Here is a 72089-nt window from a genome sequence, read left to right as displayed (position 1 = left end):
GAAGTCTGATCCAGTTAAGCAGAAGCACTGAATTTGTATTACTGTCAGACTATTGTTGTTACTATAGCTACAAAAGCTTATGTGTTGTGTTCATGCATTGTCATGTAAATAACAAACCCAGCACTGAACAGGAAGTTGCCCAACACAGTGGGAGCCATCATTTTAATTTATTTTTTATACTATATTTTCATGAAAAAGAACCCTGACCTGTCAGGCTCAGATTGAGTAGCCACCCTCTAATACATGTTATATGAAGCTGCATACATGTCAGTTAAACTATGCGTGCAACTTATATTTCTGTATGAGCACAGTAACTTGGACTCTTTATTGTCCACTTTCACTCTCCACCAACAGGTTTGCAATAATCGTTCATAATATGAACTCTTAATGTGAATGTAAACATAGCAAGTGTGGATAAAGTAGGGGTATAGTGGCTTGAAAGTGCTTGAAGATGTGTAATTTTACCCCATGTTTTGAAATCTGCATTTTTATATATATATTGATGGATGCCTGACGATGCCTGACTTGTAATATTTACATTGGCAATTTTGCATCAAGCACAACTTTAAATTTTGGAACATTCAATGAATATCTATGAAATTTGGGCTGTACATATGTTGGAAAAGTGTGGTTTCTCACATCCCCTGTTTGTTTGGGGTTGTGTTTTTTTTTTTTTTTTTTTATAAAGTAATTTTTTATTTTCTCGTGTGTATGAAGATCAACGAGTTGGTGGATGCAAGAGACTTGAACATGGGGGCGTGGTTTGAGGGCCAGATCGTGAACGTTACGAAGACGGACAAGACTCCTAAAGAGGCAGCTGAGGCAGAGCCAGAGCCAGCAGAGGAGATACTATACCATGTGAAATATGAAGAGTAAGACTCCTTTTCTCCCCCTATTAATTAATAACTTAACATGAATACTGGGCTTCCATAGTAATGCTCACCCAATATTTGCCACATTCTACTATGTGTTGATAACCAATGAGTCACCTACAATTTACAGTTTTGATTTGGTTGTTGGACGCTGCAGCAGAAACAAATTGATTTCAACAGAGAAAAGATTGAAGATTGGAAGCACGTAAAGGAATACTATCAATTAAAGAAGCAATACAATTACTTTCACAAATCATGTATGATTGATATCATACATTGTTAGCTGAAAAAAGCCTCCCGTTATCTTCACACCCAAAGCTGCTAGAGCCTCCAGCCTCTTTTCTTTCCAGGAAGTAGACTTGTGTTTTTAACATGAGGATATAATGGCCTGTCTAACCTGCTGCAGAGGTTATTTCAGTTACATTGATGACTGATCTTTGCCATGAGAGGTCAGAACACTGTACAATTATTCAGTGTTTTCTCGCACAAAACATTTCTGTAGAGGAGCATAGCAGATTATTAGGAACTTGTGGTCTAGACTAGTGGGAGGCCTATCACAGGTCAGGCAACATAACTCGTATGTATGTGTGCTTTCATTTTCTGCAGCATTGGAGCTGTTTTTGAAGTAAGCTGTTAATCTACAACTAACAAAAACCAGTCACTTCCTGCAGCAGTATCACATGAAAGCCCTGATGGAAGGATCTTATATCTAATTAAACATGTAAGAGACTTTAAATATCTTTTAGAAAGAAACAAGGCATTGGCTTGTTGGTAAAATTTTCGCTATGGGGTGGTGAAAATTGACATTCAACTAAACTTTGCGTGGGTTTGCAGCACCTGAAAAATTTCTGTGGTATCTCTGGCAGTACCCTTGCTGGACGGCACTCTTGTGTTAGTGAGCTTGCAAGTCTGTTAGAGGAACATTAATCAGAGTGTTTAAAACCTGCTGCAGTTGGTCCTCACCATTCAAACATACTTATATAACCTAGCTCCACTCTCCTGAGCAGCACTATCTATAATCGTCTCAAGTGCATACTGAAATGTAACATTTTCTACAACAGTTACCCAGAGAATGGAGTGATTCAGCTGCTGGTCAAGGATGTACGTCCAAGGGCCCGTACTGTGTACCAGTGGCACCAGCTGGAGCCTGGTATGGTCGTCATGGTAAACTACAACCCAGATGACCCCAAGGAGCGTGGCTATTGGTATGATGCTGAGATCCAGAGGAAAAGAGAGAGTCGTACCCAGCGTGAGATTCACGCGAAGATTATCCTCGGGTAAGACGATTGTTGCATATAAAGCTGACATAACACTTACCAAAGACAAATGTCTAAAATGGATATAATGGGACCTCAAGAAAGTTTGTTGGGTTTTTGGATATCACAGTGGCAAGTGAGAGAAGTTAACTCTCTGTTGTGGTAATCAAGCAGATGGAAAAATATGTTCTGTACTGGTAACATTTTAAGGCATTGGGAAATAAACCACTGTCGTTGTGGCTTTGGATCTCATTCATGCATAAAGGAAAAAGGTACAACTTATTTTTAATGATGGGATTAAACAGCAGATAGATAGGATGGTAGGGGTGCAATGGTACAGGTAACCCACGGTATGGTCTGTACCTCGGTTTTTGGGCCGCGTTCGGTACGTGTTTTGTGAGTAAAGAGAACAACTTTTTTTTTTTTTTTTTCCCCAAATTTATCTCTTTATTTTGCTTGTCAGCAAAAACTGTAAACAATTCCAGTATCTCTGGTGTACTGAATAATATAACACCTTCCTTTTCAAGTTAACAGTTACCAAACACAAATTTCAAATGGTAAACTGCCTCTTAGTCCTTGACTACTTGTATACGCTATACAGTATAAAAAATTACACTGGGTTGGGGAAGGGGGTGCGCGATCGGTGTCGGTCCGCTGGGGGGGATTGGTCTAATAAGCTGCAACACACAGCTATAAGGACATTGTGCTCTCATACGTGCTGCATTGATACACACACGCACACACGTACACGCGTACATGTACAGTCACTCACTAGCGCGCACTCTTGCTTGCTCGATCCAGATTCCGGGAGATTGCAGCTCATTTGTGGGTGTCAGGGAGCCGCTATCAATATATGGGAGACTCCCGCATGTATTCAACGGTGAAACCGAAATTAACCCACACCGGAGATTTGAATGAAGCTGGTGTTTCTTCAAACTTTTGTCTCAACTCCTCCGCTAGTGCTGGCCATGCCTCTTTGTTTTCTTTTTTCCATTTCTGTGTGTGAGCTGCACCTTGAACCCGGCTCCAGTTCCAGTGGGAGAGGGGGTGAGTGGGTGGAGGCACAACAGTGATTGGACATTAACTCGCGGGGAGGGCTTTTCACCTGCCTGGACACACACACACACACACACACACACACACACACACACACACACACACACACACACACACACACACACACACACACACACACACACACACACACACACACACACACACACACACAGTGGCCTGTAAAGCATCAATGCAAAATTAAAACCTGCGGTCCATAAGGTCGTATTGTTCCGTGCAGAGCGGACCGAATGGTTCAATATTTTACCGAGTACCATTGCATCCCTAATGGATGGATAGGTCTTACTTTCTTATGTATTTCTGTAATATCATCTGCAGTTTTCTATTGTTCCTGCCAACTTTCATGTGTTTGTTTTTTTTTTCTGTTCCAAGTGATTCAAAACTATATTGTTAATAAGACAATGTGCAATTACATTGCTACTGTGCAAGACACTTAAACAATGTTTATTTTGTTTGTAGAGATGCGGGTGACTCTCTTAATGACTGCCGGATCATGTTCCTGACAGAAATCTACAAAATTGAGGAGGCCGGTTCTCTAAGTGATGCACCAGCTGGAACTGAGAGTCCACTTAAAAGTACGACTGTTTATAAAAATTAAAAAAATGTATGAAAGAGTTTCAATTTTTTGTCAAGCGTTTCAGACCAAATGGTGAACAATTATAAAACAGTTTGCATCGCGTGTATTTTGATTGTGAATCTTGTCAATTTCTATCCTTGATCTTAATTAGTAAATTTGAAGCGTGTTCCACCCAGCTAAAAATGCTGTATAATGGATTTGAATATTTAACAGTACTGTATGTAATGAAATATCTGTGTTCTCCAGGGTCAAATGGACCTGAGTGCAAGCACTGCAAGGACAATCCCAATAAAAACTGTCGCTGGTGTAACTGCAACATCTGCGGCATCAAGCAGGATCCTGATAAACAGCTGCTGTGTGACGAATGTGACATGGCCTATCACACATACTGCCTGAACCCCCCACTCACCTCCATCCCTGAGGATGAGGACTGGTCAGTAAAATCAGATGCAAAATCAAGTCATTTAACATGTTTGCGTTTCCTGAGATTTTTTTTTAATATAAAGTTAGTGAATTATTACCAACTATGTGTTAATGATGAAAGAGGAATCTTGTGATGCGCTGTTGTTCAACTAGAGAGGTTGGAGCAGGAAATGTTACTCTTTTTGATTGAGAAATAAACACAGCCACCCAGATTTAACCTTTTTGTGATATTGAGTCACATTTTTAAAAGATCCACCTTCACTCTGCATGTCTTGCTGCTGCAGGTATTGCCCAGGTTGCCGTAATGATGCCAGTGAGGTTGTGCTGGCTGGAGAGAAGCTGAAAGACAGCAAGAAGAAAGCTAAGATGGCTTCTGCCAGCTCAACCAGCCAGAGGGACTGGGGCAAGGTGAGTGCTGACAGTGCTGCTAGACAGGGATCTTTATACAGATGTGCAAAAGTATTGGTGCATTTTAAATACCTAAAAAAAAAAACAAATAGGATACTAATCAATATCATATCACAATTTTAAAGAATAATGAAAACACTAAATAGTCATTGTTGAAATCACCAATTGAGATTTTGTGCAAGGTAATTATACTTGGAGATTTTCCCATTTGCACTGGTTACTGCATCTGTGATCTGAGGACTAAACTAAAGTTTTACATTCTCATTTCGTCTGTAGATGACTAGATATTAACAATTTATGGCTCCTCTTTCCAGGGAATGGCCTGTGTTGGTCGAACCAAGCAGTGCACCATCGTCCCGTCCAACCACCACGGCCCAATACCTGGCATCCCTGTTGGCTCCATGTGGAAATTCAGAGTGCAGGTCAGTGTGTGCAACTTTTTTGTTTTTGTTTTTTTTAAATGCAGAATTTTGCAAATATTTTGTCAACAAGAGTAGTTTAATTAGCCTAAGTTTTTGCTTTTTCTATTTTAGTGTTCACTTGGATCTTGGTTGATTGATGTTCTTTAGAGTTCATTAAATCACTGACTGTGCCAACTGTAAAACACTGACTTTGAAAAGGTTGCTTTTATAGATTTTAGAGAAGTAGAACTTTGCTGAATGTATAATCTCAAAGTTCTGTGGGGTTTTTTTGTGTTTTTTTTTTTCTTTTTCTTTTTTTCTTCCAGTGTTTTGCCAGAAAATTTAAATTCTGTTTTTGTGTGCTGTTTTTAGGTCAGCGAGTCTGGTGTACACAGGCCACATGTAGCTGGGATTCATGGCAGGAGCAATGATGGTGCCTACTCTCTGGTCTTGGCAGGAGGGTATGAGGATGATGTGGTATGCTTTTTTTTTTTCTTAATACAAAAGTAGTAATTTTAAACATTGGCGATAACTTTTAACAGGATTAAAGTCACTACTTGATGCCAATTTTCAGGGGAATCTGACCCAGAAACAATGTAAACATGACCTTTTGACAAATATGACACCTACATTCAGACATGACTACTTAAAAAAATATGTTTTGGTTTGATACCCAATTGTTTGTGTAACCAAACCTTTGTAGTTATACCGTATGCATGTTGATGTATTTTCCATTGTAGGATGATGGAAATGAGTTTACTTATACTGGCTCTGGAGGGCGAGATCTGTCTGGAAATAAGAGGACTGCTGAACAATCCTGTGACCAGACACTGACCCACATGAACCGGTATGACACTCAAGGATTAAACCTAATATAACTGCTGTCAGTAAATGTGATCTCTTGTAGTTTTTGTTTAATTTATTTTGCATATCTGAATAGTTTGCTCTGTTTCCCAACAGGGCGCTGGCTCTCAACTGTAATGTCCCTGTCAATGACAAAAATGGAGCAGAGTCCAAAAACTGGAAGGAAGGCAAACCAGTTAGGGTTGTACGCAACTGTAAAGGTCGCAAGCACAGTAAATACTGCCCTGAAGAAGGAAACAGATATGATGGGATATATAAGGTAAGAGGGACAGTTGGCAGGTTTCTGTGTGTTTTGAGGAATTGTCAAACTGGCTGATAAATGTAAAACTAATTGAACCATTTAAACACGTTGTCTGAATACTAATGTAATTGATAGAGGTTAATCAATTCTGATTTGCAGCCAACAACTAGCTTGTTTAGTTTGTATAAGATGTTTTAATAATGTATTGTAACTTGGAGCATAGTTTCAGGGCATTTTTTAAACCATGTGTTGTTTAGTGCGGTTGAATCCAGACTGGTTTATTTTCCTCCTTGGTATGATTTGATTGGGTAGATTTGAACAGAGCAGTTGTACTCTGATGCAGACCAAAACAACTGAACAGTGATTATTTCAGGTGTAGTGGTCTCAGTCTGGTAACAGATTAATTCTGGAGCAGCTGATTTTATTATCTGTCTAAGATTTATTTTGCAAGTTTGAGGTCCGACCTGGACAAGTGCGACAAAAAGGATGTTGCATTTTTGAGAAATTCGACCTTCTTCCTCCGTTTATGTTTTCACTGCTGCGTGGACACATTTGACCATTTAGAGGAGTGAGCGGTCTCATGTGGCTTTTCGTGATGCATTCTAGTTTTCTTGAGTTTATTTCTGTATAAAAAGAAACCAAACCAAGGGGGAAAACAAATTTACCAACTCATAAACTGATTCAGACCAGAGCAAACATACTTAATGTTTGTAAGCTTACTTAATGTGTTCTTGAATGGCTTCCAGGTGGTGAAGTACTGGCCAGCCAAAGGTAAATCTGGCTTCTTGGTTTGGCGGTATCTGCTGAAGCGTGATGACGACGAGCCAGCACCATGGACCAGAGATGGCAAGGAGCGCATCAAGAAGCTTGGTCTCGTTATGCAGGTAGTTAAGGATTTGTCTTACTTTACTATACCACTCAGCAAATTGGTCTGTAGGGTTGTTATGATATGATCCACTCACTATTTGATTTTCACAGTACAGGTTTCACAGTTTAACACTCAAAATACTTTTGAGGTAACCTTTACTAAAAATGATAACTCCTGCACGCTGTCACTCCTACTGCTGCTATATTTAGTGAGTCAGTGTGCGGGAGTTTTCACTTTTATTCAAGTTGTGCTTTCCTCTGACGCACATCACACTTTCAGATTTTCGAAACTTTTTTTGAACACGGTTTTCATTCTGACAGAAAATACATTGAGCAGAGAACTTCCCGTTTATGCTGTAGCCATAAAATGTGCAAGAACAATCCCATTTGCTTTTACTTTTTCATAGTTTTCTTAGATTTTGTTATAAAATGTAAAGACTGTAAATGAACAAAACTATGCTGCATTATACTGAAGAATTAAAAATACCTAAATAACATGAAATAAACAAACAATGACAACTAACTTGGTGGGATTGACAGTCTAAGATGTTATCAGCATGCTTTTGTTAAAATTACACTAAACTTTTTTTAATTGGACTCAATCTTGTTTTTTAGTATCCTGCGGGATATCAGAAAGAGAAGGAGAACAAACAAGAAGTGGAGGAGGAGGCAGCGACACCCAACAAAGCAAAGAGGAAGAGAAAATCTCAGGGCAGTGGTAAGTTCACTTTGTGTATGTGGGTGTTTGCTTTTGAACATTTTCCTCGTATTATGCCTGTGTTGAAAGACTGCTGCAGATGCATGCATTAGGTTTGTTGTGGAGACGAAAAGTATATGAATAGTGATGATCATTTCAGGGGGCCGGTTGCAGGCAAATCTGCAGTAGTGGGTGTCAAGCCTCTGACGCATTATGTGTTTAAAAACAGCTAGTTGGAAACTTCTATACGGTGAACTGATCGAACATAGTTTCAGATTTTTTTTTATATATATATATCAGGGAAAACACTTAACATAGAGGCTGATGTGCTGAACTGATAATTTCAACATCATTAGCTGCTTTCAGCTGCCCAATACAGGAAGTGCACCTCTCGCATTTGTAAGCAGGTGTAGCTTGACTAACTGAAAGTTACATTTCGAGTACTCTGAACAAGCCAGACCTCAAACTGTCTTCATGCACCTGTGATAACTTGCCTTCAAGACAGAATTAATGAAAAACAGAATACAAATACGTGCTTAAGATTCACCAAAAACTTGTCAGCTTTCTAATTGCAGGGATTATCGGTATTGGTTGACATAAAAGGGTCACAGGAAAGAGTGATTTCAGAAAGTCTTGCTGGGTGTCAATACTCATGGCTCACAGTATAATGAATAGATGGGAGATAAGGGCCCTTCTTCCATAGATTCTTGCTGGAGGACCTGATATTTGTTGCTGTAGTGTATACAACACATCAGTGGCCTGAATGGAGATGTGTCTGGATCGTAGTGGCAGACTGGCAGTTGAATAAACTTGTGTGGCTAATAAACTGTTTTTTGTAGTTGGAAGAAGACAAGATAAAGTTATAGGTGGCAATATTTTCATGATTCAAAACCATTCATAACTGCATCTTTTTCAGCTCAGCTGCCTGGTCCACCAGTGGAGACTGACCTCTGGTGGTGCCTGCTGTGCACCAAAATACATGACCTCAATGAGTTTAATAGTGTTGACTGTATTGAAAAAATCATAATACTTTGATTCTACTCAAACTTATCAAACTTCATGATATTATAGCATGATGTTGACATGTGTTTAAAAAAAAAAAAGGAGAAAAAAGAAGAAAAGGAAAAAAAAAAATTAAAGACAATCAGAATTAGACCTGGGCATTAAAATAACAGTTTGTACTGACTATAGATACTTCACTGATTAGTAATAAGAAAATTGTTTGACTTAAATTTGTTTCACTTAAATGCATTAAATACAAACTGCCATGAAAGCATATAACTACATGCAAAGTTTAGTTGCATGAACAAACCTCCAGTGTGCTCCCTCCTCATCATCATTTTATTTGATAATGGAGTGTGACACGAGTGACGTTCATACAATCATTTAACAGGTGCGGTCTTCTGTTGACCATCAACAGGTGATGCAACACCAGAAACTGTGAGAAAATGAGTGCATCAATTATCAATATTGACTGAAATTATTATACATTTTATTGTGACGTATTTTTCATCTATATCACCCAGTCCTGTTTTTCCCCATTTCCATGCCTCATACTTTAACGAACTCCTCCTAGAGATTTAATCAGACTGACTTCAAATTTCACTCAAACATCTTGAGACATTGGAGATGAAAAGTTGTCACAATCTTTTTAATTACTTATACCTGGTGAGTGTGGCAGCACGGACAATTTTGATGCTTGGACATAAAGCAGAAAGTCCTTATAACTCCTACAGACATTGTCCGATCTACACCAAACTGGTCACGCATGTAGAGCATCCCACCCGGAACATATTTATGCATCAATATATCCATAGCGCCACCTACTGGACACAAGTCACTCATATTGACAAAACATCATTCGATTTTATATGAAATTTACAGGGTGTGTTTTCCACATCATACACTGCAACATGACATATAATTGGTGGGTGATCTCCAGCGCCACATAGTGGACACGGCAGTGTGAGTTAGCCCCATCACACAATGTTCAATAAAAGCCCTGGTGCCATGACATCTACATGCCTGCTGTGTCTGCCTTGCGACTGCGGCATGCACCGACATGCATGTACGGCTAATTTCGCTGTTTTGGGGTGGAGGAGCATGGGCCCGTTCATCGCTGCTTGAAGCTTTAATTTTCATTGCCTTTTTAAAATCTGATTGTTTTCTTGATTTTTCACTTGCACTATAAAATGTCAAAATGTGAAAAATACCCATCTTAAGTATATTCACAAGCCCAAAGTTTGTCAGATAGCTATTTTTTTTCTGACAAACACTAAGAACCCTAAAGATATTCAGCTAAGAATTTCAGATCCAGTTTATAAGTCTCAACTCATGTTAATGTATCATAGGCTTTGTGTGTGTGTGTGTGTGTGTGTGTGTGAGACATCCAAACATCATCTGTCAGCCTTGTATGACATTGGCACATTTTAAAACTTGTTTCTTTTCTGTCAGAATCCACCAAGACCCCACCAGCCAAGACCCCCAAGAAAGTCAAGGTCGAGGTGTACAAGCTCACCCAGGGGCAGAAAGCACTCATCAGGGGTGATAAGCCTAATAAGAAGCTGTGGGACGAAGCCATGGAGTCACTGTCTCTTGGACCGGTGAGAATGATTGATTGTTTGGAAAGTTATTAGCAGTTTCAATAAGCTTTGGCTCATGTTTTTAGGAAAGTGTGGACATGTTTTTATTGTGTATATGGGTGGAAGCAATGAAGCTCGACATTTCTAAACCTGTTCAACAACATAAAAAGATAACGCTAGAGGCGAGGCAATGATTTGTAAACCGACTAAGTTATAAATAGATTTTTATTCTGGGGCTTTTATTCAGGATTAATTAAAAGAAAATATAAATCAAATTGGTGTGATTTGATTGTCAAGTCCATCATACCAAAGAAATGCCATGTATTGTCTGAGAACAATGATCTACTGACAGGTCTGGGGTTAGTGGACGTATGAGTTTACTACTAAGGTAATATTAATGACTGTTTGGTTTGAAAAAAAAAAAACTATTGAATTGGGCTTTGTAGGTGCTGGTTGAGCTGCTATTTGAAGCCACAGTCTTAACTGGTTGTCTCCAGGTGTACTTTTTTGTTGTTTACTGAGACATCATAAATTATACACTTCATGAATAACAAAGGGCTTATGAAAGTGTCTGTCAGTACAAAACGAAAACCATTGTGGAGAACTGCTTCAAATTTCTTGTTGACAATCAAGTGATACAACATTTTTTCGCTGCAGAAATTCTTGAACAAAGTTGAAGAAGTTTTTCTCTGCATTTGCTGCCAAGAAGTGGTCTATCAGCCCATCACCACAGAGTGCCAACACAATGTCTGCAGGGTAAGAAACAATTACTCCCAATTTAGGACATTCTGCAAAGTTGACTAATGATAAATTCAATGCATACACTACTGCTGTAATACACTGCACTTAAATTGATGTACTGTCTGTAAATACATTTTATATCTTGAAAATGCAGTGAACTCAAAGCTGTTGTTCTTTTTTTGCTCCAGGAATGCCTTCAGCGGTCCTTCAAAGCAGAAGTCTACTCCTGCCCGGCCTGCAGACACGACCTGGGCAAAAACTACTCGATGACCGTCAACAAATCCCTGCAGGACATTCTAAATCAGTTTTTCCCAGGGTACAGCAATGGGCGATGATCATTGGTTCTGCCTACTCTGGAGGAAACGCGATGTAAACTGTAAGGGGAATTTTCAATAGAGGCAATAAAGAATCAGTTTCTCTTAATATATTTTTTATGATTATAAAACTACAATTTTTGTGAACTTCAGTGCTACCATTTTTCACCTTGGATCTGCCATGATGTGTAGTCAATGATAAATTGAAAATTCCTTCATAACTGCCTGTACCATTACTCCGTTTAATACCTTCAACCGTGATTTTACTCCCAGCGTTTTGTTCCATTAACTAATGCTAATATTATCCATGACATAAAATTTGTTACCTAACTAAAATCCCTCCAGTTAAAAGCTAGCACTCCCTCACAGAACGTTCAGTCAAAAGTGGTTAAGCTTTTTGCCCAATTTGTTTGAGGAGGTGATCATTTTTGTACAAAGCTATAATTAGCACCTGGGTCTTATATGATCTACTGTTAGTTTGGATGTGGTTGATCATCATTTTGGTGCAGTTTAAAAGAAAAAGAAATCTGATGGTGCAGTCAGGATTTTCAATAGTCAGCATTCACAGCTTGACCTGGATTCTCCGTTACACATCTCTTGTAGCTGTTACCAGTCTGTATTCACTTGATTTGCTGCTCAGATCAATTGAAAAACAAGACAAACTATCAAAATGTGATTCTGACGGACTAATGTGAGAATGTTTGTCCAGGCATGATCAGAGGATTGAAACTGCACCAACATGAAAAGCAAACAAAGCATTTTTAAAATTTTATTTTATTTTTTAAGAAATGAGGCCTTTTTGAATCTAAAGCTGCTCTATAAAATGTAGATGTGACCAAACATACAAACACAACCAAACCAGTTCCGTAAAGTTTTGTTTTTCTCCACTTCGGTCTGCGAGGAAGTGTCTAGTCTGAGAACAGTGTCATCAAATTCGAGGTGAATTTTCTAACGTGTATTGGTTAAGATTTTTTTTTCACATAGTAATCTTATATTTGTGTATGAAGTTTTGTTCAAGTTTAAAAGTTCCTAATGAATTTTGTAGTCTTGAAAGCCAAACACGCCAGATTTTCAAGACCATTTTATTCTGTGGTGTAAATTTGGATTTCCCGTTTTGAAAAAGTTAACTTTGATAGTCCAAAGAGAGAAAATGCTTAACCAAGAGTGTAATGTAGAACTCCCCTCTATCTAGCTCTTTAGAAGACGTCCCTGACACGCAAACCTATATGAGTCTAGAAACTATTTGTATTTTTCGCTAAAAATAAAAATGTACTTCCATCTTTTTTTTTTTTTTTTTTAAATAATCTATTACTGCCATCTGGGGGGGGGTTGTCCAGTCAGATTTTTGTCTCCTGTGGTCACTTGTAATACCTGACCTCCATTTTAAAACCAGTTAATGATTGCATTAAGGAAGTGTTGAAATGTTTAGGAATTTTCTCACACTGCTCTTGGAATTGGCTATTGAATCAACTAAATTATCAGAATTTGTTCATTTTGATTTAGCTTTTAATTTCATTTTATGAAATTTTCTGTTGAATTTCAACAGCAGTGTGTGACTATGTCCTCCACGACAGCACTTTGAGTTTGATCAAGAGACAGAGATTTGCATAGACTGGGAAATGTATATTTTCTGAAATTGTATAATTTTTAGTCCATTTTAGTTTTGATACGTAGTTTTAGAATTGCTTGCACATGTTTAGTGCAAAAATGTGTTAATACATTTTTTTCAGTGTTATTCAATAAAAGAGTGAAAAATGGTTTTCTGTTTTTATTTGGTTTATTTTGGCAGTATTAGGTAGCTGATTGCTTTTAGTTCTGGTGAGAATATATGGTCAGAGTTTTAAAGGACAGGTTCACAATCTTTCAAGTCTGAAAGTAATGTTCTCATTCACTGACCAGGAAACAACATTGTGTTTGAGATGGAGGTTATGTTATGTTCTGCAAAATTATACCTTGCATTTATGCTTCCTCTTTTAATACAGATGCCTCAAACCAAGCTGTGTAGTTATACACTTGTGGCATGTTTCCTGTACTACAGATTAGTCACGCTTCATGCAAATAATTTATTAGATGGCTGCCTCATGCCTTGCCTTGTAGTAGGAGGAACCTTGAGTATAAAAAAGAAACCTCAATATCCACACCTAGTTAGAAGTTGTGCATAGAAATTTGCATGCAGGACATATTTACAGATGCAGTGATGTTTCTTTTTGCTGTCTAATTCAGTTTAATTTTAACACAATCTAATTTCTTATAATCAGTCATGTGTCCATATAAACACTAATAATTTCTCCTGTTCATAAAGGGCTCCTTTTTATGAGCTTTCAATGTAAGTGATGGGGACCAAAATCCACAATTGGATGTCAGTAATTTTGTGTGAAAAACGTTTATTTGAAAGTTTGTCATTTCAAGTGGCTGACACATTTACAGTCTTGGCAACAGATTCTGTCTGTATGTTTCCTCACTTTAGATACACTTAGATAGGGAGGGTGGGGGGTTGTGAAGCCCTTCAGTAATGAACTGATTGCTTTTAGTTCTGTCTAAAATAGAGATATCAAGAGTGTAGAGCTGATTTCTTTCAAAGGTAGAAAGGACTTTTAGTGTTATAACATGGAGGGTTTTGGACAAACTCTTGAACACATGCAACGAACACGAGGATGCCAAATAGGGACACTGAAGGCAGTCTGTCTGGTCTACATAGCCTTACAGCCATCAGCAAACCAGGTGGTAATATTTGCTTCCTGGGATGGCCAAGTCATAAACCGTATTACTCTGCCTTTGATTGGCTTACCTCAATATTCTTACCCCATACCGAATGGATGTCACTCCTCATCCCTAAACCTAATCAACAAAGGCAGCCAGTACAGGCCAGTTAGAGGCAGAGTAGATCATGACTTTGCCATCCTAGGAAGAAAAATTGGCAACCCAGCGATGTCTACGTGCGTGGCGTGCACATCGTTAAGTATGAGTATGTAGGACCTCAGTAGTAGTGAGCGTCTGTTTTCATTGGCTGTAATGTCTGTCAATAACTGAACGAACCAATGATATTTCCGTGTTTGTGAGAAGAGAATTCAATCAATCGCCTCAGCCAACCAATCACTGAGCGTAGCTGCAGAGGTGGGCGTGGCCTTAAATAGCCTCTGCTAGCTAATGCTAGAAGAAAATCGATCCAGGGAATTTTTACAAAACGAAACCAGATCGATTGATCAAAACAGGGAGAGGGCGTTACAACTGCTGCAGGAGGTAATATTTCCCTAACGGGATCCTTTTTTTAATTCAACCGTCAAGACCATATTCTTGTTTTAATCGTGATGTGTGATGTCTGTCGTCGGTGTTTTGTTTTTTTCTAAATGCAGACATGGAAGTAGCTAGCCTGATGCTAGCTCGTAGTAGCTAATGCTAATAATACATTAACGTGGGGTGACGGCGAAGTGTAGCTTGGTTTTAATAGTATACTTGGTTTTGCGTGTGTGCACGGTTACAACTCATGCAGACTGCACTGGATGTGTTCGTGAATACCACGTTTGTTTCATTTTTTAAGCGCTTCAGCCACAGTTTCTTCTTGTCCGCTGTCATCTTAGATTAAAAACTAGCAGTTCGTGTTAGTTGTGCAGAGCCATCGTCGTCTTTAGCAACAGCAGCCTGTGGAAACGGCATCTCGTTTTTTACTCTCACCAAGCCACAGATATGAATCAACTACCAAGAGCGATAAATGCATTCAGCTCAAGAGTGTTAGCATCTTTATCACTTGCTTTACCACAAACTAGGCCCAGATGGAGTTAAAGGGTCGGTAGGCCCCTTTTTGTTGTGGTTAGACAGCTGGGGGTCATGTGGCCTTCCGTCTAGTGAGTAGGTCAGCCCCCGGCTTCAGAGAGGGTCCCTGCTTATCAATTATATGTTAATAATGTTATCCAAGTCCCCCCCCCCCCCCCCAAAAAAGTGAATATTACAAACCGTGAAAATGCATTGTTGGTTGTTTTCATTCAGTGGCCAAGCAACAGCATTGTGTTTGAGACAGATGTGTGAATGCAAAAATGCACCTCCTTTTTTAATGCAGATGCCTGAAACCTGGCATGTAGATGCATACTAATGCAATGTTTCCTGCACTACAGGTTGTTTGTGCTTGATGCAAATAACTTGTTAGATTGCTGCCTCATTTGCCTTGTAGTATTAGGAACCTTGAGTACAAATAAGAAACCTCAATATCCACGTTTAGTTCTGTTTTTGATGCGTGTAGCAGAAGTGTGAAGTTGTACATTAACAGTTGCATACGGGGCATATTTTATGCAATGATGTGTTTCTTTTTATGTCTCATGCTATTTAATCTTAATTTAAATTAAATTTGTAGAGTGAAAATGCAGATAGGAAGTGGTTACATTATTTTTGTCGTGTCACTTTTAAAGCTGAAATCTGTTATCCACTCTGTCATTGTTATATCCATCTGTATGGTGAATGGTGTGATAAAACATTAAAAGTTGCTTATGTGTTGCAGCTGGGGGCAATGTCCATACTCTACTACTGAGAAAATGTTGATTGACTTTAACAGTGCCAGTATAAGTTAAAATTTAAAATATCTCAACCTGTTTTTTCTTTTCAAGATAGGGAAAAAAGTAATTGAGTGTTCAATGTACCATGATTTCCTCTTGAATGATTCAGCATCAACACTACAACTTGATCAATACTTGGTGACTTTTGGGGCTGATACTAATGTTTTTGCAATGATCCCCTAAAATATCAACCTAATTGTCCAAAATGACGTCAGTGAACTTAACTGTAAATTTCACAGGGAGTTTAATTATTATAAATAAAAAAAACATAAATAGAATGTGTATATATAATGTGTGAGTGTGTGTAATTGACTTGCATTAAGAGAAAGGATCAAGTATGCATAAAATGCGGCCTATATAACTTTAGAAAACAAAATAAAATAAAAGGGGCGCAATGGTTGCAACATACACACCGATACTGATATATCTGGGATAGGCCAATATCTGCTGACTGACAGATCGTTCAGGCTGTTATCAACACACAAAACTCAAAAGCAAGGCTAGAGATAAAACGCTTGACTGAATGTGATGGACATGACCTTAATCAGCGTGACCTGAAGTTTTAAATAACTAATCCTGCAAAATACCCAACTCAGTTCTCCTTGCTGAACCCCCCCCCCCCCCAAAAAAAAAACAAAAAACAAAAACCTGGCTCCTTGTACCTTTTAGAGAAAGTTAAAACTATGGATATGCTCTGATTCTCCTTGTTGTATATGAGGAGTTTGGATAGATTAAGGCACACTTCATTATTGCATGTAGAGCTGTGTGATGTGGTTGAAATCATTAACCAGATATTAAAAAGGACTCTTTTGGACATTGGTTTATATTACAATGTGAAACATTTATGCAAAACCATGCATAAAATTATCTTAATTGATGTTCAAATATAAAATACCATATTAAATACACCATGAGATATGACATTACAGCTGTGTGTGATGCTATAAATGCACTGTATTTCATATCACATGAAGCATTTTTACACAGAGTTGATTTTGAAGCCATATAGAGAACATCGTTGAGTTTGTGGCTTTACTTACAAAAAGTCAGTGCTCATGTGGTTGTACTTGCTGTTGGTCTTGTGAAGTATGTTGTATTTAGTGTTGCTAATAAGTTAAACACCTTGGCTGTTACACCTTGTGTACGTCTTTCATTCATGCAATAAACAAGCATTGGTTTCAATAGTATCAATATTAGGACTAGGGGTGGAAATGGCTCTTGAACAAATGTAAGAAGTAGCCTTTCTAAAAAGATAAAAAGGGAAACGGTGTGAATGACAAAGAAAGTGTCACTTCTGGTGAGTCAGAAAAACAGAGCAGGAAAATGTTCAAGTGTGGTAAAGTGCTGAGGTAAAAATAAGTGACATAAAACTCTTTAAAAAGATTGTCGCTATTTTGTGGTCATGTTCTGACATTTCAGTCCCCCGCTCTGGGTATTTCCTGTGCAGGGTCCATTCAAACAGCAATAAATATACAGTTCAGTGTTGTGTCTCTGATGTTGTGAACGGTTGTGGGGTTGTTTTGATAGTTTGTGTCTGCATGTACATTTTTAATCATTGAATATTACTTGTGCTTGTTGTAAGTGTACTGTCTGGCTGCCTTGTGTTGCATGTGTAGCCTCCACTTGGAAAATGAAATAAAAATTTGGTTGCCCTTATTCTAACAGGATAGACTGATTCTAAGTGGTGTGTCAAACTCTGTTTTCAGTACTGCCGTTCAAAGGCAGGTACTGTATAAAACTGGTAGCTAATACTATAACATTATACAGGAAGATAAGCACTGCCACTGAGAGGATGATGATATTTTCTTTCTAATCTTGTGGAGTTAACTTCATGGCTAGTACAGGGCTCCAGACTAACTTTTTTTTACCATAGTCCAGGAGCCGTCCCGAAGTGAATGTCCCAAAATTGAAATGTTGTTTCTTTACTCTGTTGTTATCATCTATAGTTGTTAGTGGCATAATAAAACATTAACATTTTGAGGAAATAAGTTATTATATTCATTTCACATCCATTCAAAGAAATAAGTTTTAAAACATCTGTAAACTGTAAAAAAACAGAATAAAGAAAAAAATAACCAAGAGAAAACAGTCTCAGTCTTTGTACTGAGGATTTCTTGCCCTCGGACACTGCTTTCACTGACTCATAGTGCTGTGCAGGAGGCAGTTGAGCATCTCATTGGACAGGCAGGACCTTCAGTCTGACTTGATTCACTTCTTGCTGGAGAAGCCAAGCTCACAGCAAGAGGAGCTCATGGGGAGAATGAGGATGATCTCTGCTACATCCTGCATGTGTTCTTCCAGTGGCACCCTGAATCAGCTGCTCCCGCCGTACCTTAGGATTCAAAGTCCCCACGTGTTTCAAATAGAGGTCTTTACCGGTCCAAAAATGTGTGCCTGAACCCAAAAAGACCTGGAAATGTATGACCCAGAACTGAACCCATCTATTATTTGAAGGTGGTCCTGGACCCATGCAGAACTGAAAAATATTGGACCAGTACCTGTTCAGCATCGATTTCACGGCTGATTGCTATTAACAAGTAACATCAGTAGTCTTCTCTCCTGTGCCTGGCTCTGATGTATACAATCCTTGCCAAGAAAGTTGTTAAAATACATCCAGGTTATGTTATTCCTCTCTTGCTGATTGAAACAGCACTTAAGTCCACATGCTGTCATGGTGATAAATATGGCTAATGTTGGCTAATCAGCTTTGCAGTTTTGTCGCATCTTGCCTAATAACCAAAAATTAATCAGTTTGCCCTTTTTGAACTATAAAAATGATTTCTCGTTTGCTCTCATCTGTGCTCTCTGAGACAAGTCTGACCTCTGCTCTCTGACCCTTCACCTTTGAAGCCGGCACATTTGCATGTGTAGGTACCACTGTGTGGGAACAGATCCACTTCCGTGATTTTCTCGGGTATTACACATAATGTTAAACAGACCCGATACCTCTGGCAGTAGATCGGGATCTCACCCAGACTTGATTGACCATATAAAATGTGGCTCTGAACTCGTATGACTCCCAGGTCAGGCCTCTGGTCCTACAGTTTGGGTAGACCCATGAAGACCTCTAGTCTCATGTACCTGATGGAAATGCTCCATGAAAGCATTCATCTCCGTGGTGTCAAATACTACATGAGAAATGCTACATGAGTGGTGTCTTCAGGCCAGTTGGACAGGTCTAAGAGTGTGACCGTTGCCTTTTAAAACGCTGGTTTCTAGACTTTTGAAATGCATGCACAGAAGCTGTTGGGGGCCGTCCACACTGAGCACGATAACTATAATGTGTGTGTATGTATAGTTTTAAATATCATTCTAATTCATGTGGATGGAGGAGTCTACACCGCAACTATAACGACAACGATAGTGGAGAACAATATTACTGGAATAACTTTCAGAGTGATTTGATGAACGATAAAAACTCTGGCTGTCAATCAAAATCCTTCCCCTAAATCCAGCTTTGCTCCTCTCTCACCATGGACTGACGCACTGTAAATTGGAGCAGGATGACACTCAGAGCTGATTTCTTTAGATTATTGCTGCAGTGGTGCAATTCTACACATCACGCTTCAACATCTGCTACGGGTCAGTTTGGTCTGTAAATATTGAAACATCACAGCAACTATTGTCTGAAATACTTCAGATCAACACACTGAATCAGCACCCACCTCTGAACCAGAAGAGGTTTTCTTTTTGTTTCTCCGTAGAACGTACAGCAGCTCATTTAATAATTACAAATTGCAGACACAGCTGGAACAAGCTAATAATTAGAATCAGGTGTGTTACAGTGGGGTGATACCGTCATTTTTGGTATTTGTGATTGTATCTAACTTTCCATTTATACCAAAATTATCCATCTATAAAATATCTATCCATATGGGCCGGGGAAACCTTTTACAGTGCTGCATACGTCACATGATAATTATATATTTAGAAAGTAGAACTGAAGTGATTCATTACAAGACATTAGTTAAAACATTTGCTACATCTGCATTATTTCCATTTTGTGAATTTCAAATAAAAGAACAATATTTCCTAATTGAAGTTTTCTTAAACATATAGTTAAAATCTCGTCTCGTCTTGATCTCGTGAACCCAATATCATGTCTCGTCTCGTGAGCTGAATATATCGTCACACCCCTACTAAAACATGCATGGCAGCAGCTCTCCAGGAACAGGGTTAGTGACTGCTGAGCTAAAGTGTTGCCTGACCTCATATTAGAGATCTCTTCCCTTTGCTGATGCCCTGAAGTTCCTGTGAGGCTTTTGCAAAGCAGGTGTAGTTCTTGTGGACGGCATGTAGGGTTTGCTTGATGTCTTAACCTGCTTGACATAGTCTAGAGCAGTAGGGATGAGGGACGGGCACAAATGCTGGAGTCTGGTGGTCATTATGTTGTTTACACCCAGCATAATGGCAGTGGCATCCCAACCGAAGTCAACCAACATGTTTTTTCAGGTCCTCCTTTCCAAATCTAATCTTAAGCAGCCAAGCCAGTATGGCATCTTAAATGCCCCGGCTGTGGGCATGGTCCAGGAAAACAAACTGGATGAATTGGTTCATTGGTTTGCCATTCTGGAGGTAGGTGCAGTAGATTAGCTCCTGGTCCTTCACTGATTGGTTGAATGAAGAGTCAGACTTAATGGAGAAGAACCTGGCTGATCATGTCTTTTCCTCGAAGCTCCTCAATGAAGCACAAACATGGAGACAGCAGTATTTAAATGAGGGTTTTGCGTGTCTTAATGGAGAGTTTGGACAAGCAGAAAGCCTGCAAGCGCAAAATGAAATGGGGTCAGGTTCTAGTGGAAGAGTGTCTGTCAGTGCGCCCTGTTTTAATGTAGACACCGACCAGTATGAATGAAGCGAACTCACGCGGGGAATATAAAATTTATGAAAAAAGTTGATTAATTTCATTGGATCACTTGCTGGTGAAGATCAGCCTGTGGGCAGGCTTAAGAGACCACACGTGGGGTAGAAGCCGCTGATTGGCTGAGAAGCTTTCACTCAAAGCTTTCCTCAGGCTGCTTATTGGATGAACAGCTACCATGAAAACTAATGCTGTGTCCGAAATCACTCACTACTCACTATGGGCCTAAAATCCATTCTCCATCCATCCATCCATCCCTCCATTCTAACCTGTAATTTCGTTGTACATTCATTGTATAATGACAATAAAGCTCCTTTACCCTTTACAATCCCGACTCGGCGGCTTGGCGCCTGCAGCCCGGTGTCTGGGTTGTTCTACAATTACGTCCGCAGTTACCTTCGCTTTGTAGTCAACCAGACCGAACCCCAGCTTGTCGTTTTAAAAATCAATTTTATTTTAATACAGTTTAAATTGTGCTTACTGCTTGGAGGGAACACTTCCACCTAAAATTGGTAATATCTGCAGAAGTCCGGTACCTGAGTCCTGTAATTACCAGATAACGGAAACCCAGTATCTGTGTCTCCACTGTGGTTGTCACGTCCATTGAAATACTACATATTAAATAGCGTGTCCTGTTTTGAATCACTAGACGGGGTTTGTCTCATGGGCTATTTCTTGGTGTGACAGTGACAGTGGTCAGTGATCAGTCAGAGGAGTTAAGTGTCCGCAAGTGTTTCCTGTAACGGACAGAGTCCTGTTAGATGTACGGCAGCTTCAATTGCATCCTTACTTTCTAATGGATTAACTATATTGCACCCTTCGTTAGGCTACTTCATAAAGAAGAATAGAATTATGCATTGATATAATCTTTGAAAATAATTGCTGCTGTGAGGGCTATCCACAGTTGTAAAATCCTGTCTCATAATGTTAGAAATGGTTGTGAAGTGTTTTGGCATCTGATCTCACTGGTATTTGAAGCAACACGCCGCCACTATTTAGTCTGAATCCCAACTAACCGCTACTTCAGTTTTTTCGGTATCAGTACATAGTTTATGTTAATTCTGGCCTGTACATTGTTCAGCATTTAAAAAGCCACCTATGTTTTGTGGTCATGTTGGAAAAAGTTGGATTATTTCGTAGAAAATGGTAAAAAAAATGACCGAATTGCCCTGAATGTTCATGCTCTCCCTTCTAGGTTTACCTGCAAACCTTCAAGACTCCCCAATGGCTACTGACATGCCCATGGACACGGTGCCGGCTCCTCACTCTGCTCCAGCCTCACCCCCGGACCCTACCCCAGCCTCAAATCCTGTTCTGAGCCCCAGTGCAGCCCAAGACCAGATTCCGACCCAGGAGCCAGCAATAGCTGAAACTCCAGACACAGCGGTGACCCAGGAACACAATGCTGTTCCAGATCTCACTCAGGCTCAGCCTACAGACCCTGATGTGTCACTCGGCCTTACTTCAGGTTCTGAGCCACCTCCAGCCTCTCAGCTGCCGCCACCACCAGCCAGCGCTCAAAACCCCAGTTGCAAGATAATGACCTTCCGGCCCACCATGGAGGAGTTCAAAGACTTTGCCAAATACATTGTCTACATGGAGAGTCAAGGAGCTCATCGTGCTGGCCTGGCTAAGGTGAGGGCACATATACATGCACCCTCACATAAACACTAAAAAATGTAGTTTAGACATTTCCAGCTGTGTAATTGTCTTTGTTATACATTCATTCCCATCAGCAACTATATCCATTCCTGCCTAACCTTGCCTAGCCAAGCCTCTCTAAAATTATAATTAATGTCTTAAATTATAACAAAGCAGGATCTTAACATTCCATATTTTGTTTCAGTAACCCACAATATTATTATAAGTATTAGCATAGTAAAAATCAAGAAAATACAGCCAAATTAGCCATATTGTTATAAAGTTGCTATAAATTAATCTGTCAAATTATTGTTAAAGTAATCAATAGTATCTGATGTGTCAAACTGCATTTAGTGGAATTAATTACAATGCGACTGTCCTGTTATATTTGTATCAGTTATACCAGCCCTAAATACATTATAAGACATGGGCTTTTAATATTACGTTCTTACGGAGTGTTAAATATTTAGTTGCACATAACTGCAGGTCACTGTAAAATTCGCGTTTTCAATGTCTGCTTAATTGATGTAAATGTTAACAATTTGTTTTACCAATTTTTTAACAGGTGATACCCCCAGAAGGCTGGAAGCCCCGCAAGTCCTATGACAGCATTGAGGACATGGTGATCCCAGCACCCATCATGCAGGTGGTGACCGGTCAGTCGGGTCTGTTCACCCAGTACAACATCCAGAAGAAGTCCATGACTGTGGGCGAGTACCGCAAGTTGGCCAACAGCAAAAAGTAAGTTTGTGTTCATAGACATTTCCGATCATGTGTTTTCTTGTTTACCGATAAGGATGTGAAATTGAAAATGGAACAGTTTTTTCCTCAGCATAAATGTGTTTTGCACTTTTATTACTTCTCCAAACTTCAACATCAGTGAATAGCTTAAGCCTACAATGATTTATATGAAACTCTCCCTACAAAAACAGGAATTGAAAGATAATTCTGTCTATGAGTAGCAACTTGTTGATTTTAGTAAATGTGAACATGAAGAGATTTTTTCAGATTTCTCTAAACTACAATCACAAAATGTGAACACTTTCAGTCTTTTACTTATTGAGCAGTGTTTGGATACACTCTGTAAGGACAACATCAAGCCTTGTTGCTGTTTGTTTCGGGGTGTTTTCTCTGCTCTCTCGTGGTTAGAAAACTGAAGTTCAGGGATCTATTCATCCCTGAATTTTATCTATCCATCTATTTTTTGTTTTTGCAGGATTTTGTGTTGGAATGGGCATGTAAAATACTACTACCAATAATAATTGTGATAATGGAATATAAAATAATAACTGCCCCCTTTATTAAATGGTTCAAAGCTAGTTCTTTTAGTGTTAAAATACTGATATGAATAAGTTGTACTGCATCTCTTAATCGCTTCTCATGGGTCATGTTTTCTGTTTGTACATCAAGCTACATGTCCTGTTGTGTTTTCAGGTACTGCACACCGCGTCACAAAGACTTTGATGACCTAGAGAGGAAGTACTGGAAAAACCTGACATTTGTGTCACCCATCTATGGTGCTGATGTCAGTGGATCCATTTATGACGAGGTGAGAGTTAAGATTTGCATATTCCCGAAAGTGTTTCTGTTAGAGCTCTGTGGTCAAAGCTGAAAAGTCTGTTCTGCTTATTTAGGTAGATAGTGTTATCTGTGTTATTAACTGCAATGTTTACTCAGTGATTTTTTGACAGAAACATTCACAGTACTTTTAATATCATGTTTCAACATTCTCCATAAGACAGACCAGCTAAAGGACATTTTATAAAATTCTACAAATGAATGTACATCTGGATTTAAGGATAAATAATTGTTAATTGCATTACATTTTACAATATAAGATTGAACCCTTAGTATGACAAAGCTACTTTAAAGATTATTAATGTGTTTTATGACTTAATGCATCAAAAAAAGGTTTCTGCACTAATACATTGTAATTTCAATACGGTGATCAGTGAATAAGGGATGACAGTGGCCAGATGCATCTTTTTGACTACAGCACCATCTGGTGGTGTAGAATGTTAAGACCACTTTGACATCTGTAGTTTCTATCCATCTGTTTAATAACCATAAAAATATGTTTATTGCCAAACAGGACATTCAGGAGTGGAACATTGGCCATCTCAACACACTGCTGGATATGGTGGAGCAGGAGTGTGGCATCGTCATAGAGGGTGTTAACACTCCCTACCTGTACTTTGGCATGTGGAAGACTACATTTGCCTGGCACACCGAGGACATGGACCTCTACAGCATCAACTACCTGCACTTTGGGCAGTCAAAGTCTTGGTGAGTCACAGTTTTGTTTTGTTTTAAAAATGTGAACGCTTTAATTGGTTTTGAAACTTGTGCTTGGGGCACAAGGAGGGAGTTGTGGAGTTGGAATTATATTTGATAGGTATATACTCCTAGTGAAATAACAAGGATGGAAGTTATAGGTTGCAGTAGCAGCATTCTTCTTACAGATCATGCTTTTCTGATCGCTGATTGGATTACTGATTGTGATTGATATGATAATGATTAACAACTGGTTCCTGTTTTTAAAACTTCTTTTTTATTAAAGTTTTGTTGGTGTTTTTCTTTTATTTAAAGAACAAATAAACAAGTACAAAAGACAAAAACAAATAAACAAGTACAAAAGACAAAAACAAAAAACGGCAGAGACTAAACAAAAGCACAGCATCATCACTGCAGTGTTCATAATGTGATGATTCAAAAGTCCATCAACATCATCCATCAATCCTGAAAGCTAAAGAAAAGTCCATGTGGCATGACCAAAACAAAACAAAAACCACAGCCTGCTCATTCCCCTGATACATTATTCCACTGGAAAATAAATATTAATATCAATAGTGAGACATGCATCCAAAAGGCTAACGTGTGTAGCTTTTCCAGTTACTGATGATAACCATAGATGCTGTCAGGGCAAGAGCAAATACTGGCTTAGAATTTAGGGTAAAGGTAAACGGTTGTGTTGTCTCAGGCACAGGTTTACCCAGCCACTCCTGTGTTGTTTTAGGCATCTCCCTCCAGATGGGAGGAACCAGAGTGAAGGCCCGCATTGCATCTGTTTTGAAAACTTTTGACACAAATGTCTTGCGTAAGACACCCTGCCAAAAACATTTAGCTTTATATCTAAGTGATGAAGTTAGGAAGATGAATTCCTTCATACTACTGGTTACTCATTTCAAATGTGATTTCATGCTGCTTGTACAATCTTCTTATCTTTAAAATTTTTGATTGGTCATCTTCCACTGCATGCCTCTTTGAGTTATCACAAAGTGGCTTGACAGAAACAGGAGACAACATTTCAGTTGCTCTTGATATTAATTCATGTGGGCATAAAGACGGTAACGCAGCAGCAGGCTTTGTTGCCGTCCAACCAGTTTTGAGAGTTTTGAAATCACACCACTGGATCAGAAGCTGTGTGGCAAGCCTGCCTGATTGCATCTGAAGTCCTATGGTGCTTAACGGCACCATCTGAAGTCTTGGAGCTTGACAGGAACATAATCTTTCTGTGTGGTGGAGACAGGGCAGCTATGATGAGTTGGGCAAAGAAAACAGTGTTTGATTAAGGGTTATTTATTCGAAATTTTACCACATGTAATTTAGAGAATCACAGGTAGGGTAATTTTGTAACAAATACAGCTCATTAAGATCAGTTGGTCCAATTAATTAGAGTGTCGCTAGTATTTTAATGTTTTTTTATTATTGGCAACAGCAAGCAGCAGAATATAAATTGCCTTCCTTCATAAATGCTACCTTGTTGGAATGTCTTTGTAGAGATACTGGTGTAAAGAAAGACATCTTCAGACTTCGACCATTTCTTGCTGTTTTGTTTGAGAATCGTCTGAATGTTTTTGTTCTCTTCTCCAATCACTGTAATTTGTGTACCAATAACCCAAGCAATTTCTGCAATATATTTCAGGAATATGGAACAAAGGAAAACCATTTGTAGCCAATGTAATATACAGTATTTGAGTTATTTTGCCCCCTTACTTTCTATTCTGTGTGCATCATTATTACGTTTCCTTTTGTCTTTATGTCCCTCACCTATAGAGGTCCCTGGCACCTAAGGAGAAAAATACTTTTTACTTTCACTTTTCTACCCTTTGATTTTCTCTTATTCGTGTGTACATGTGTGTGTTTCCCTTTTCCCTCTGCATGTTTTTTTCCATCCGTAGCACTGCAGGTGGTGAGCAGAGCCAACCCAGCCTTGAAGCACTCAGAAATACAGTATTACGTGTGTGTGTGAGTGTGTGAGAGAGTTTTTCTTCTCCATTTGCTCTCTCACCTGTTTTTCTTTTTGTCACAGTATGCTTCTCCTCCACCTTTCCCCTTCTCCTGTCTGCCTCCTGGAGTGGTGTGCAGTGTGTGTGAGTGAGAGGGGGTGGGTGTGCGTGGGTGCGTGGGTGTGTGTGTCTGTGTTACCAGTCCCCCCTCTCTGTGATGTGATCTCATTAAAATCAGCTTTCTGTCTCGTTTGCACACCTCTCACTGAGAGCAGGTATGTATCATTACAATTCAGTGTGTGTGTGTGTGTGTGTGTGTGTGTGTGTGTGTGTGTGTGTAGATGAAAATGACATTCATCAAGCTGTGATTTTCAGTCTGGCATTCAGTGGGCTGAGCCTAGCATTTGCAGTGCCATGCTTATAAATCACAGTACAGGTTTATGCCTGCAGTATTCTTAGTGTGGATACCCACAGTCTGGAGCAGACCCCGATCCTGGCAAATGTTTAACTGATGCAGTTTTATAGACATTGAACATAACTCTTGCTCAAGGACACTTAGATAGAACACAGTTTTTGCAATTTTGTGTTATGAGAGTATATAAGTAAGAAAAATCAAGGATTCAATACTCTGCATTCTTTGCCAGGTGCAGATTTCACATGTGATTTTTGTAGCAGGATTCTTGACATGAAGCCCAGTAAATTAAATGTGAGAAATTGTACATAAGTCTTTGTCCTTCTTAACAAGACAGGCTTTAAAGTCATCAGTTGTCACATGGCAAATAATGTGTGATCGATATTTGATGCGAATTTGAATTTAGCTTTGGGTGTGTGTGTGTGTGTGTGTGTGTGTGTGCTCACTCCCAGATGGATGGATGTACACCATTCACTTCCTTTTGGTAAACACATGCCTTTTCCTGTCTTTTTCTCAATTTCTTCTAATTGTCTCGTTGTTTTTGCCCACCCCCCTCCTGAAATTGAATCATTTTCACTTTCACACTTGTGTGTGTGTGTGATGGGGTAATTACAGGCTGTTAGGCTGTTAAAACACACGCACACACACACACTCTTCTTCTCTCATAGTGCAGTCGTTTGTGAAATTAACTCCATTCCCCCTGCAACTCTGCTCCCATCAAAGTTGTACCCCACTATGACCATTACTACTGCACACACACTACTAGACATGCACACTCACATTCACTTACATTGAGTTACATTATTTCATGGAGACTTATCTTAACCCCAACCCTTACCATAACCTTAAAGGGGAACTTAAGGGTGTTTTTCAACCTAGACCTAAGTGACTAATGGTGACAGCAGTTTTTGAAATTGGTCCAGTATTGAGTGAGAGCGCTGCATCTTTAAATCAAGTAGTCAGCCTAAAATGAATGATTTATGTTAAAGGGACTTGCTTTTTGTCCTCATAAGAGACACGAGTCCCCACAGCATGATTGTGTAAACAGATTTACATCCCTGCAACATGAGGAGTACCTGGTCCACACACACACACACACACACACTTCTGATGGATAGCAGGTTAAGCAGTCTGTCACTCTCTCCCTGTCTTTATCGCTCCATCATTCCCTTTCTCTTTATTTTCATTGCTGAAACCTTCTCAATCACCCTTCTGCCTCAGCACACACCAGCCTATCTGCTGTCAGATGAAAGATTAGCCTCAGAGCTTTGAGAGGAAGGTAGGGAAGGGCTGACGAAAGAGAACTGAAAGGGATATTTTGAAGTGCAGCCTGGCTGCAAGTTCCCAGGTAGGGAAGAGTTTATTATAAATCCATCATTCCTCTTTCTCTGTAGTCCATCTGTTTTGAACCATTCTTGTTTGACAGTTGTTTCCCCCAGAGGAGAGAAATGGAGAACTCAAGATCTGTGTATTACGTTAGTGGGGTTGTAACTGCAGTTTGGATATTGGGTGGGGTGGTCTGAGCTTAGGTTTTGCAGTAATTGAAGATAGGTCTCTCTTTTTTTTTTTAATAGTAAGAACTTATACGTTTAAAACAAGTGTGTGTGTGTGCGTGTGTGTCTGTATAATGTATTTACACATGCACATAGTTTGTAGGCACATATGCTCAGAATTCACAACAAATTGCACTTCAAGTATTTGTGGTGACACCTTGATTTATGTGTAGTCATCCTAATAGATTATGTAGTAAACAGGAGAGAGGTGTTTACCACCATAATTAGTGTTTCAGTGAGTAGACATGGCCTTAAACCAGAGAAAAACACAAAATCAGGAGAACAGACATATGCGTAAAGTGTCTGTAAAAGGTGAAGAACACACTTAACACATGCTGCACCTCCTCTCATTCTGTCATGACACCTTAATTCCACTTGCCATAAACACTGTCCCACCATAGATGCATCATAGAGAGATGAAAAAGTTCAAGCCTTCATTTGCTGCGTGTTGTTTTATTTGTGCTTTTCTCTCTCTTTCTCTCTGCTGCCGAAGGGACAGACGTGTTGCTGCCATGGCAACCGTGCCCCTTAGTAAGGGAGGGAATAGGAGGAGACATGCTGATTGGCTGATTTGTTTAGTTTGATGCCGGGATGGAGGGATCATATGAGGGATGTTCTATGAAATACGTATGCGATGTGATGCCCCCCGAGGAAAAAAAAACACATTAAAAGGAATACTCCAGCATTTTAGGAAACGTACTTATTTGTCCATTTTATGGAGATTACATGACAAGATCAATAACAATTTAATCTCAGAAAGGTTCTAAATAACAGCTGACAGAAAACCAAAGAGGCAGAAGAGTTGGCATGGTGTGTTTGCTGGCCATTGATAGGTTGCTATGGTACAGATAGGGTTGGAAAATGAACAAGACACAGTGATGCATAGAGTGCTATCTAGTCATGTTGACCGGTCGTCCAAAGTTATTTCCCCTTGTTGTTTTTTATATAATGTCTATAACTCTGATCTGATAACCAAATTCATTACTATTGTTACTCATCATTCTTTATCTCAATGAGCAAAACTTACAAATAATTCAGTGTAACATATAGAGAATGATTATAGTGTAAAAGGATCTCAAACCACAGCAGTTACAGAGGGAGGTAAATGGCTTATTTCACTAAAATAGGCCAGTTGCAAATCTGAGATAATAACCTGAATTTCAGTACATGAGTTCCTCGCTGAATGTCACTTTTTTGCTCCCAAATAGCATTAAGGACTTAAGTCAGGAGTCTCTGATGTTGGATATATGTGTAAATCCTGCCAAGATTAACTGAACATTGAAAGATGCTGCACCTCGCTGAAGCTCTAAGCTTCCATCTACAGGTGGCAGTGTGGCACCGTGTCTTGACTGAAATTGACTTTGCCTTTTACTTTCTTTTTGTTTATTATTTTTCTCTCTCTTTCTCTCACTGAGGCTTATGTTCTTGCTCATTCTTTTTCTGTCTCTGTATAAGTATTGCTGCCTCTCTCAGTCTCTTTCTTATTTTCGTGCTTCTCTTTCTCCATTTGTCCCAAACATCCATGTGGCTGTTTACGCTTGAGAAAGAAAGGAGAGATGTAGGTTTACATTTTTTTTTTATATCACTCATAGTTCATTGCCTGGAATCTCTGAAGGGTTAATCAACCCAGAGGAATGGATTGCTGTAATAAAGAGGGGTGTAATAACTTCACAAATGAATGGATCAGATTTGAGCTCTGCTGGCTGCCTCCCACTCTGTTTTGCAAAATAAACTCGCCTTCTAAATGTAGCATTTGACATTTGGTGTAATCGTACATACTTCACAGTACTTACCTCATGTATTAACAGTACAGATAGTGCAACTTCTTCCTGGCAGTGATGGCACCTTTCTCCACCTGCAAAGCAATGCAGAACCAGGGCCACAGGGCTGCAGTATGTGTGCAGTAATAAAAGTGAAGCAAAGTGGTAGAAGGAAAAAAAACAACTATAAAATACAATCAAACAATGCAGGGATACTTGAGCATTAAACACCTGGAGTCTCTATCCACTAGATATAGACAAGAATAGTGATACGAATGCATCGTGTGTGCATGTCTAAGAGAGAAGAGGAGGGAAGGATGGTTAGGTGTATGTCATGGGTAATTTAATTTCTTAAAACATGGAGCGCTTAGGACCGTGAAATAACCCAGTGCTCCCAGAACAGTCGTTTCTGGTGGTCCTGCCCTTCATCGGTCATTTCCATCACCCTCCCTGTTTCCCCTTCTTCTCCCCCGCTTCTCCTCTTCATGTTGCAACTTGTTTTTAGGGCATTCTTAAAGTATATTCAGGCTGAACATGCTACAAATGTTTGCCACCTGGTATTTGCATTTGTCCACTAGAGGGATTTTTATAGTCTTACGTTAATTCACCCTAAACATTCCCTAAATATACCAACTATACAAATGTTGGCTGCTATTATCTTGCAGTGCATGAAGAGAAATGGCAGCAATTTTCACGCTATGATTATTGCAGGTAAATATATCATGGTAAAGGGTATAATCATAATAATCTTTTCCTGACATCCTACAATTAGTGCTTTAAAATGGCTCTACATCATGATCATGCTGGATTCACTGAACGATGGTCTGTTTGTTGCAGCTTTGTTGGACTTTGCATAAAAAAGAGACCATTTGACTGGAAATCACTTTATATGCAGCTCAGTCTCTGAGATTCTACACAAACATTCATATTTTGGAAATTCATACATTTTTCCTGATGAAATGGCAAGAACTTTTGTTATCTGTTAACAGTTAAATTCAGAAGTTTTTATATACACGCAGAACATAAATAGTTTGGGATCTTACAGGCCAGTGATGACAAAACAAAATGCAACTGCTGATGAAGGCAGGAGAGCTGCTCTGTGTTCACGGTGTCTTCTGAAAATGACAATAATCACTGTAATGGCAGTAATGGGAGTGTTGCCGGTATTGACACCGTCAGCATGTTTCACTGCGCTATATTATACAAGAAGAGTAGAGTAGACACAGGAAGTGTTTATTTGTGAGCCATTAGTAAAAAAATATGGTTTGGTTTCATGACATTTCAGATGCCAAGAATACAGCCAAGTCATGCCACATCATTACAGGGCTACAGCTTCCTTTCTCACATATTCTATTTGCAAAATCCATTAGATCAAAAAGGTAGATTTGACTGGATGAAACCACCAGATTCATTGTAGATTATCACCAGTGGAAGAAACTGAGATAAGACGCAAGAATTTATAGAGAATATGTTATATATTCTCTCAAAATTCTTGCGTGTTATCTCAGTTACATGTGGGAAGTTGTAAAATGAGAGAAATAAGACAAAAAAATAAGAGTCTGTTTTACTTAACAAGGATACTGGAGCAAGTATGAAATGCAGGAAATTGAACTGAATAGGTTAGAGGATAAATTGTAGCATACCGATGTTGCCACAGATGACAAACTTGTATCCCTCTGTTAATAAGTCTGTCTTTAGAGTAGATCAACTCTTCACTAAACTGATCACACACTTTTCCTTTTGTCTGCAGGTACGCCGTCCCACCTGAGCATGGAAAGAGGCTGGAGAGGCTGGCACAAGGTGAGACCCTGGTGATGCTGTCACGTGAACATCCATTCCTTTTTGTTTATTTTAGTTTATGTCAGGAATGAAGATCAAGTGATGGAGCCAAGTGCTTCAGACTCTTCAACCCACATCATGAAAATTGCTCACGTGCACAGAATACAAACTAGCACACTTAATACTCTCCTATGTGCAGGAGAATGGAAAACAAAGTAGCACCTCTCAGCTCCACCCAGCCTCATTCCTCTGAAGCACAGCATGCACAACACTGTTAAGAACCCTTTACCACTCACAATAAACAACATTGTGTGGCTGACGCAGTGGTCCTCACAGTAAACAGTACTGCGCACGGTGTGGGGCACACGTTGAAAAAGCTTTCTCACGTATTTGGTGGGTGAAAAATTTTGACATCCCACTTTCTCACTGCGTACAAAAACATAGATTTCTTTGTCACCTGGCTGTGCTAAAATGGAGCTCGAGAAGGAAGAGCAGCTTGAAGCATTTAGTGTGTGCAGTCACTCGTACTAAAAAGATCAGGAGGGATGTAGATGCTGAATTTATAGCAGAAGCTGGCTGCAACTCAGCCAGCAGAATCAACTGTTCTGCAGAAAGAGTTGGAGGAAACCCACAGTACAAAGCCCACACAAACAAGTCCAATCAAAGTAAGTAATTGTAAGTTATTGCTACATTGTCTCAACACATGCCACAAGACCATTACAGATTTTGACAAATAACTGACACAATCAGACAAACTGGAACCAGTATAATGACTGAGTCAGACAGCGTCATTCATAGACTTTAAAATTACATTCTATACTAATTACTGCAGCCAGAATTGGTTCTGATTTGGCGTTTTTGTCCCAAATCTAAAAATCGTGTCTGAGGCAGATAAAGTGAAAACAGTCTTCAGCCATTCCACCTTTTAGTTGCTAACACAAGAGCAGCCTCCTTTCATCTCCCCAGTTTTTTTCCACCACTCATGTCCTCTTCCTTCTCCCATCCCTGTTTTGATCAGTGAGGATTACCCTGTGTATTGCGTGCCACTCAAAGAGATGTGGACGATGTGGGGATGATAGAGTGTCGCCCAATCCAAACTACATTATACAGACACACTGTTTGTCCTTGTCGTTGTGAAGAGCTAAGGACAAAATCAATAACCTCCAGTGCACTTGCTATCCTTCGTCTGTACTGGAGTGGGTCGCATATGTAAGGCACAATGTGACATGACACACAGAGAAGTACAGTACTGTTAAGCTTCTTGCATAGAAATATTAACTATCCGGATAATGTTAATGACAAACCTTCAGCAGTGGGCCCATGTAAACTTTCATCACAGAATGTAGCCCTTTCTAATTTACAGGGTGATTTATACTAACATATGCTGTTGACACGCAGCCATCTTTCATGTTGTTAGTTCCATATACGTTCTAAATCGAAATCCTGATCAACAGTGACCGAGCCCCATTTCTTTTCAACCTAGCCTCCTAATCAATGTCTTATTCATACTTTAGTTCAATTTCTCAGCAAAACGCTACAAAAATCAGTATAAAAAGGAAGCCCTGCCTGCAATAGAATAGACGAAAATTTCACCGTGGATATTAATAACATTGATAATGGTTGCTTACTACCCAGTAGTTTTAGTTCTGCAGGCTTGTGTAGTTCATAAAGACACAAATATCCAAGTGTTGCACAATGACTACAGGCAGATTGTAACTTCATGTCCTGCATTGTTTGGCAGGTGAAATGAGGCTTATTTTTGATTTTTTTTTTTGCATTGGTACAATTTACCAAGTTACTGAGGGTGGTGAGTCTACCTCAGCTGATTGTGACATCAATTTCAGTAGTCAAATCTCTAAGTTCAAGAATTTCTAAGTTTAAAAGCTGAATATTTCTGAATCCAGTAATCAGTAGCTTGAGCCAATGAAGCTAATTTAAACTCAGTAATGATAATGTTTTAGTAATAATAATCACAAAAAATGCATTAAAATAGATTTTAAGATGAAATCTGTTGTTTTGTGTCACATCCACTTTTATTTGATGTTTTCTTGAAAATGCTAGCTAAAAGGCTTAAGCTAAATAGATTTGATAAGGGGTTCAAAAGGATTTCTATTTAAGAGGAAAATTCAATACTGTATTCAGATTAGATAAAATGCTGTTGAGCTTCAATCATTACACACATACAGTAGGCCTGTCTTATCACATTTCATACTGGCATTGAGCTTTCAGTCCGTCAGATTGGAGCCTTCCTCTTTCTTCTTATCTAAGCAGCTGGCAGTGGGAGGAAAGCAATGCCAACATTATTTAACAAGCACCCACTGACCTATCAAAGCCATCGTCAGCACAGGCAGCTAACTGTTTATGATGTCCTAAAAAGAGCGTAATGAGTGTAGCAGGAATGCCTGATGGGGCCAGGATAACGGCCTTGTTACTTGAAAACTCCTCTCCAAACATTTGGCTCGACGGCATCCGTTTCTGTTATCACTCCTCATCTCCACATTATTTCCGTCATGGTGTCAGACTTTTTTTTTGGGTGGACTGGGCGGGATGGGAGGGCGCAGGGTTGGAGGCAGGAACTTAATTTTCAAACTCAAAAGGACAGAATGAAGCCTTCAAGTTAATATTACCCCGCGGAGAGCTCAGAGAACCAGCTGCATTTTAATGGGGATTAATACCCGGGCTCTGTCGGCACATTATTCACCTTTATCAGCTCCAACAAGCAGGCAGGCGATGAGAGAATAGAGGCCCTCTCTCCCTCACTCACTTTGTAGGGTGGAACAGAGGCTGAAACAATGCAGTGAAAATGAAGGATGAAATGGGCACCGATTATACTGTCAGTCACATTAAAGTTTAACTGGGTGGAGGCTTGGATGGACCCTCCTTTGAGGCACTGGCGGGTACAGACACTAAAGAGTTTGAGAGTGAGTGATGGAGGAGAAATTCTTGCTTTTGATTATGCAGAGGCGGTCTGAATCTCTCTGTCTCTGAGAGCAAAAGTGAACCTTTGTCTTAGAGGGAGAAAAAACCCAAAATGTCAGAGGGGTTTTTAATGATCTCAGAGCAGTCTAACCCATTGCCAAGTTTCGACAGCTATGTCGGTGGAATTTTGCTTATGAACATAGTAACTTTGATCCCGCATTTGCGCAATACACAACTTGAGTGGTTTTGTTAAACCAGTGTGTTTATTGGTAACCTTGTGGACGAAGACATAGACAAGTAAAGCACATCAATTTCAGACCTCCCCTTAATTGTGACACAGTGAATGATTAAAAACACAATTGTTTCCCGCTGATGCAGGTCTTCTTCAGACAAAAGGTTTTCTCTTTGCTTTGTGCTCAACATGATGATGATTTTTTTTGAAGTGACAGCACCCAGGCTCCAGTTTTGTGCCGAAGTCTCCCTTTGTGCCATAATATGATCCAGCAGATTTCCTCTGAAATCCATCCGGGAGGCTCACACAATCTGTGCATTTACATGCTGTACAAAAATGTGATTATTCCACACCTTTAGGCAGTAATTTCATTTATGTTGGTGTCAACGGGAAGACCGGTATCCTTTTCCAGGTTTAGGAATTAAGAATAATCTGGTAAACACAGCTGTGTTTCTGTTTGGGAAACCTTTTTGTTTGTAATTCTTACCAATACCCAGCATTCTCTAAAAACTCACCTGTCAACTGAGCCTTTCCTCCAATAGTGCCAATAAAACTATCACAGGTCATATCACTAAACAGGTTTATAATTTATTTCATATGCACTGAAAAATATTCCAATACGTGTTTCAAAATGAAGGTAGTGTGGAAATGTGATTACTGATCATACTGAATGAGCATTGAGGTGTTAGAGTAATCAGACAGACACAATATACGTAATCATGTTTTCTGATTTCCTCGTGGAGTGATTGCTCACATTAATTTGGCTTTTTGTGCTTTTATGCAGGGTGCTTTATTTCTTTTTTAATTTTGTTGATTTTTACACAAGTAATCTGTTTTTTGTGTTCATGTGCGGATTTACTGAATGCAGCCTGTAGTGTTGATGTTGACATGGTTTTTCTGGATACAATGTAACAATATTAATCAAGCTGAGTGCGTGATAAACAGTTTACAAGAATCTCAAAGAAAAAATGTGGATCAACATAGGTGAACTGTATATATGGCTGCATAATGTTTGGTGTTAATGAGCCACTAATGTTAGTGTTAGTGATCATGGTTTCATCAGATAGTCTGAGCTCTGGATTTTCAGTGAATTTCCCCTAAATGCCGTTTGTTCAATGTCGCCCCCTGCAGGCTTCTTCCCTGGCAGTTCCCAAGGCTGTGACGCCTTCCTTCGCCACAAGATGACACTGATATCGCCATCCATCCTGAAGAAATACGGCATTCCCTTTGATAGGGTGAGCAGCAACCGACATTTTATTGATGCCCATTGAAAACTGGATATGAAATAGTTGAAACTGTAAACATGCGATGAACACTGCTCATTCACTACGTACATCATATTTATTGTGTTTTCAAGTCAAGTTTTCTATATTATTACTCCAGCCAGCTGATAATCATGATGCTCACATTAATTTGGAGCCACTTGCCTACATTTTTTTGACCCCCTGGTCACATGACACTGGGACAGTACCTATCATGTTTTTCAGTTGACTAACATGACCAACAATACTAACTTGCATGTCGTTCAGTATAACATCAATTACAGGATGCAGGCGTGTATGGCTTTAACAATCACCAGACAATACTAAGATCAAAATTATATTCAATGGTTGAATTTGTTTACAGAATATATTTTTATAAAAACCAATGTCCTTGCATCATAAACCTATCATCCTTTTTTTTTAAAACAAATGTGAATTAATTGGCATTTTTCACCATTCTGGTTTCATTCAGTGAGTATTCAGTTGACAGTATGAATCCTTGCAGACTGAAGGAAAAGAAAGTTCTTCACTGTCAGCAAAGGGTTTCCTCTCCACCCCGTTTAACACTTCAACACCCCCCTCCCCCCCACGTCATTATCACGGCGAACATGTTACTTGTTACACACCTACAGTACATCTCTCGATTCATGTGTAAAAATAAAATCGTCTTCATGCATTCTTGCAAGAGCAAAAAGGGCTGTTTGATATCTGAACCTCCGCCTTTTAGTTGAGGAAGTTTATCTCCCGTTCTCAGCCTCTACTCCTGTTTCTTCCCTCATGCCTGTCACCTTGCAAGGCTTGATGTGTCTCTTGATTGCCTGGATTCAGGCTTCACAGAGAAGTTGAGATCCACAGCCAGCCACAGATATAGGGCTTAAGTTTTAGGGCAACACATAAAAAAAAGAGAATCCGCTTAACTTGTCCTCACATTAAAAAAAAAACAAAAAAAAAAAATCTGAATAACATTGAGTTCATGGGAAGAAGTCAACACTTGCAGCAGCAGTCATAAATTACTTTTGCTCATAAATCAGAAAAGTTGGGAGAGAGATGGTCAAGTGATGCAATGAGAGAGAGAGAGAGGCCATGGTGTAATCAGTTCAGCCATACTCTGATACTGATATCCTTTGATAGAGACATATAACCAGGGAAATTAGCACTTAATTTGGTGACAAACAGTTAGGGGACGATAAGATGTAACGGTACTGCAGAACAGTAAGATACAGCGGAGATAGTAGGGCTGGCTAACCCGCCAGCTAATAAGACAAACATCGAGCTGCTCTGGTAAAAATGAGAAGATATGAGGAATCGCTTGAGATGCAAAAACATTCACTTTATTGGAATCAGTGAGGACAAAGAAGGAGGGGATACAGTAAAGTTGGAGGAGCTGATTCCGGACCTGCTGGAAATATAGGAAAAACATAAGACACAGCAGCCATGACTCGGGGACCGACACAGACCCACACTTTTGAAGTTTTTGATATCATCAGGCAAGGATGCGGAGCTGAGGGTAGCGAGAAACAAAGGCAAGCTGAGCTGGGGGAAACAATGTAATGCAATAATCACCACATTATATTAGCATGAACAGATCAGTCTATATTAAATTCCCTTTTATTTTATTTAACTACATAATAGTATAGATTTTTTTGTAGCCACAATACAGAATGAGTAGGTGTAATTTGCATCTCTCTGTAAATAAGATTATTTTGTGAGAATAAAAGTGTTAGTGGAGCTTTGAGTTTTGTCAAGGTGCAGTCTGCTGGGTGTGTTGAGGACTCGGGAGTACAAATTTATGAGAATGGGAAGACGCTTAATAAAAATAAAATAAAATTTAATACAGACTGATTTGTTCATCTTAATACATTTATATTTATGTAAATGTGATAATAATCCAACTGCTTTTGGGGATTTTTGGAGCAAATACATTACCTCTTAAAGCTGCAGCGGCATTTGATAATGTACTAATGAACTATGGGAAAGGTCATGAGGCATCTATATATTATTCCATGTTGATTAATAACCTGGGTAATGGAGCTTTATCAGCTCAGGAGGAGGAGACAAAGATATGCCTCACACAGTTTAAGATGATGCATCGTTTCTGTTTGACTCCTTCCAGATTGTTCAGAGTTGGGAAAATGCCAAATTGCTGGCAATGCAAGTCCAAGGAAGGTCACTTAATTCATGCTTTATGGTCTTGTGATAAAGTTCAAGAATTCTGGGCCAGGGTATATGCAATTCTCTGCAAAGTTTCAGAGACCCAAATTCCATTTAGCCCCTGATGTTTTTGTTTTTGATGGATGAGTCCTAATGGGAAGAGATAAACACATTAGAAATTGGGTCTAAACTAGTGTCATGACAAGCAGACAGATTCTTTTCAGAGCTTGAAACTGAGGGGAGTGCCTTCAGTCGAAGAATGGACTGCAGAGATGGGGCAGAGAAGCAGCTTTGGAAAAGATATCATGTAAACACTTTGGAAGAATGGTTGTGTGTGTATATAATAAGCAATTGGGCAAATACTTGACATTTCTGGAGGGCTCCTTACTTGGGCCTTACCAGGTGAGAGTCACAGGTGATGTGTTTAATAGAATATATATTCTATTAATAAATAAATGTGTATATATATATATAGTGCACACAATGTTTTTTCTTCAATCTTGACTTGCTGCCTTGTTAAATGTGTAAATCTTTTGTTTGGTTTTTCTCTTTCCTATGATCAGATAACTCAAAATGAAGGGGAGTTCATGATCACCTTTCCCTATGGCTACCATGCCGGCTTTAACCATGGCTTCAACTGTGCTGAATCCACAAACTTTGCCACCCTGCGCTGGGTGGACTATGGAAAAATGGCTACCCAGGTAAGACAATATAGACAACATCACACTTACATACTGAACGCACACCTGCAATCAAACTGAGCCCACTGCCAGAACACATTGTGTGATGTGTGTGAATACACTTCTGCCTCTATTATTTCAGACAGTGCTGTTTTAATTAACCTCCCCCTCGACCTCTCTAGCTGTACATTAAGTTGTAGCTATTTAATTTCCTTTTTAATATTTGGAGGTTCAGCATTTCACTCATTTATTCTAGTCACAAAGTGTCATCTAATGCTTAAAAAAAATAAATAGTTAAACTGGTAAAACTGAAAAATAACTGAACTCGTGATTCAAGGAGAAAACTGGTCATGTACTGTACACTTAGATTTACATACTGTACTTGTGTTTTGCAAGTTTTGTGGAAAATAGCAACACATGTCATTGATGGTTTTGTGACCACAGGGTTCAAATCTGGACAGAAGCCTAAAAATGTTCAATTTCTGGGTTTTAAATTCTTAACTGGAACCAAATCAAGATGCTGTAACCCTTCAATAAAGATGTTCATAAATGGTCCTAATATTGGCTTTGTGCATCTAAATTGCATTACTTATTGTAATGTAAGCCTCCCTGAGGCAATGTGGGCACCGTGCTGTTATGTAAACACCAGTTTAGACATGGTGTTTCAGGTTGATAAAATTGTGGCAGAAACCTGAACATTTGAATATTTTTTCCATATAAATTTTGCTATTTAAAAATAATTGTCCTTGAAACAAGCTGTGAAAGGAAACATATGCAAACCTTCACCTAAAACTGCACCAGTACCATCATCATCACCACGCAAACATTATTCTACTCTTTAGGGGAGCCATAGTAGGCACTTGGAAGAGGTTTGATCAGACGTGTGATTCAGCAGTGAGGTAACTTCACAGCGTTCCTGCTGTGGCTGTTTGCCCCTATGAAGAGATGAAGTAATAGATCATATCGAAATATAACAGCAGCGTCTGGTTCTCTGCTACACACCATCTGTTACTGACACTAACCATACCCTCGCATCCATCCACTGACGCAAACTGCCTCTTTGCCTGTGGGCTGTTGAGCATGAAATTGACAGGGCATGGGTTGGTTGTGGACGGGAGCCCAACTACAATGTCCTCTGCAACTCCCCCCTCGTCTCTTTTCTATACGTTCCACTTAATTTTCCTGTTCAATTCTTCCCTCTCTCTCTCACTCTCTTTGTGTGTGTGTGTGTTTGCGTGCGCCATCTTTCTCTTCTTTCGCTCTACTTGGCTGCATGTCAGATTTATGAGGTGACAGTTTGCAGAAGTATGTCTCTCCCTCTTTCCCATTCTCGACCTTCCTGCTTTACCCATGTGGCCACTTGTAATTTAAGAACCAGTAGTCCAAGCTCCAGCAGTCTTCCCTCCACCCAGCCCAGTGCACATGGGAGCATCTCCACTACACTTGTCTCAGTCTGATAAAGAAGAGTGGTCCACTCTTCTAATCCGAGTCGACAAAACGACAGCGCAGCACCACACTCAGAGAATCAGAGGAATGTGAAAGAGAACAGCTGGGCCAATGAGACGGTCTCTCTATCTGTCTGCCTATCCATATTTCCACCTTACTCTTTCTGGGGTGTTAGACTAGCATAGTGGTTACAGAGATCATCTCATAATTAGTGCAACATTATTTCAGACCCATTTAGGCTCCCTCACTATGCATATGTCTGAGTAAGGTCAGTTTAACGTTCCTTTGTTGAGTTGCGGTTATCACAAATGGCACTCCCTGACTTCATCCAAGTTTTCTTATCCACCCTAAAAGTTAAGTAAATGGCTATATACTGTCCTTTCTTTCTAGAAAAAGTGTCAATATGTTGTCTGGAAGTAATCGCCAACACATTTTAAATTTTGTACCTATTTTGACCAACAACCTGTGTAATCAGAGAGTAACTGTAGCATCACAAGCTCCAACATAACTTTCAAAAATATCAGTGCTATAGGATGAAAAGTTGAATGAACTTGACCACCAATCCTTTGTGAATGTATAAAATTTACAGTGAGAAGGTAACAGTTGATATTTGGTTATTTAGTTTAATATTAATGGCTTAAAGGCTTGTACATGTGAGGTTTAAGGTGTGTTTTTCTCTGTGGTGTTAATGTGAATGACTATATTACACATTAGCAAGCCAAAATGAGCTTTTTCAGATCAAGTCCTGAAAACATAAATTGGAATACTTGTTTTCAAAAGTAAGAAAGTTGAGTCAAAGTCAAGTTTTTAGAGAAAATACAACTTTGAGTACACCTAAGCCCTGAAGTTTAGAGCTCCTATTTAAAGTGTGAACATTGCTGTGCAGTATTTTCAGGTCGGTGATTTTATTTCCTCTCCACTCCAATTTCATTTGAGCAATTTGTGTCCATATATACAGTAGTTTTATATAGCTCGCCTACGCCAGCCACTTACTTGGCAACAATGAAGTCTCCTTCTTTCTTGGTCGCTCTCTTAACTGCCTCCTTCTTTCTCTTCCTGTCTTTGGCTCAAGCAGTCATCTGTTAACTCGTTTGGCTGTCTCTCCACCCTCTGCCGCCCTCACTCTACCGTTCTGTCAGCACCAAAAGGGACAGTGAACGATGGGGCTTGGTATCAAATTTGTCACCGTTTGGGGGCTGCCAGCACACGACAGAGAGAAGGGGAGAGTGAGCCTGGGCATGCTTCATATGTCAGTCTTCTTAAATACAAGCTCCTCAACTGCTGACCCATCTGTCTGACTTGCTAAGTGAACACACACCTGCAGTCAAACCAAGCCCACTGCCAGTACTCCTTGCATTTTGTGTGTGGACGCACTTCTGCCTCTGTTATTTCACACATCGCAATCTTAATTAACCTCAACCTTTCGAGCTAAGCGTTAAGATGTAGCTGTGTAATTTTCCGTTGTAGTCATTTGGAGGTTCAGTATCTCAAATAGATGAGTGTTGATTCGAGGTGGCTGCTGTAGGGATCAGCTTACTCCAGACAAAAGAAAAACATCAACCATCAATACTATATCCTTTTACATAACATCACATTCCTAATAGATAGTCAGAGGCTTAAGCACCTTGTTTATTTAAAAAAACAACTTAAAACTAGATGTTGATCCAGTATTTATCTAGTCACCAAGTATCCTCCAGTGCTTAGAAAGACACGATGGAAGAAACAGGAAAATTCCTTAGAATAAAATAGGTGAAATCTGTTGCTCTACTAGTCACACTTAGTAATTTCACATATACATTTTCAGGCAAGTTTGGTTGAAAACAACACACCGGTGAGCCCACTGATGCACTGAAGATGGGAAAAAAATCCTTGTACATTATTTATGAAAATATTTATGTCTGCTGCACCTTCATGTTGCTGAATGTTAACAGTTTCCTCTGTATTCTCAATAAAAGCCTCTCTCCGTTCGTTTGGTGCTCAGTCACACTTTGTGGCTGTTCCCCCAGGCTGCCAGGGTGATTTTTCTGTCTGGGAGAGGAGCAGAAATCATCCTCCCAGTTCCCAGACTAAATCACATCACTTTTTCATCTCGAAAGTGAATTACATATGACTCACTCTGTCTCTTTTTATGTTTGTTTGCAGGCTTTGTCTTGTTTTGGCGAGCCCAGACATGCTGTGATTGGACATACTGAATTCTTATTAGACTTGCAGCTTACAGGATGTCCATCACATATCATAGTGTATTATCTCAGTTCTGTGGTTTGCTTGCTGCATTATTAAACAGATAAAAGAGTGTGATTGCTCTTCAAGTAGATACAGTGGAGGAAATTATTATTTGATCCCCTGCTGATTTTGTCAGTTTACCCCCTTACAAAGACATGAACAGTCCATAATTTCTATGGTAGGTTTATTCTAACAGAGAAAATCCAGAAAAAAAATTAAGTAAAGGTTATAAATTCATTCGTAGTTGATTGAGTGAAATAAGTATTTGATCCTCAAGCAAAACGTGTCTAGTACTTGGTGGAGAAACCCTTGTTGGCAAGCATAGAGGTCAGACATTTCTTGTAGTTGGTCACCAGGTTTGCGCATATCTCAGGAGGGATTTTGGTCCACTCCTCTTTAAAGATACTCTCCAAATCCTGAAGGTTTCGAGGCTGTTGCTTAGCAACTCGAAGTTTCAGCTCCCTCCACAGTTTTTTATGGGATTAAGGTCCGGAGACTGGCTAGGCTTCTTGAGCCACCCCTTTGTTGCCCTGGCCGTATGTTTTGGGTCATTGTCATGCTGGAAGACCCATCCACGACCCATCTTCAGTGTTCTGGCTGAGGCCAGGAGGCTCTCATCCAAGATTCTACGGTACATGGGCCTTTTCATCGGCCCTTCAATGTGGTGAAGTCTTCCTGTATCCTTAGCAGAGAAACAGCCCCAAGGCTGAGTGTTACCACTTCCATGTTGGACAGTGAGGATGGTGTTTTTGGGGTCATATTCAGCATTTTTCTGCCTCCAAACATGTCAAGTCATGTTGATGCCAAAAAATTCAATTTTGGTCTCATCTGACCAGATCATATTCTCCTAAGCCTTCTCTGAATCATCCAGGTGTTCATTGGCAAACTTCAGACTTAGGGCTACAACTAATGATTATTTTGATAATCGATTAATCGGTCGATTATTTTTTCGTTTATATTATTCTTAATGATTTTCACACACAACCTGTGAAAACAACAAGAAAGGTCAATAGTTGTACCAGTTTGGGGATGTCGTAACAAGCCTTGTAAAGAGTTGTTTTTACCACATTGATATCCCCAAAGGAGATCCGGACGCCAACACGTAGGAGAAAGTTGTTTAGAATTCCAGGAAACCGAATCTTGGCTGGAACACGCCAGGTCAAGTTGACCTGATACGCACACAATAACAAATGACACCCACACACCAACGGGTGACGTTTTCATTTTTTCAAACTCCAAAACTTAAAGGACATCAGTTAGGAGCATTTTAATCTGAACTAAACGATTATACACAAAGCTATTAAAGGATAATTACCGTTTTTTTACAATCTGGACCTTATTTCTAGCATAAAATACAATCATTTACTCACCCAGACAACTTTGGTGTCATTTGGAGTCGTTCGGACGAAATTAGCTCCAGTGGAGCGCTGCGTATGTCCGTATAATGCGAGTACACGGGGCACCGAAGCACAGCCTCTATATAACGCATTATCTGCCACGAAACTAGTTCATTTCACCAATATTTTGTTATGATACGTTAGTGCTATTCTCCTCCGAGCCCGTGGTGGCATGTTATCAACATCAGGGGTCTGTAGGTTGACCTACTAACCTCTGATCTGGATGATGTCATTTCAGATGATGTCAGATCAGAGGTTATCTATGAGAGGTTATCTATGAGAGGTTAGTCCTTAGACAGCTCTTTGGTCTTGCCCATGGTGGTGGAGAGGTTTGAATGGAACAGATTGATTCTGTGACAGGTGGCTTTTATACACATAACGAGTTGAGATTAGGAGAACTTTCCTAAAGGGACAGGACTAATTTGAGTGCCTCATGGGCGCATAAATGGTCTCTGGGGGTCAGAATTCTTGCTGGTTGGTACGGGATCAAATACTCATTTCACTCAATCAAATAAAAATTAATTTATAACCATTATTTAATGTTTTTTTCTGGATTTTTTGTTGATATTCTGTCTCTCTCTGTTAAAATAAACCTACCATAAAACATATGGACTATTCATATTTTTGTAAGTGAAAGACACAAAGAAAGTCTACCTATACTTTCATTATTACATTAAAAACCTGTGATTTCATCCCTACTTCTGTCACTGCATGAAATGTGAAATGCATGATCATCAAAAGGACACTGTTGGGGCTCATAAAACATGTATTAGGCCAAAGGCTTCCCTTGCCAAACTGAACCCAAGTGCATTACAGATCTGACTCCGGGCAGTTTTAATTTCCAGTTTCTAAATTAAAATTGTCACAGATCATGCCAAGCCAAGAGATTTCACTGTGTCGTGATGTTGGTGAAAGATTAGGGATACTTTGTATTATCTTTGACATATCAAGTGTTTAGTCACACAAAAGATGTTGTGATGTCATGATCTTTGCCTGTTATTTTTGTAATTTTGGAAATTTACTGCTTGCAATATCTCCTTAGGGAAGTTGCAGCTATTTTATAGTCTTTGGTGAGGATGAGAGTAGACCAGAGGCTTCTGGCCATACAGTTATATTAATGTTTATTGTTTCCTCACAGTTAAAATATCGCTGACATTTACAAAAGAAAGTTGGTGCATCGTAAAAATAAACCAGATAGTTGCTGCAAACACAAAATGCAGTTGTGCTGTAAATAAAAAACAGCACAACTGCCCGTTAATTAAGGTCTACATTTTTGAAAGCCATACACCACAAATGTATTAACATTTCTACGCCCCACCCCTTTCTTATTCAGCATATTAGACAGTAGTTGTGTATGGTAGCCAAGGAAAAATGGTAAAACATGAGAGCACTTTAGTGATTATTTAAACTTGGTCAGCATTTTCTGCTACATGCATCACAGTGAAAGTTCTAAGTTAATCTTTATGGAACAGTAGGTTCACTCTAGGTTTCAATGTTTCCCTCTAGGACTTTTTCAGCAGCAGTGCTGTTGTGCATGCAGAGTCCACCTTGCCAGGACTCATATTTGCGCACACCAGCAGTGGATAAGAACTTCAAACTAGCTTAGATCTGTTTCAGATTCAATTAATTCAAGTCCACAGAGTCATGTGTGTAATAATTTCGGTGTTTTTGACACTAGAAGGGCTCTGGAGGTCCAGATAAGTGTTATTGTTATAAACTGTGCAATTTCACGTCATGTTGGACCATTATCATTATAAAAAATACAATACAGGTTGTAGTTTTTCATAGTACAGTCGGACATAAGCAATGTCCTCCTTATACGTAATACTGGTTGAAGCGGCAATATGGACAGGAGACTCCCATTAAAGTCCATGTAAAGTAAGAATAAATATGTGTTCTGAGTTTGACATACCACAGAAAAGTGCGTTGTTAACCACCCTGCCAAATTTGAATGATTAAAAAAATCACTAAATATATGAAATTAGGCTTCCAAGTGTCACCTGTCAAAGTCACCACCTCTACCCGAAACATGGATGCTATGTCTGAGAGCTTTCTGCTGCTAAGTCAGCTGCTAGCTCGGCGGCTAACTAAAATACATTTATGGCCTTTTTAATGTGTTTAGAAGAAAATGTCTGAATTCACTTTACACGGTCTGGACTGGAGGTCTTAATTTGGTGAACATTTATAATTATTGATGTGATGATATTTGGGTGTGTATGGTCTGGAAACAATGTAACAAACAGTAACGTTAATCACCATGGCAACAATGGCAACAAAGGTTTTATTGCAATAAAACCTTTTGTGAGTGCATGTGTGTGGAGGACAAAGACGAGAGGCCATATGCGATACCAGTTCCCATTCTCTCCCCACAAGCTCCGGTCAGTTGCTCGAAGCATGGTCTGTGTTCATTGTGATTATCATGTACAATGTGAAATTTCAGCAGTGGCGTTTATCAGTTTGTGGGGGCACTGCAGGTTTTTAACAGCATGAGCAGCTGGATGATTTACAGTCCTGCTCTGCAGTATATTCTGCATCTAATTGGTTGCATCATCTAATCTAAGTAAAGCAACCATGAAGAGTTTTGGATTGTTCGAAATGGTCCACATGCTGGGGGTCAGGTCAGCCAGGTCAGACTCAAACACTGTTTTGTTATTAGTAATCTGTATCTCCACTGAGTCCACTGATCCACAGTATGTCTCCAGGCTCGAGGGTTTTCAGTGGCTCCAACAATTTAGCTTCATTAGTATCCCAAGTATACTTCAGGGCTCATTGAATGCCTGCCTCAGGGCGATCTTTTGTTTTCCCAGGTTATGCATCTTAAAGCGTGTTTCCCTAATAAAGCTTTTATGATAATAAAATGTAGGCTCTTGAGGATGGGAGCAATCACTGTAACCTCTTAATAGTTTCATAAAAATCAATGAGCTACTGTATCTTTTCTACAAATGAAAATAGCAGATTTTGTCAGGCACAATAAGTGTAATAGCAATATTCATCTCATGTTTGTTAGTTTCCCTGGCGTGTTACTGTTTTCACTAAAGATTTCATGATGGTAACAATCAGCTGTAACCATGTTCACTTACCCTGCTCAGCCCTCTCTCTTCCTGCTCCAACACCATCGACCACGCACCATATTTTAATGTTTCTGTCTGTCAAGTGGTGTCTAGATGGGATGTAGGTTGGATATTGTTTTGCTGGGGAGGGTGAGCTGCTGTGTTTCCCGTAATTGAACATAAGGCTCTCACTACAGCTCAAAAAATAATAGGGCCAGACACAAAACTAATTTTTTCATCTCCCTCTCCTTCCCCCATCATTTGTTTCATCTACCACCTTTCGTTTTCTTCATTCGAAACCTTCTTTCTCTGATTTGTTTTTTTTCTGCTGTACTGATATTTCCTTTTCACTTATATACAGCTTTTTAGTTTAATTTAACAGCTTGATCTCTTTACTACTCCTTACTCCAGTCAGGTGAATAATTAATTGACCGTTATTGCCATTATTAAAATTGTTGAAGTTGTCTTGAAGTTTGATTGTTTACAAGATTTGGCTGTCTATCTACAAAGTACATTTACCAAAGTCTTACGAACTAAGACTTTCAGTTAGTGTACATTTCCTCGATGTACAACCACACAGAACTAACTGTTTTTTTTTCTCATGAGTGTTAAGATAGGATTGGGGGCTTTAGAAGATAGAGAGCCTGCAGCTGTTAAGCTCATAATAAGTTTGGTCATAAATGATGTATTCAGTTACCCCATATTTACTCTTGGCAGATACACTTCAAATCCCTCATCCAGGAATGATCATTTGCCTCCAATTGATTTCCTTAAAAGGATAAAATCACTACAGCATGTTTATTTCTTAGGCAAACCTTTCTCAGAAAGAAGGTTGCAGTGACCGGAACATTTGACTATTGTCTATGCCAGATAGGACATGTTTCCTGGTGCTGATATTTGGGAAAGTTCTGGTTGTGCCAGAAGTTGAAGAGAGCTAGTGATTTGATGACATGCAGAGCAATGGTTCATGAGGGAGATAGGAAGTTATAAAAGCTATGTATATATTCATATTCCTTTAGTATTATTCTGCAGAATATACTCAGCTCTTTTGTAAATAAGATCTTGAACTTGGACCTCTTCTTGATTCTTCATTTTACACCCACAGGGTTATAATAATCGCTGCTTTTAGCAGTGTATAACTTGTCTTTATAGTTACTGCTACGACTTAAGAATTGACCTGATTCTGTTTATCTGTTCATAAACCTGGTGTTCCTTCTACTTGACACTGCATCAGCATGTACACTATCAATCAAGATTTATTCTCTTTTGATCATTCACTGCAGAGTTTTAAGTCAAAAATCTGCAAAGTGGAACTAAAAATATCATCTGTAACACCTGCTCTGATCATATGTTGACTTAGACCAGAATTCTACCACTGTGGTATTAAGTTCTGAAATACTTTAAATGAACTTTTCACCTTTTTAACAGTGGACAGTAGAGTTCACTTCATGCTCTACCTGCAGTTAACCCTTACTCTAACATACAGTCCTCTTTTTTTCTGCCTGTGTTTTCTTATGCAGTGTACCTGCCGTAAGGACATGGTGAAGATCTCCATGGATGTGTTTGTGCGCTGCCTGCAGCCGGATCGCTATGACTTGTGGAAGCAGGGCAAAGACACCACAGTGTTGGACCACCTTAAGTCCACTGAGCTCAGCAGCCCTGAACTGGAGACTTGGAGGCAGCATCGTGTCACTTTCCGAGCCAACCTCCTGCGAAGGTGAGGCCACATGCATTGTTTTAATTCAGAAGGTTTTCATACACAGGATACAAGTGGAACACATGCAGTGATAAACATCAAAGTATGTATGTCAGTTATTTTCATTAAAACTTTTTTTTTAAAGTTGGATTGTGTATATGTTCACAGTTTTGTATACAATAATTCTAAAATTGTCATCTATATGTGTGACATACTCAGCCAAAGACATCAAATGTATGTGTGTTCTCAAAAGGATATTACTGTATATGAGGTTTTTACTTACCCTGTCTCTTTGCACTATCACAGGGCCATGCAAAAGATGAAGCAGGTCCGTCGTCTAAAGCTGGAAGAGGTGAAGGTGCTGGCAGAGGAGGGCATCCAGCTGGATGCTGCTGACTACCAGCGTCAGGTTGAGGAGCGCGAGGCCCAGCGGAGGCAGGAGAGGGAGGAGCGTCTCGCCAAAGAAGCTATGATGACCCTGGAGGCCATGGAGCGTGAGGAGAAGGAGGCTGCTGCTAAAGCCGCAGAGACTTCAACTGCAGAAGGTAAGGAGTTAGAAAGCAGTTTAGATTGCAGTTTGTTTAACAAGAATGTAAGAGTTGTTTCCAAGCATAGGTCAAAGCATAGAGCACAGCACTAGATAAAAATGGACTTGATCAAAACCCACACAGTCGCCGCCTTTTGAATTATTACCTCTCTGGATTCATGGAATTTTTTGCAGCGGCAGCATGAAGTGTGGATAACTCCATTTTAATTTAAAATCATTTAAGATGGAACCCTCTGAGTTCAAAGCTCAGTCCCCACCCTCATAATGACTGCACCTAATCCAATCTGTCACCTTTTCACCCTCCGTAAAGTTTTTGATGAACCATCCAAACTCCTCTGAATTTTTTTCTTTCTTCTCTATTTCTCTTTAGCAGAAAAAGAACCCGAGGCCAAACCGCAGAACGTCACAGAAGACATTGAGAAAAAGAAGCAGAAAAAGCAGAAAAAGATGTCAAATATTGAGAGCTCCAGCACTGGGTTCCAGGATGCATTTGAGCAGTTTGCTACATCTGGAAACAATAATTCAAAGATTACTGTGGGTGCGAGTGACATCCCAGCAGACAACAAGCTGGATGTGAGTGCCACCCAAGTGAGTTGTTTGACTGAACTTCTTGATGTCAATTAAATGTGTCTTTTAATTAATGGATGGTATAAATTTGTTTTGCCAAAAATGTACTACATTTTTTTTAAACAGTTGTTGGTATAAGTTTAATGCACAAATTGAAAATGAAATGAAATTAATTCTTAACTATATTGGAAAGATTTTATTTATTTACTTTTCCTGAGCAAGGTTTATAGCAAGGTTAAAAACACAGTTTTTGAAGACAATGTGAAATAACAACTGTATGTTTTATTAGGCATGCTACTCCAAGATGAAGATGCCAACAGAGGTCAAAAAGAGTCGCCGTCACCCCCTTAGCAAGCCGCCCACACGGTCCCCTCTGTCCATCGTCAAGCAAGACCCTACAATAGACAAAGGTAAACATCAACAATGGTTTTGTGTTTTGTAACTGCACATTTATTTACTCTCAAGTATGTATTATTGTAAATAATATTCACAGTTTAAACTCAGTATAGTTTTCCCAGTCACAGATGAGTCACCCTTCTTTTAAATAGCATTAACACACCTACAAGATTGATAAATGTCATTTGAGAACTGCAGTGTCAGCTGATCATTCTTCCTTGACATGAATACAAATCCAGTGAATAGATTGCCATGAAAATAGTCACATTTAAAGACGGTCAGTTATCAGCATATTCATTACTAAAAGATTATCTAACAGAAATCCATATCAGTTGAACTCTGGCCCTGACACATCCACGCATCTATCCATCACCTTTTATTTTTCTTGGTCCCCCTCATTATTCACTCGTTGTCCTCTCCATCATGGTACTTAGATTGAAGAAGACACCATTTTTGTTTTGATTATCGATCTGGAGATAGAAAAGCAAACAGGATTAAAGCTCCCAGTGGGGATAATGAAATCCAGAGTGTGAGGCCTATTTTCTCTCCCCTCCCATCTGTCTTTTTCTTCTTAATTTCCTGACTGACACTTATTGATCCAAGGATCATGACTTCCAATTACCTGCATTCAAAGTCACTTTAAGTCAGCAGCAGGGGACCCGATTCAAGGCCTGTCCTTCAGAAGGGTGGATGGGGGACAATGAGAAAGAGTGGGCCAGTAGGGGGAGAGAAGGAAGAGTAAAATGGCCAGCTTGTGAAAAGATCTCCCTGCCTTAAGTCCAGGTCTGGACAAATGGTTTGGATCAGTAGCTTCAGGGGCTTCACTGCAAACTTGATTCTAGACCCAGAACAGCAAGTTTTTCATGCTTGTGCTGTGTCTGTTCATTGGCCAATCATATCAAGTGTTGTTCTAATTGTCTGAAACAGAATGTGCCGATTTTTTGTCTTGCTTATCAGAAAGATTCCTGCACATTTGCAAAATGCTACATCTGCATTTTGAAGAAAAATAAAATCACTATCAGTCTTCAAAAATCCTTGTTTCAGTATGTGTCACTTACGTCAGAAGTTGATTGTCCTCTTCTGCAGGATCGCCTCCTTTAATATATATAGTTATTTATTTATTTTAAACCCTCAGAGCTGTCCTCCCCCATGCCACTGGACAGTGACATGAAGAAACAGGAGCACCTATGGCAGAATCGCTCACCCAACTTCCTGGCAGAGAAGGCCTTCAATGCTGCTGTGGCAGCACTCCAACCACACTGTGCTATCTGCTCACTCTTCTGTCCATACACAAAGGTACAGAATCAGTATCTATAGTGCAGAACGTTGATTGGTATTACTAATGTTGGTCAACTAGCAGTCTGAGGTGCAGGAGTTCAGTAACTGAAGGACTGCAACAGCAATGGCAAAAAGTACCTTTTGTGTAGTTAATTTAAGGAACTTCAAACTGCCAAAAATACAAAGAAAAGACTTTAAACCATTTTTCTCTGTGACTGCTAATGCCAAGAATTGTACAATACAATTTGACAGTTGAGCAAGACAGTTCATTCTAGACACAGGAAAAAGAGTATTTTGTTGAAAGTGCATTATCTCAAGATCTACTAATTATCTTCTACTTGTATACAAATTCAAATTTACCAAGAGGTTATTGTGAGATGCATTTGAAAGCTCCAGGAAAGGTGATAAGTGGACATTGATTTTCAACTTTTTCTTAGACACCATCTGGAGTGTTCTTAAAGATTATGCTGATACTAAATATGGCTCAGTTATAAACATGGCATTATTTATTTATTCCTGCTAGTCAGAAACCAACATCAATTTAATGCAATTTATCATCTTTTTTTCCGGCTGCCTTTTCAGCCACACAAAGAAATCTTCAGTGACAGCCAGCGCACCTCTCTTCCCCGTCATGGCAGTCTAACTCGTCCTCTGGTCCCAGAGATGTGCTTCAGCGTTGGAGCAGGCAATACTGAGCCTCCACCCACCAACTACCACATCGGAGAGGATGGGACTAGTCTTCTGCTTCGCTGTTCTTCTTGCCACATGCAGGTTCATGCCAGTAAGTAAGGTCGATTTGTACCTGGATATCATCTTCATTTAAGATGATATCCAAAGATGAGCTGTAAAAAAAAAAAAAAAAAAAAAAAAAAAATCCTGCTACAGTACCTCTCAGGGATAAAGAAGCAATGGCAGTTGTCGAGTAGCGGGTGTGCAAAGTGTTTGTATTCTGATAATGAAAAGTCAACACTCTTGTAGCTGCGGGAAGCTTCGCAGCAAAGAGAATTAGATAACAGCTTTTACTGTGAAGCCGCCCCAGGAAGTGTGAGTTCAGCCACTGAGAGCAGCTTAGCTTAGATTACCTCTTGGTAGTTGCATGTTATTTATTGATATTTTTTAATTTTTTATTTATATATGTAAAGGGCCGCTTCACCAATTTCCAAGTTTATTCCTATGGTTCAATTTTGGGTAGTACATATTGTGATTCAGAACAGTGTGAGTCTCAATGCAAGTCCATTAAACCTCTTCTCAAGTACGGCATGCTTTATCCAACATTTTCAGCTATCAGATACCACCCCGATGAAGGCAAAATACACAAAAACAGTCGAGTTGAAAAAAAATATGTTATAGGCTACTGGAGAAGAGTTGTGGGAGATCTTTCAAATGTAATGGTTAATACTGAAATGTTTAAAAAAAAAAACAAAAAAAAAAACAGGAATATGTTTTTTTTGTTTCCTGTTTGTTGTTGTAGAAAAGTTGTATTTGATTCTGTTCAGCAGTGGGAGACTTGCAGCTGTGGGCTTACTGCAATGTTTGATTTATAACACCCAGAATCCTCCACTACTACTCTTTTCACATCTTCTTTTTTTTCTTCTTCTTCTTCTTCTTTTTTTTTACCCCCGGACTCTTGAGACTACTGTTGGGAAAATAGGAAGCGCAGAAGATGAGTTTCCACCACAGCCGTGCAACAAACTGTCGGCTCAATTCCCCTGTTGCCACGCGCAGCAAGACCTCCCAATTTAACTCTTCTTGACTCGGGTTAAACTAGCCAAGATGCTGCTCAAGAAACACACAGGCCTCTCTGAAGGCATTACACCATACACTTCCCCAGCTCTTGTTTACCCTGCTTTCTGCATTTCAGTGTTTTGCACAAAGAAAGTAGACTTTTAAGGGTGTATGACTTCTGTCAAAGCAAAGCGTGAAAGGACAAGCAGCTTGTTAACATTGTGTGAGTGACTTAGCTCTGGGGATCTCTGTGTGCTTGGTTCTACTTCTCATTGCCAAATGTTACCATCATTTAGCTAGACTAAACCAAAAATGTGTATTTAAAAAAGAAACATGCACTTACTTGCAAGGGGGTGTGTGTACTTAAAAATAAAAGAGTAGCTTATGTAATAATGTCAGTCATTTTAAAATGTCTCTATGTATGAATGTTTTGTGTCAGTCAACACATACAGCCAGATAAATTGCATACACACACACACGCACACACACACACACACACACAAACCCTCCTGGGCTCTTATTATCCTTTAAAGCTGGAGTACCTTCAGAAAGGCAAGTTCATTAGGCATCCAGGGAAGAGCTGGGCTCAGCTGGGGAAGCAGCACTTGTATTGATAAGAGGACATGAAGCAGAAAGAACTCCTGTCAGAAACACCAGCTCTGTGCTCCATCCCTTTGATCCTCATTGTTTTGGAGTGGGCACCCAACTAAAAATCATTCAGACCTGTCTAGGTGTTTTGTAAAGGCAGGACTTTTGGTTTAGGAGCTTAGATTGCCAACGATGATGTAAAAATTGCAAGGGTTATATGTCGTAAGTGTGAAAGTTTGCTGTCAAATGCTTTACAGAAAAAAACAAAATGAGACAAAATCATAACAATTAGAAAAATGGGAAAGTGTTTAGTAAAGTGTCCATTAAATGTGATATGTGTGGGATACAGTTGTGAGGTCTTCAAGCTCTCCTCTCTTACAGGTTGTTATGGTGTGAAGCCAGACTCTGTCGGTGAGTCGTGGACGTGCTCTAGGTGTGCAGCAGGTGCCTGGACAGTGGTGAGTAGCAGCATTACGAAACTCTAAAAAGAAATGGTGTGTGTGTGTGGGGGGGGGGGGGGGGGATTTCTTCCCATCTGCATCTAGTGAATTATTTTTTTTATCCCAGGTGGGGACAAAGCTGTGTATCCCCCTTACAGTGATTTATGTTGCTTTACCCATAGACCATATCAAATATCCATTTAAAAAAATCTAAGTGAAGGGCTGAACATGAGAGCAAATAACATTAAAATCAGAAATTGACTGTCAGCTCTCCTGCTAGTGTGACAGTAGAGATGACACGTATCTAGGCTATGATGACACAGTAAATGGACTGGGGTGAGGTGGGGAGATGTGTATGCATACACACCTCCACAGGAAAGAATAAAAAGAACACAGAAGTAGGTCATCACAGCAGACTGTTTTTTTTTTTTTTGTCTGACAAGTAGGCATCTACTGTAGCCTGTTTATTTTTATGATGACAGCACGTTGTGCTATTGCATGTTGTGATTATTTTCTAATCAATATTGGAGTTTTCAGTGTGCCGTGTAAACAGTGACTTGCAAGACTAACATTAAGCGGACTGGCACGTCTGGTTGAGTGGTGCTATTTGTTGGGGCCTTTTATTCTGGTGTGCTACATTCAATGTAACCTTTTGTTGTACATGATCACATCTCCTGTGTGTCTGTATCTCCTATGACGAAGGACAAGGTATGAACTTGACTTGACATCACTGAGAGTGAAGTTATTGCTTCTACAAGTGCAGTGATCAAGTTCAGGTTCCGTTATTGTTTATTAGAGAGAGTGAGAGAAACTGAGAAGGAAAGAGAGATACACACTGTGTGTGTGTGTGTGTGTGTGTGTGTGTGTGTGTGTGTGTGTGTGTGTGTTGTAAAGATGTTGTTGAAAAGAGTAAATCATGACTAGCAGCTATTATGATACTAATAATGTCTAGAAACAGGCTAAATTAGCCATGGTATGGGAACTGTGCTATTGTGTTCTGCTTTTCACTTGCTGCCCAAACTTCATTTTCATTTGCTTTTTGTTTTCCAGGAGTGTTGTCTCTGTAACTTGAGGGGAGGAGCTTTGAAGACTACCACAGACAACCGGTATGTGGCACATTCTTGGATTTAGTCATGTGTTTTTCTCTAACAATGTCACAAAAGCCAAAACCTGGGATGTAAACAAGCAACAACAAAAACAACTCATTATGACAAATGTAAATTAATATTTATTCACTTTCCATTTTTCCAAAGGATTTTTTTTCTGATAGTGTCTTTGTTTTCTTGCGGTTCGTCAAAAAATAGGGGGGAGGGGGGGGGGGGGGGCATTACCTAAATTGACAAAGCTTCATGGTAGCTGTTATTATTGCTCATACAGAAACGGAAAAAAGACATAAGTTTCCATTCAAAACAAAAGTTCAGTCTAGTTTTGGAGACTACTGTTGTCCTGTAAATGCTGACTTATTTAGTTTCCATCATGGATTGATGCAATTTTGAAAAGACTTCGTGAGGCAAACACAGAAAATTCAGTTGACAATTACTGACCACAGCATTGTCAGCCTTGTAGTACTATTAGTTCTACATTTGTCGATCTTCAAAAATGTAACGTTTTTGTGGTGTCTCTTTCTGTGACTAGGTGGGTCCACGTCATCTGTGCCATCGCTGTGGCTGAAGCTCGCTTTGTTAACGCCATCGAGAGAGAGCCAGTGGACGTCAGTGCTGTTCCAGAAACACGCAAGAATCTGGTAAGTTGAGGCACAGACAAAGAAACGCTTCATGCTTTCATTGTGTAAAGGGATGTCAAACCATCAGGAAAAAATATCTTTACTTACTTAATAATGGCCTCTCTCTTTGCAGAAAATTACCATTTTCTATGTGCTCATTGCTCACTGCAGCTGTTATGAATTTCTCTCTTCATCCCTGATCTCCTTTTCTTACTCTACAGACTCTTCCTACATTAAACCAAATTACTGTCTTTCTTGCTCACTGCGTCTATATCCATCACTCTCTCCGTTACCCTCCCTCCTTCCCTGGTGGATGGATAGATCGTGTTTTTGCGAGCTGTGGAGGACATGGGGTAAAACAGATGTGCTGAGGGGAATGGCTGAATAATCAGCTGTCATTTCTCACTGCGCCAAATGAACTGCATCGATCCCGTGGGCAGGAGGCAATTTCCCCATTGCTGCCGCGTCTTTGAACACAGCTCCCTCCCTCTGTTTTTTCTCTCCATTTCTCCTTCCCCAGGATCTGCTCACCCCTCCATTCACCTGATCCCACTTCACAGGCAGCAGCACTGCTTGCTGGTGCATTATCACAAATCTACAAATAATGTCACCTCTCTCCCTCCCCTTCTCTCTGAATAATCTATCAAAGACAAGCTGGGTGACATTTGCATCCGAGTGCTGTCAAAGCAGGTTTCCTCCATCTCTTCTTAAAAGGCCACGAGAAGAAGCTTTGCGGTCTAATGATTCCGATGACTGGGCTAATCAAATGTGAACACGCACCCTTAGAACCAGTTTATATTGGACTGTGTTCAGCAATCTGCGTCTCACCCCCATCTTTGAACGTTTAGAGCGATTTCACAATAGCTGCTTCTCAACTTTGTGATTTCAAAATTTCTCTGGCATTGTAACTCTGCACAAGTCCTCCAAAGCTCCATTCCCAAAAGTAGTGTTGTATTTTGCACCTGGGGTAGATTTCTGTTCTTGTGGGAAAACTGCCTGGAGCTAGGCAAGGCAGGCTGCTTAAATAAATTATCAACACAATCTTTAAAACTGTGGTTTGCTACCTTCTACTGCAAGTCCATTCTGCTGTTAAATATAGAAACAAACCAAAACAATATTTGTATCAGTTTCATTACTCGCTACTGTCGTATCTCTGGAGTTGTGGAGTAATATACTTGAAAAGTTCGTGACCAACAGTGTTCATTGATGTCTGTTACAGTGGGGCCTCTCGAGCGCTACTCAGAAATGTTCAAATGCTGCACATGCTGGCTTCAAACACTTTGAAGAATAGGTTAAAATGTTCAAGTCTGTCTTGAAAAAATAGTCTGGTGCCCACATGACGATTGCTTGCTGTTGTTCTTCAGTTCATACTATAAATGAGAAGATCCCGTCTGCTATTCAGCTACATTAGAAGGATTATAACAAAAAGAGTGGATTTGGCATTAAAAAGACTAACTGTGAAAGAAATTGACTTGATTTGACTAATTTGGACGGCTTAAGCTTCATATTAGCTTCAAATAAACTTTTGAATACATTTTACACAGAACAAAGACTGTGGATTTTCTACATATTCGCTTACATTGAAATTGTGTTAATGGCTAGTATGAAACAGAGGAATAATTACAGAATGAAAAAACATGTCAAAGTTCATAGTGGCACTGGTGTTTGGACAAACTTGAACATTTATTAACTTTTTTTAATGATAAAAAAAAACAGGATCTGGTTGATTTCTCTCAAATTGCAACTGTTTTTGAAATGCAGATAAAATGTAAATATAAAAGCAGCGAGGTGGAATGAGGTAACAATAACAATACATGTAATGTTTCTTCTCTGCAGCTCTGCTGTCACTGCCTGTCTGTGACTTGCATCGAAAACATTAGTAGCCAGTGAAAAACTATAAACCATAGCAGCTGGTGAAATATCAAACAGCAGAGCCCTGTTGAAAGCAGTTGTACATTTTTCTGCCCCTGTACAAAAATGAAGTATTGGCACTTTAATAAAGAATTTTTATTTCTTATTGATCGGCCATGCGCCGCGCTACAGATGCTCGCTGTGTAATTTGTCAAACAGTGGAGACACAGACAAGAGGGATGGACAAGGAAGGATGAGAATGAGAGCGAGAGGGATTGGAAAAACAGGCTGTGTGGGACGATGATTAATCACAATAAAAACATACTGAAAGATACCAGTCACATCAACATAAGCAACTTGTCAAAGAAAAAGGGATAATGGGCTGAGTCTGTTTGTTAAGCACAATGCCATGAGTTAAAACATATTACTCTGTTTGTCTCTAATCAATTTTATTGCTTGGCAGGTGATTTTTCAAACAAAAAATATTTTCATTGGGATTTTGAAGTGAGATAATGTTTCTGAAACACACCAGATGCTGCCCCTGGTGTATTGAGAATATAACTCAATATGACAGACCACGTTGCCTTACATGCCTTTCCTTGTTGCATCCCAGCTTTTCATCTGTCTCACTTTTGTTCTCTCCGTTTTAACCTGAATCCATGGACAAATGAAGGCTTAAGAAGGCATGTGTCAAGACAATGAGAGGGAGACATGGAGGGCTGAAGGATTTGAAGTCATTTTGAAATGTTGAATGAAGGCAGTGTTGTGCAGGGTGCTACCTGGCAATGTGGCTCTGCAGTGAGTAGACCAGAGATGTGGTTGACTGGCAGTAATTTCACACTCAGGATGTGGGGATGGAATGAAGGGATTTGAAGGTGAAAGTGCTCCAAGAGAGAATAGCAAATATATTGAAGAATTGTGCAAGAGCAGGAGATGAACAAGTGATGCAAAACGCCAAAATGGATGCAACGGGAAAGAGTGGAAAAAAAAAAGATGTCAAAGTAGCAGTTCAAGCTGCTGTTATTAACTAATATGAAGTTGCTCTTTAAGAAAGTCTTGACACATTCTGTGAGTCAGGAGAAGAATCTCACCGCGCTACTGACACCGATGACTGCACCGGTACGTTATGTGCAAAGCTGAAGACATCCATTCTATTTTTAATGAGTGGAAACCTGTTAGAGCGCCAAACAGAATCAAAGATCTGAGAGGAGAAAGTGGTTACACTGCTGACTCCTCCACAGCCCCTGTTTCATGAGATGCCCTACAAATCCTGCAATGTGTCTATGTGCCAGACTAGAGGAGTGAAATGAGTCTTGACGTTTAAAACTTGTCCGTGTTTTAACCTTCTTGGAGACAGTTCTCTGCGATTTTGAAACAGTGTGATGTTCATTCTGTTCAGTTCTGTCAGACAATTATTTGACATTACCCCTTTTTGGACACAATTTTTTAAAGCTTTTTGTGGTTCCTATGAATATAATCAACATCAGCCACCTCAGAGGGAACTTTAACAGTGTTGGGGCTTTCGCTGCATTAATAAAATTCTGACCTTGGCAACGTTAAGTTCACTGAAACAGTAGGATCTGTGATCATGAAACCAGTGTTTGCACAGCTAAACTTGCATTGGTAGAAACTAATTAGTGCTTTACTTTGCAACAACCTGAACCACAGGACCAGAACAACTTTATTGTGGTTCTTGAATGCCCGTGAAAGAAAGAAAATTTGTCTCCAATCTGAATTATCAACTAAAGTCTTTTATTTCTTTTTTTTTTTTTCTTCATTGCAGAAGTGTGTGTTCTGCCACGGCAAGAACGCCAACCAGAACCGCGGCGCCTGCATCCAGTGCTCATATGAGAACTGCGCCACCTCTTTCCATGTCACCTGCGCCCAAATTGCTGGAGTAGTCATGACGCCAGCCGACTGGCCCTATGTGGTATCCGTCACCTGCCACAGGCATAAAAGGATTACTCCAAAGGTAAGTGCAGTTCATATAATTGTTACTCCTACTTGAGACAGTTTTAATAGTTTTTAAGCATCAGTTTGCGGAAACTCAAACTTAATAGAAGTTCACAGAGATGACTATTTCCATATATTTCCGAGCCCCTCCCTGCATTAATAGCTGTTTTACAATTGAATTCAAGCCTTTTGACAAAAGACAAATGTACCTTTCCTGTATTTTTCTTAAGACACGGAAGTCAGACTGGATGAGCACACACAAGATGTAGCAAGTTTTGATCTATTTGATCCTATCTTAACTTCAAGTTCTTTATCTGTGTTTTTCTCCCCTCAGCCTCGGACAGCACCCAAAAGCATCCAGGGTCTGAACCTGGGTCAGAGGGTGATTGGTCGCAACAGTGATGGCTGGTACTACCACTGCACCATCATCGGCATAGCAACGCAGACGTTCTACGAGGTCAACTTTGAAGACGGGTCATACTGTGACAATCTGCACCCAGAAAACATACTAGTGAGTGCTCTTACAGTCGCGTTAGATTCCTTCCTGTGCACAATTTACAAAGAGAACTTTTTGTTAAAACCACAGTAATATTCTAACAACTTTGTGTGCTTTGTAGCTTAAACATCTTGATAAATGGAAAATATACTGATTGAATATAAATTCAAATAACCTTTTAATTAGTCACTGCCAACATTTAACAAACATAACTTTAATGATATTAAATCAGCAAAGGATTAAATCCAGTTATTAGAAAGAGGTTGACTCAAACAAAGAAAATAAAAACTGAATCAAAAAAATTTTCATGCATCAAATAACTTGATATAAATTTTTTGTAGCCCAATATAATACTTGAGTTTGAATTGCAGATACCGGGTCTTACGTCTGCGTTTAACAACAGAGACATTACAGAAAGCCTATAATTTCACAGCAGGAAAAAACCATACTGTCTATTAGCTGCAAATATTCAGACAACAATGTATGTAAATCAGGTCCATTATAAAATGTCACATGTAGATCTCTTAAATGTCATTTTTTTAAAACATGCATTCTTGCCTCCTCCAGAGTCACGACTGCTTGCGGAGTGGTCCTCCTGAGGTGGGGGAGTTGATTGTGGTCAGCACACCTGAGGGTCAGGTCCTCAATGCTTCTTTTGTCAAAGAGCACATCCACAAATTCTACCAGGTGAGAAAAACAAAACATAACTACGAGAAATGATATCATAGATTCACTGTTGAACCTGTTTAAATGTCAATAATCAAGACGACTGCAGTCAGCATGTGGTTAGAGAATCAGGCTTGTGTCCAGAAGGTCACCAGTTTAGATTTCTAAATCGAGTAAATTGAGTAAAATAATGAAAAATAATCCCTCTGCAACTGCTATTAAAATTTTGATATATGTGATGCACCAATCCAGCTGTTTGATATCTGCCCGTATATTCACTTTATCAAGCTGATAAGAAATGTGATTGATCCTTATTAAGTGCAGTTTCTTCATCAATGTTGTTAAAAAGCGATTCTGCTGTTTCGTTATTCTCAAACTCAAGTTTCTGTATGGTGAGGTAGCAAATGTTAAATTTAGGAGAGCAGTTGTACCAGATTGGCATTCAGTATCAGCATTTCCTCTGACTTGAGGCATCAGAATCAGTATTTAGAGAGAGAAAAAAGTTATATCAGTGCAGCAAAATAGCTTTGAGCAATGCATATAATTCCCAACTGTAATGTGTGTAACTATAAATCATTCCAAGCTGCATCAAACAGTAAAAAGCATGTTTTACTCAGGTTTGGTGCAGAAAACACTGTTGGTCCAGCGCTCTGTATGAAACCACATTATTTAGATTTTATTCATTTCTCTGCAAAGAGAATTTATTAGACACTTGGTTTAATGACTTTACCACCCGCTGGTTCGGTTCTCCTGATCTGGTATTTATCAACATGGGAAAAGCTTGGCTTCACTTGTAGATTATAGAGTAGCCGTTTGATACAGTGTGGCATTAAAACATGAAGTGGAGAGATTTAGCATCGCTGGTACATGCTGAGGAATGTGCTGACTAAGTGAAAAATACATAATTGAAAAAGATTCTGAAGCTAGTGTCAGAGGAAGCCATCTTGAAAGTCATTTACACCGATATACACAAGAATGCATTAGCAACCGAGGTTAAATGAGAGTGTACATCTTAATGACTTAACGCTGATTTTGTTATTCTAGGTTTTCTTACATGTTTATACACCTGGTGCAAGTAGGGAGTAGGGTCATAGTTTAAAGACACTGCATGTCACTTTGGGCATTTTCAAAGTGACACAAGCACAAATGAACCGAAACAAGGAGTCAAACGAACTATGGTTCGATTAAAACGCACTAACTGCTGTTGGTGTGAAAACGCCTTTAGTGAAAAAGCTGCAGAGCTTTGGCTGGATCACTCCATCTCTGTATTAAAACATCACATTAACACTGAGAGATGTTCTTAAAGACATTTGGGCTTTTTTTGTTGTTACTTCAGATCTTAAATGCACCACAATTTAATTTCTTGTCTGTATTCGCAATGAGTTCCTCAGTGTTGCTTGTTGGCTGCATTACTGAGGATCCAGTTAGAGAGCAAGAATGCTGTTAAGATGATTCAAAAACAAGCCTCCAGCTGGTTGTTGTGTCAGGGAGCGACAACACTGACCTTGTCCCTGTTTTTGCTCAAAATGATTTAAAAATCTACATTTACATTTAAAACACTTAGCTGATGCTGGTATCCAGTCAGTAAGCTACTTTGGGGTTCAGTGTCATGGTCAGGGACATTTTGACAGGAGCACAAGGTTGTTGATGGAACCAGGGATCCTACCTGTGACTTTTCTGGAATTGGTGTTTACTCATTAAACCCTGCTACTCTTTTCTTGTGCCTTCCCTCACAATGCTAACAATGTAGCTTCCTCCTAATATATTCTCTCTTATGTTTTCATCCTCCTCTATGTTTGCCAAACTATGTTCTCTACTTATAGGTGATACATAACATAAAATCTGCATACTACATTGTATACTTTCTGTACATTTATCTTCAAACACTGCCTGCTTAATTAGTGTGTTACAAATATTGTGAGATTAACCCAAAGTTTACTCATATCTACCCAGGTTGAGTTTCAGGACCAGAGTCAGCTGATGCTAAAACACTCAGAGATCCATCAGCTGGACCAGGAGCTGCCCAAGAGGGTCCGAGCCCGTCTTGTGAGTATTTTACTGAAACTCTGCTCCTGTATTTGCTCACACGCCGGAAGTAGGTTATGTATGTCAAAGTGCTTCAGGCTGATATTTGGCTTAACTGGAACAGTAGATTGGATTGATGCAGATGAAAGTAATAATACGTGCAGCCCAACAATAACTTGTATTGTTAAATAAAAAAAGGATACAAAGGAAGTTACAGAAAACAGAAATAAAACTATTTATTCAAGCAAACAACCAACGCTTTGCAGCCCACAGGGGATGAACTCCTGTGTGTGGGCCGGAACATGTGGGTCGTTAGTTTGAATAGATATCTATTTTATCTGCTTACAGTTTGTTGGTATTCTTCCGAAACTTACATCTAGCTTTGACACAACTCAGATTCAGGGCCATGCCCAGTGAGGCTTTCTGTGAATATTTGAATCAGAATAAGAACAGTGGGTAGACTTTTGATATCCTAATCAATTTTGAAGACACTTTGTACGCACAACAGTTTCCACAGATCACGTCCAAGTTGTAAATCTGCCCACATTGGACGATTAAACGGGACAGTTTACAAACTCCAATCTTGCAGGAACTCATGAAGTCTGTCATGAATGTGTAATATGCACATTAATCAACCACGCATCAATACCTGCTGCAAAACAACCAAAAACAAAGACGGGGAAGATCTTTTGTAAACAGAGTTGCAGCAGGTGTCAGACTGAATATGCATTCTCCATAAATGAAATCTTCATATCACTCTGATACCTGACGTGGAATGAATCTCCAATCCAGCAGCTGGGTTGTAACAATAAACCACATTTGACTTTTTGCCAGAGCTGGTCCAGATAATATTTTACAGGCTTTGACTGTTTGATGGAGTTTCTGGAGTCTCTGAACTATTTGGCAGATAATACAAAAACATTAATATCTTTGTTTTCTAATATTGCAAGACTTTATTTTTTTTATTTGAAACAAGAGTAAGACTGCAACTTACAGTACTTATTTTCCTTATTTATTTTAGTTGTGTCTTTGAAATTACCCAGAGTGTAAGTGTAATAGTGTAATCAGCACTACAAAGCAAAGCTGAATATACCAATGTAACAAATATACTTAGCTCATAATAACAGAGAATCTGTCTTAACAGTTGTGCTATATGTAATATAACTAATAATCCTCTCACACATCCTCAGTCTAAATGTGTACCTGTGTGTTTTCAGGCCATACCTGTACCCCAGGAGGAAGTTTCCTCAGCAGATGAGGCCCAAGCAGCCAAACGTCGCCGCCTTCCCTCCGGCTCCGCCCTTCCCGCTGATACCCCAATGGAGACGACAGATCAACCCACCTGCCCAGTGAGCACGCCCCAAGTAGCAGCACCAGCAGCACCAGCAGCAGAACATCACAGTATTAATGCACTGCCAACCTCACAACCTCTGTCCCAGCTCAGCGACACCCCCGCCCCAGTCAGCGGTGTTCAGATGGACGCTCAGACCTCAATGGACACTAGCTCCACACTGTCCGACGCTCAAACAGAGTCAGACCTGGCTTCGGACCCCACGCTGACTCTGCACCCTACCCCTTTTCAGTCAACGTTAAACTCTGACCCTCTCCTGTCCGCCTCGTCCCCTCAGCCACCTCCGCAGCACATGTCTGAAAGCTACACGCCGAGCAGCGGCTATGTTTCCTATATGGAGACCCTCCTCCATTCACATTTCCCTCAATACGATGGCCACGGACACCTGTATTAAAAACCAACTCCACTATGTTGTTACTCAGCCACTGGAGGCTGAGCCAATAGGAAGTAAGCTAATGGAGGTGGATTCTACTGAGTGCTGTATTAATGGGCAAAAACATTTCCCACACCGGCTCTGAGAGCTCAAGGCGGGAGCATGAAAACACACGGACACACAGGCACTCTTTTAATGCATGTTACTTTTCTATTTTTGAGTTAATGTATTTGCAGTGGTGCTTTAGCCTGCTCTGAAGCAGCAGCTAAAGAGGACAAGGCATTTTTTAATTTAATAATGTTATTATTTGTTTTTTGTTTGTTTGGTTTTTTTTTTAAGCTTTTTCAGATTTTGGTCAGCTGCTGTGCTTTTCTTCTCCATCATGATATAAAAACACGTCTCTGGGTGGTATCAACTCCATACCTCGTTGCATTAATTCTACAACAGCACACTCCCATTTTTTTGTACAGGAAGCTAATTACTAAGACAGCCTCTCAGCAGTGAGGCCCTGGTGGACTTCACTACTTTTTTTCTTTCTCTTTTTTTTTTTTTTTTGGAATCAAATAACCAGCAACAAAATATCTATTTTTCAATCCAGCTTTGAAACTGTTTGGTGGAACTAAACTGGTCAATTACAGACACATTTTCAGCTCGTTGTTGCAAGAGGAAAATGGGGTATGTGGGGTAAAAATGTATTGTAGGGGGGAACTCAGTATTTAAATGTCTTAGTCAGATATTGAAAGAATTAATTGTAATAGAAGAAACATATTGAATGCAAACATGAGTAGATTTGTCTGCGAGATGCATTGAATTTTTGTGAAGATGTGACACAGTAGTTAACAGATGAGACCTTTTATGTATTGACGTCATTCAAGTGGTCATTTGGCGACTCCACGTTTCACATTCAAACTGTCTCAGGGTTCCTACATCTGGAAAATACATTTAGTTTTAACATCCCAGTCTTGGCACTGTTAAGGAAGTTTAAAACAGCCAAGATAATGGTTTAAAAAAATATTAGTCAGCCCTTATTGGCAAATGAATACCAGTTGTGTATATTGTCATATTCGCACCCGTTAACAGTTAAGTCAACGATGCTATAGAGTGATATTTGAACATGTTATTTGTCCTGTTAGCACATGAACTAGGCAAACTATGAAAATCAATTTAAAGGATGAAAGTCTTGAAAATGTAGGAACCCTTAAGTCTTGAAATATTTTGTACCATACTTGGTTGAAATAGTATGTATAAATCAATATTGTATATTATTAATGTTGTCCGTTTTTTTCTATTAACGTATCTTTCCTTCAGGTTTAATAAACATTCTTATCTTTCTAGTTAATTTTCTGAATTGATTTCACAAACTTGGTCAATCTGAACTTTTTTTTTTTAATTTTTTTTTTTTTTTACAGAGTTTAAAACAGGAATATTACTCAGTTTGTGCTGATAACTACATGTTTTATTTTGTTTTTCTGGATATGGCCATTTTGTGCTACAGCGGTGCTACAGAGACATTAAACTACTGATGGACTGAATTTCCCCAACACTGTCACCTTGTACATACCGCAGGCCTTGTGTATTGTGAATCAAATTTATAAATGTCTTTTCATTCCCCTTTCCCCCCCTGTGTCATTACAACTGATATGTTGGAACACTTCTATGTCCCTGTGTCCAAATGATATCCATTACAAAAAAACTTATTTCATAGGGATTAAAGTGGGTTGCTAGTCGCCACTTCTTCTGTGTCTTGTGTGTTCAGTAGCCTGGAGATTTGAACATTTCTTCTCTGGTTATATCGTTGTACCAATAAGGGAAACCTATGAGAAACCCCCTCAACTACCACCACCATCTTTTGATCTAAACACACCAGCATCTATGAATAGGTGATACAGATAGAAAACAAATTTGATCACTTACTGCAAATCTCAATATTTTACATTTTTAGGAAACCGTTGGGAAAACGGTTAATGGATAAAATAATCTAACAAGGTTGTGTCTTTTTGACTAATGCAGTGAATACCACACCTGACATTCTGGAAAACCAATTTGATTGCAATCTGGCGAACACATCCAGAGATGATAATAAATCAAAAAATACCTCTGTAAAGATGTTGGGGCAAAGTCTATCTGAAAATGTCTATTACCTCAGTATTTACATAAGCATCAGAGTCTCTCAGTAAACCTCAGGTCCAATGTCTAGTTTCAGTCCAATTTCTGCTCTCTGCTCACACTTCACGCTCTGCTTTAAACATGTTGAATCAGTAGGAAAATTTGACTCTACTGGGCAGCTACCTGCATATGTTCATTAATAGAAACTGGACCCTTATGAGGGGTAAAAACTGTTTACCTCCCACAGATTGGGGAAAGCAGAAAAAAAGGCAACACTCTTATGTAGGAGCACTTGCTAAATTGCAGTGAGCAGGAGTTCAAGATTCAACATATTGCAATTAAGAAATGTGTTTAATTTTTACACAGTCTTGTAATTTGAGCTGGATAACAACGGAAATCTGAACTAAGGCGACTATAATCTGTTTTTCATTTTTAATGCCTTTTCAAACTCATCAGGATGTTTAGTTTTCTGTTATATCCCAGGACCTTTAAAGATGGACTTCTCCAATCATGTAGATATCATGTAAGGGCCAGTGTTTCCATATCAGCACATAGATGTTGTATCATAATAAAAAACTGTCTGTGTACTGTTTTATGAAATCCCACCTAAAATATTTAAATCCAAATTTGTAGACTTTAAATTTGTGATTTGGACTTAAAATATGCCAGCTGTTTTTAAATTATTCCATCACTAATGATAACCTAAACATAGCCACTTTCAAAAACCTTTAACTTTATATCGAAACAACCTTATGTGTTAACAGGCCAATCACAGTATCCTGGGATTCATTATTTTGCATGAATAAAACATTGTCAGAAGCAGCATGACATTTGCAAAGTTGAAATGATTTCTCCTTAAGGACACAGTGGTGATTTTACTTTATTCAATTTAGTGGTGACTTTTAATTAAGGCCACCAGGGTTGCCACAGTTCTATGCCGTGTAATCGCATTTTCAAGACATGATCCTCCGCCCCCTCCTCAGACGAAGAGCTGGTAAGTGTATTTGCAATAATTGGCAGTGCAAACACCAACACTGCTGTTTATTTCTCGCTGCAGTGCCTTGTTGGCAGGAATTCTGGCTTTGCACATTAAGCACACAGCAGGGAAGTATGTCTTTGTGCTGCTTGCTGGGCTCGTCACACAACTTATTTTTAGATGATATAATTAGCAGTAACCAGCATACAGACCAACTGAAACTCCCTCTAAATAAATTCTACATTTTACATTTTTGCAAACTGAATAAATTACTCTATGAGGAAAGTTTACTATTAATGGATCATTATTAGCATCAGATCAAAAATACAAGAAGGCACAACATCCTCTCCTGGTGTGGAATTATGCATGTTAGCCTGAATGCTTTTTCCCCACTAGAATTATTTGTGTGCATTAAAATGGTGATTTTATGAAGCAGGGTTGATAGATTTTTTTTCTGTTTAATTTTGCACCAACACAGCACATGAGGTAAAACTTTCAGTAAGCAGGGCACAGAGCTCTGCTGTAAAAAAATAATGGACATCCTAAAATATGGTGAAAAGGTATTACTTTAAAAAAAGAGTACTGATTTAGCATTGCGCTCCTGTAACACTGTCTGAGTCTCTGTGGACAGCAGAACCAGAGATGCACAGTTCTTTTTTCTTTTTTTACTGCAGGCATTTTTCTTTTTTGCCAAAATCTGCCAATTTAATTACCCACAGTGCAACAAAACTCCATTTACTTGATCTCACAGATACAGGGTTAGGGTTATGCTAGTAGCAGCTAATGAAGCTGCTAGTCTCAAACTGAGATGAACAAGCTACAGAGGTCTTCTTCGAACTCAACAACCCCAGATTTTTGCATCACTTCAGATTAACCACTTGACACAATTTGTCAGACTTATTGTAGCTCTCTCTGGAGCCTCAAAATGCTTTACATGTATGTACTGTAGTAGTACCCTCTAAGACCTGCAGATGCTATACATCAGAGAGGCTGTCAGGGTCCTTCACATGTAGCCAACTTAAATCTATTTAACCAGGAAACAATCTCACTGCCCTGATGATGAAAGTCCAGCCTCAGATATTCTAATAACACAATACACTGCGCTTTCTTATGTAACCACTTTCTCTGCACACACCCTCTACCCACTATGTTAATTAATGTCGCAGACCTGTCAGCAGTTGCTTTGTAATTTATTGTGTCCTTTTCCATTTCCTGATACAATGTCTGTAGAAGCCAGCCTGCATGACTTCTCTACAATGAGAAATCCACTGAAGATGAGGTAGTTAGATTATCAAACATGGTGTGAAATGGTATCTCTAGAACAACACGTTTGCTCTTGGATTCTGAGGGACTGACTAGCATTTTACTCATACTGTCTCCATTATAACTTTGCAGGAAAATAACAAGAATTACATCATTGTCTATGCTTGCCAAAAAAGATAAAAAATGCACCACAAACCAACACAATGAGATCACCAAGAGCTGTTTTAACAGTATCAGTGTTTTTCTTTTTTCATGTCCTGATACACTAACAGGATTCTCTTTGACTCCTCTGTGTTAAGAGCTTTGAAAGAAGCCCAGTGAAGAGAGGATGTGGTGAGAGAGAAGGTCATTGAAAGAACAAGAAATCTGGGTCCCATGGACAAATCGTTAATGCGGACACACACGTGCACGCACATGTACACACATACACACACACACACACGCACACACTTCCACTACTAGCTGTGCATATGCCAGGCCTACATTGCCCTCGCTGGATCAGGGTGGCCATTAACATTCTGAAGTGCCCGCTGTGTCTTTGCAGAGGAACTGGGGATGTGCCAGCTTGGCAATTACTTTAACAACTCCAGACTTTGATTTCTTTATTCAGTTGAACCCAGCCAGGGGTAAAACTAAGGAGAAACATGAGGAAGAGGACTCAGAAGGACAAAAGTTTATGCTGACCTAATTGTAGTTCATTGTGAAAGAAAACAGTAAACTTCCTGTATTTTACTAGACAAATATTTGATCGTTTAAATGCCATGTTCTCATCCACCAGCACGGGTGTCTAATTGCTGGTATTACTCGCTGTGCCTTGGTAGGTTCATGTCCTTGTCTTTCCACTAACAACTTGTTTTTCAGGCCACTTCATGAAGGCAGTGGAGGATAGCATTAACCTGCTGTGTGTTACACCCTGAAGCTCATTAATGGCAGGTGAACACCATCTGGTGAGACCATGTGTCACAGAGGAAGTACATACTGTATTTGTTTAGACCCTGCCAAAGCCAACAGTAGAATAGGCATTAATAAAGAGTGTATGCAGAGCTGAGTTGTGAGAGAAAACGAAACCCTAACCCTTAACAGAAAACAAATCACATCAGTGGTTGAATCTTCAAATGTGACAGCAGACAAGCAAAGCTTACAAGTGGTTGTGTTACATTAATTAATAGTTCAATGTTAAAATTTTATCTTTGAACTAATGTGACTGGATGACATAGTTCTTAAAAATATAACCAAGAGAACATTGTCTCTTTGCAGCTCTAGAGACAGTACACCTCGAAGTTCAAAGGTCGCAACAGCCGTCCCCATCAAATGTCCTTGAGGACGACACTGAAACCTCTAATGTGCTTGATGACTACCAGAATGACTCACATGGAAATGGAAATAACCGAATGCAGTGGGATCTAATTGCAGTCGGAAGTGGCAATTACGTTGACAAGCTGGTTGATATGACAGGCTCCATTATAGCCTTAAGCTTTTATTACATTTCTGCCGAGTAAATCACATCACTGAAGCAGTATTACCATAATGACTTAGGGGATCTCAATCTGTCAACACTCTCTCGTTTAAATGGGACTGGACTGAGTAGTTGTTGAATGTGCCTGATCTGTATGAACTCTTTGAGACATGGAGGGCTTTTAAGTTACGCTACTGTTAGATGCATTGTCTCTTTACCATCAATGGATGGCAGTGTAAAGTGTTTGAGCAATCAATTGAATTCAAATGGTTAATTCCTCTGCTGTCTGTGTCCAGTTAGCATAATCTCTGCGCTGTTGTTGACACCACTGGTCAAAGACAAGGGCATATTCATTTCAGCTTGAAAACTCCTCAAAACACTACAAATAATGTCTTCACCAATAAAACCAGTGTGTTCGTTTGAATCAGAAAGGAACATGTTAGCTGTAAATCTGATAAATCAGTCAATTTGCACTGACAGTTTGAAGGTCAATATAAGGCCAATATTCAGGCTCCTTTTAGCTCTCCTGAGGGAAAGGTTAGTTGGTAAATGATCCAGTATGTTCACCAGCTATTCGCTAATTTTTTCTTCAGTTCTGTACTAGGCAGGTGGTGTAAAATGGGGTTTTAGAACTTTTTTACTGAACACTGGACAAAAGTAGTGAAATTGCAATGTAGCACTGCTCATTTCTGCAGCAGTCTATCATTATCACAGTCACCAAAGTGGTAGCTTGTGCTTGCTAATGGCTAATATACACAGGAGAAAAAGGACAGACCGCCACAGTGAAACCGAAACAATAAGCTGAAATCTTTTTACTACAAAGTAGACTGGGCTATTCGAAGTGTTTTCAGTTTCATCCAGTTTTTTGAGGGTCTGAAGTGTATTTGCTGCCTCCGCAGCACTTCTATTTTTAACGGAGCCATTTCTAAATCGCATCAAGATCAACATAGCACATTGCACCAGACAGGAAGTCAGACATAATAAAAAATAATAAAACCTCAGTCTTTCAAAATAAAACTTGTGTAGCCTCCCGATTGTATTTCAGCAACAAAAACAAATAAAACAGACAGATAAAGACACCATCTAGCTACGTAGCCTACTGACACATGGTGTAAACACAAACATAAAATAAAATGACCAAATCAACTAAATTTGAG

The 72089-nt window shown here is 39.4% G+C and overlaps 2 protein-coding genes across 3 annotated transcripts in view; both read left to right on the top strand.

Annotated features, from left to right (window-relative positions):
• uhrf1 (ubiquitin-like with PHD and ring finger domains 1) overlaps positions 1–13064 on the top strand; it is a 16247-nt gene extending 3183 nt beyond the window's left edge. Inside the window, exons 4-17 of the mRNA XM_053322786.1 lie at positions 718–872; positions 1934–2149; positions 3662–3777; positions 4026–4212; positions 4487–4610; positions 4925–5032; positions 5384–5488; positions 5752–5858; positions 5972–6134; positions 6863–7000; positions 7599–7701; positions 10135–10283; positions 10920–11018; positions 11192–13064. Of these exons, the coding sequence (XP_053178761.1) occupies positions 718–872; positions 1934–2149; positions 3662–3777; positions 4026–4212; positions 4487–4610; positions 4925–5032; positions 5384–5488; positions 5752–5858; positions 5972–6134; positions 6863–7000; positions 7599–7701; positions 10135–10283; positions 10920–11018; positions 11192–11338 (1917 nt within the window). The 3' untranslated portion in view covers positions 11339–13064. The remainder of the gene's footprint in view (positions 1–717; positions 873–1933; positions 2150–3661; positions 3778–4025; positions 4213–4486; positions 4611–4924; positions 5033–5383; positions 5489–5751; positions 5859–5971; positions 6135–6862; positions 7001–7598; positions 7702–10134; positions 10284–10919; positions 11019–11191) is intronic.
• Positions 13065–14344: 1280 nt separating this feature from the next.
• kdm4b (lysine (K)-specific demethylase 4B) lies at positions 14345–65807 on the top strand. 2 transcript variants are annotated; one of them, XM_053322042.1, is made up of 22 exons: positions 14345–14557; positions 21918–22357; positions 22929–23104; positions 23798–23912; positions 24456–24649; positions 32068–32117; positions 36379–36482; positions 39224–39361; positions 48977–49173; positions 49459–49697; positions 50070–50272; positions 50556–50676; positions 51798–51958; positions 52523–52721; positions 54635–54711; positions 55744–55799; positions 56329–56437; positions 60051–60239; positions 60555–60731; positions 61284–61403; positions 63336–63428; positions 64625–65807. In XM_053322042.1, the coding sequence occupies exons 2-22, from the start codon at positions 21947–21949 to the stop codon at positions 65150–65152; spliced, it is 3657 nt and encodes a 1218-aa protein (XP_053178017.1). In that variant the 5' UTR covers positions 14345–14557; positions 21918–21946; the 3' UTR covers positions 65153–65807. The 2 variants fall into 2 exon arrangements, with proteins under 2 accessions (XP_053178017.1, XP_053178016.1); XM_053322041.1 differs by having other exon boundaries at positions 50070–50287.
• The last annotated feature ends 6282 nt before the right edge of the window (positions 65808–72089 follow it).

The sequence above is a fragment of the Scomber japonicus genome, chromosome 7, assembly GCF_027409825.1.
Source record: "Scomber japonicus isolate fScoJap1 chromosome 7, fScoJap1.pri, whole genome shotgun sequence".
Taxonomy (NCBI): domain Eukaryota; kingdom Metazoa; phylum Chordata; class Actinopteri; order Scombriformes; family Scombridae; genus Scomber; species Scomber japonicus.
This window is presented reverse-complemented; position numbering and strand designations above follow the sequence as displayed.

What these genes read in the sequence shown, in the direction of transcription:
- kdm4b (XM_053322041.1), top strand. Translation starts at nt 21,947, where the DNA reads ATGGCTACTGACATGCCCATGGACACGGTGCCGGCTCCTCACTCTGCT. An exon ending in GTGGATCCATTTATGACGAG is followed by an intron (nt 23,913 to 24,455) that starts GTGAGAGTTAAG and finishes ATTGCCAAACAG; the next exon opens with GACATTCAGGAGTGGAACAT. An exon ending in CCACATGCAGGTTCATGCCA is followed by an intron (nt 52,722 to 54,634) that starts GTAAGTAAGGTC and finishes CCTCTCTTACAG; the next exon opens with GTTGTTATGGTGTGAAGCCA.